Source organism: Dryobates pubescens, chromosome 22, assembly GCF_014839835.1.
Source record: "Dryobates pubescens isolate bDryPub1 chromosome 22, bDryPub1.pri, whole genome shotgun sequence".
In the NCBI taxonomy this organism is placed as follows: domain Eukaryota; kingdom Metazoa; phylum Chordata; class Aves; order Piciformes; family Picidae; genus Dryobates; species Dryobates pubescens.
Window position 1 is genome coordinate 7771169 of NC_071633.1, and position 72089 is coordinate 7843257.

Below are 72089 nucleotides of genomic sequence, written 5' to 3' on the forward strand. Positions count from 1 at the left end.
GAGTACTGTGTCCAGTTCTGGGACTCTCAGTTTAGGAAAGATGTTGAGTTGCTGGAACATGTCCAGAGAAGGGCAACAAAGCTGGGGAGTGGTTTGGAGCACAGCCCTGTGAGGAGAGGCTGAGGCAGCTGGAGTTGCTTAGCCTGGAGAAGAGAAGGCTCAGGGGAGACCTTATTGCTCTCTACAACTACCTGAAGGGAAGTTGTAGACAGGTGGGGGCTGGTCTTTTCTCCCAGGCAACCAGCACCAGAGCAAGAGGACACAGTCTCAAGCTGTGCCAGGGGACTGAATGTTAGGAAGAAATTCTTCATAGAGAGAGTGATTGCCCATTGGAATGGGCTGCCCAGGGAGGTGGTGGAGTCCCCATCACTGGAGGTGTTTAGGAGGAGACTTGATGGGGTGCTTGGTGCTGTGGTTTAGTTGATTAGGTGGTGTTGGATGATAGGTTGGACACGATGGTCTCAAAGGTCTCTTCCAACCTGGTTTATTCTGTTCTGTTCTATTCTATATTAGCCCTCCTGTGGCACCTGCCAGAATCTTTACATCCAACAGGCAACTTCTGGTGAAGAATCTTGTGGCTTGTCTGCATCACTGGGGTGGCTAACCCCAAGAAGATTTGAGATTTTAAATACAAGCTTTTTTTCAGATTTTGCCCTATTCCTACCTGACCGGGGGGCCACCAGGCCCCCCGGCCTTTGTTGTCACCACCACCATCACCCAGTGTGCACCATGGGCACTCACCAGCGATGAGAGGAGGCTCCTCAGCCCAGATGGGCTCAGCTTAAGGCTTCTGCCTTTCCTGGGTGGGGATTAAATAGGGGAATGGGTGGGGAGACTAAGTGGCCATACCTGGAGTGGGAGGAGACTCCAACAGAGCCCAGGTGCTCTGAGTTTAAGGGGAAAAAGGGGGGGAATGGGGCAGGTGAGGGAGGGACTTTTAGGGTGTATGGGAGTGATAGAACTAAAGGGGAAAAAATAGAAATGGGTAGATTCAGATTGGATGTTAGGAAGAAGCTTTTCACCATGAGGGTGGTGAGACACTAGAACGGTTTGCACAGGGAAGTGGTGGAAGCCTCATCCCTGGGGGTTTTTAGGCTAGGCTGGATGTAGCTGTGAGCAATCTGATTTACTGTGAGGAGGGGTTGGCAGGGGGGTTGGAACTAGATGATCCTTGAGGTCCTCTCCAACCCCAACAATTCCATGATTCTAAAACAATTTTTGCAGTTTAGGCTGGATGTTAGGAAGAAATTCTTCACAGAAAGAGAGATTGGCCCTTGGAATGAGCTGCCCAGGGAGGCAGTGGAGTTACTGTCGCTGAAAGTGTTTAAAATAAGACTGGATGAAGCATTTAGTGCCATGGTTTAGTTGATTAAATGGTGTTAGGTGATAGTTTGGACTTGGTGATCTTGAAGGTCTTTTCCAACCTGGTTAATTCTGTGATTCTGTAGTTTCTAGGGTGCATCACAAATATGCAAACATCTTTGGCTACAAGATTTAAAGGCCTTTTTTCTACGTTGTTGGTCTTGGCACAGTGGGTTTTTTCCAAATAAATACTTTGTGTTTACCACCAAAATCTTACAAAACAGGAGCTGGACTGTGTTGTAAAGGAGAGACATAAAACGTGCAGCTAGCAGCCACTGATTTATTGCAATTAAATCTGCTGTCCTTCCGACACAATAGAATTACAGGTTCAGATGTCAGGTGGGAAAATGCTGTTGCACAACTAGCTAAACTGTTTGGAGAGAGGAAACAAAAAGCATGAACAACTCAGAAAAAGGAAAATCTCCCACAAATAGCCAGGATGTATATACATATACCCTCACCAAGGGTGGGGTGAGGTTCTTTAGGTTCTGTTCTAAAAGGGTGAAGTTCCGAGCGGCAAGGCTGCTTCAGTGGAGCGAGAGCAAGAGCGCCCCTCTATGGCAGAACTCCGTTTATACCCCTGTCGGTTTGACTATGGTTAATTGCTCAATTAGCTCGAGGGACGGTTCCTCCAAGCACACAAAAGAACCTTGGGCCGAGGGGCACCAGAGACAAAGAGAAACTGATCTTTATCAGCTTCTAGCAAGCTTCGAAATCCCTGCTCGCAGGATCACTTGGGGGCGGGGGAGCGTTTTGTATCTGCCACAGACTGGAAGGACACTCCTGTCATGGCATTGCTGCAAATGAGACATCAGACAGGACTTAAATATGGCAAATCTCAGCATCGAGTTGATTGGTTGTAAGTTCTCAGACATGTCTGAAACTCCACCTTCCTCCTAGGTGAGATTCTTCCTCACATCCCGACCGCCCATCTTGCCCTTCGGATGCCTATGTCATCTTGTATACAGGTGATCAGCTCCCTTTCCTTTGAAATAACCCCAGCAAAACCAACATTTTTTATCTAACAGTGATTAGGGTGTCCAACAAGCAAGAAACCTGAAAGCACATCCTTGGAGGAAAAAAAATGGGTCAAAACACTTCTTCCATACAACTGCCTAGACTGCTAGGCAGCAGCACCCCAAAGGCATCTGCCACCTCCCCTACAATGGCACATGGCTGAACACTCACAAGGTCTGGTCACCAGAAGGAAAAAAAATTACACTTCCCTCCTCCATTTAGTATTATTTATATTTGCCAGAACACTCTCTGTTTGCTCTCAGTATATAAGATAGAACTAAAAGGTAAAGATGTCAAAAGGCAGTTCTAGTATGTCCAGAGCTGAGTGCCAAAAGACACCAAGTTCAGGAAAAAGAAAGCAGAACAGAAAGAGGAAGGAATAAGCCCATCACCACAACAAAAGAGCAGATGCTTCTTCCAATTAACTTATCAGGCACAGTATGTAATTTTAAGCAAAATTATTTTCAAGATCAAAACTAATTCCCAAAACTTACAGCCCAATGAAACGAGGCAAATCTAACCATTTCCCTTTGCCTCCTTCAGTAGTACTGATACAAATTTGTCCTAGGAGCAGAACTAATTTTTTATTCTTTTCAGAAGCAACCATCCCAAAAGTAGTAACAGGCTTTAAAAGAAAGCAAAGATCACATCAGCCTGCATTAGTTCCTGGCTCCGTTCTCTGAAATGCTATATGTTATTGTGCACGTGTTTGTTTTTATCTGTCAGTGTGGTTTATTGTTGGGGAAGTGTAGTATCAGCTGTCTCTTCCCTGCCATCAAAGCTACTTTGTTAAAGTTAATAGTGTTTGACTTCTAGAGGATCTTTTACCCAGGTAACACAAAAACTTTCTGCTCTTCATTATTTTTCCAGCAGTAAAGACACCAAGTGGATGCAATATCCCCTTTACCTTTTCTTCTAAAAATAAGTAAATAAATAAATAATTAGAACAATCCATTGCATTAATCCATTGAAAGTGTTGAAGAATACTGTTTGTCATTTACTAAATGACCTTAGCTGTGGGCAATCAAAACGTTAACCACACGCCATCTGATGGCACACCACACTATTAATGAATATCTGCTGTGGTTTGTGGACAACTACTGTACAAAAGTTCCTCTGCACCTGCGTTAACCTACACCGCCTTCTCTCTGACCTTACCCCTTGATGGCTGCAACTGCTTCTGTGTACCCACCTAAAACATTTAGCAATGCCCAGCCCCCAGCCCAAATGTACATGTTCAGTCATAAATGAAGAAGGTTTAGAGAATTTAACATTGATTTCGTTAATCATTTGTGCTTGGTTTTAATTCAGCTAACTCTAAATGAAGACGTGTTTGATAAGCTGTATAACATTAAAAGATTTTTCTACCCTTCTAAAAAAAAATATTCCTGATACTGTCATTGGTTTTTAGTCTCTTTACATCCCTTCTCATCTCTATTTTCTGCAAGATGCTATAGCTACATCTGATTTAAAGAATAAGAGTCTTTCCAAGTAACTGTCATTATTGGAGGAAGGAGAACTGGCAATACATTTTATTACTTTTAATCAGAAATTACCAATTCTGAGAATATGTTTTCTACTAATAAATATATTAAATTTTACAAGTGCAGGAACATAATCAAACACCATCAAATTTTGCACTGAAAAGTATTTGTGCACTTGGATTCCACCCTGGTGAGGCCACAGCTCAAGTACTGTTTCCAATTCTGGGCACCACAGTATAGGAAAGACATTGAGCATGGAGCATTTCCAGAGAAGAGCAACAAGGATAGTGAGAGGTTTGGAGGGCCTGGGATACAAAAAGCAGCTGAAGGAGCTGGAGTTTTTTATTCTGTAGAAGAGAAGGCTAAGGGGAGATCTTATTGCTCTCTGCAACAACCTGAAAGGAGTTTGGAGTGAGGCAGGTTCTGGTCTCTTCTCACAAGTAACTAGCAATAGGATGAGAGGAAAAGGGTTTAAGTTGTGCCAGGAGAGGTTTAGATTGGACATTAGGAAAAACTTCTCTACTGAGAGAACGGTGAGGCATTGGAACAGGCTGCCCAGGGAGGAGGTGGAGTTACCAACCCTGGAGTGTGTAGATGTGGACTTTCAGGATATGGTTTCCTGGTCATAGTTATTGGGTTACCGTTAGAGTCAATCACCTTAAAGGCCATATCCAATATGAATGATTCTATGATTCTAACTGGCATTGCTGAGGATGAGACACTAAGGCATCTCCACAGCATTTTACTCTGTTTTGAAAAAGAGTACCTTATTCAATACACTCTTCATCTTCCTAAGTATGTACATATGTGTGTACAGAACTATTTTGTCTATCAGAAAATCATGTCAGTTGAAGGGTTCAAAGACCAGCAAACAATGTTTCATCGCGCAGAATCCGCGGTATAGTTACTCCATGTAAAGTTGCTGAAGGCAATAAAACTGACTGTGTATTGCATGACTCTTAGTAATAAGACTTGCAAAACAAGTACAAAAGAATGTACCTCCAGACTGTGGCTAGGAGCAGGGCGGTGTGTGAACAAAGCCCTCGGTCGCCAGCACAAGAGGGAGCAGTTGGGTAACACTAACATGGTTTGTGACCCTACTTGAAGAGGTTCAAGATGCGGATTTACAGAACCTGCTCGCAGCCTACCGGACAGCAGCTGTTCAGAAACTCCCTGACATGCCCTCAAACGAGCATCTACAAAAGAACAAAAGCTATCTTGGTCAAAACCACCCTCTCCACATGCATAATCCAAACCACGGCTTTGTCAGTTTCACCATGCTGCTTGATGCAATGATTGCAGCTGTTTCTCAAAAAGCAAAAGGAGTAATTACAGCTGCAGTCTGGTTGCAATTTTTCCCTCAGCCACAATATCCAAGTGTTTCTGTGGAGGAGAGAACATCTATACAATTACTTCATTTTGCTAATACAGCAACACTGCACATCAAATGAATTACAAGGCAGCAGAGAGTATCAAGTCTCTATGTTCTCCTGCATTTCAACTCATTTCAAGTATTATAAGAAAATTCTAAATGTCAGCTTTTCCTCTATCCTAAGGGAACAGGAAAGTTGCAGTGCATGTTGAAATACACTGAAAGGAATTTGTAAGTCCTTGGCCCTCATGAAATTTTTTGGTTTACTGACAGAAGTGATCCTTCTACAGAAATCTGGAAGAAGATCCTCAACCCAAGTTCGTTGTCACAGTTCACTGTGATGTTATTTCAGAATAATACAGCTGTAGCACTTCCTGTGTTTGCTGTCTGGAAACCACCTTCTCTGATACCCAGGACTGTACAGTCTTGAAGGACTCAGAATCCTTTCAATTTCAGATTCTCAAAACACAAAGTTAAACACAAGCACTTTCTGTCTGTAACTAGAAATCTTTACTACTACAACAAAACACTGTTTAAAAAAATCCTTAAAATATAATTATCATGATAAAAAAGTAACTTTTCACACTGAGATGCCAAATGAAAACTGACTAAAAGTAAAATTCTCCAAGTAACTAGAATACAAGCAGTGAAATAAGCAAATTCACTTCTAATGCAGGGCTTCAATCAATAACTGCCTCCTACATAACAGATACATTTCATATGTGAATTTATACTACTATTTATTTAAATCTTCCTAACAACTCCAAGAAGACTAAAATAACAAACAGAAAAAGCCTCCGTCTAGCAACTAATCATACTGGTACTTATTCCACTTTTCAGATAACTTTGTAAAACAAGTTCATATGCCCAAAGCCCCACCCAAATTCCACAGAAGCCAGTGTGATTCCTTCCACAGAAGCCTGTGAGAGCTTCACTGACTTCATACTGTTCGTTGCACCACAGACCACAAACCATCCATTAATATTTCAAAAGCCTTTAAAATACTAACTCTTCATACTCAAGTAAGACACAATAAGTATTTAAATCTAAAAACCCAAACAACACAAACCCTTTAAATTCTTGCAGGTACAGTTTTATAAAAGCTTTCCAGAAGTTAGAAGGATCATTGCCTTAGTCAAGCTTTAAAACTATTACTCTGCAACACCTGCAAGCAACTGTTATTTCCACAGAATTGCTGAAGTTAAGTTTCACCAGCTGAGGAGCTTATGATCATCATTAAAAGAAAGGCAACAAAATCCCTTCAGCACAGCAGAATCTGAACCATAGGTCCAATAAATCAGCCAGTTAGTTTAATTATAAAGAGTGTATTTATAGTGGAACCACTCCAAAAACATCACAGAGAGGCCAATTAATTACAGTCTTCTCTCAGAGTAAAGTGAACGTAAGCTGTATTCCTACTTCTGTAGGTTACATGAAGATTTTCATCTGGAAGGAAAACTTTCCCCATTTCAATCCACATTGTTCTTTGTTTTCAACTTACTGCACAGTGTTGTTAACTGAAGGAAAGATTTAAGGGTTTTTAACTAAAGTATCTGTTGGAAGTTCCAAGTAAAGCCTTGACAGGGCCCAGCTTGCCAAGAATTGAGCTTTCTACCAGTAAGCAAGGAAATCTATCCAGACTTTTTTTTTTTTTTTTTAAGAGAAAGGGGGAAAAAAAGAAAGAAAGAAAAAAAAAAAAAAAGACATTTCCTTTGGAATTTCTCTTCTAACAATTATGGGGGCTCACTGCCTGACACAAACACATACCTTTCCTTAAGGACAGGGAACCCAGGGAGGCTGGAGCAGTGAGGCTACCCTGTCTGAGCACTGCTGCTAGAGAAGGCTAAGAAATGACTGGGGGTAGAGAAAAGGTCTTAACCTTTGAGTGTGTGTTTTAAGGAAAGAGGCAGTCTTTTTGGCCCTTGCATTTCACACAGACACCCACAGAATCACACGGAATGGTAGGGGTTGGAAAGGACCTCTGAAGATCATCTAGTCCAATCCACCTGCTGGAGTAGGATCACCTAGAGTCAATCACACAACAACACACCCAGGTGGGTTTTGAATCCCTCCAGAGATGGAGACACCACAACCTCTCTAGGCAGCCTCTTCCAATGTTCTTCCACCCTCAAAGTGAAGAAGTTTTTTCCTTAGGTTTACGTGGAACCTCCTGTGTTTGTGTCCATTGCCCCTTTCCTGTTACTGGGTACCACCATTCTCCTGACACTCACCCTTTGGATATTTATAAACGTCAAAAAGATCCCTTCTCAGTCTGCTCATCCCCAGCTCCCTCAGCCTTCCCTCATAAGGTAGAAGTTCCAGACCCCTAACCATCTTAGTGGCTGTCCTCTGGACTCTCTCCTCCTTGCATGAGGAAAATGCTATAATCTGAAGGACTGCTCTTTTATTTTTAAGGATAATTGTTCTAAATACATGCTTCATCAGTATGATAGACTGATAGATAAATAAAATGAGTGTGTTCCAAACTGTTCATTACACAGTACCTCATACATTAGACTGCAACACTGACCACTTGATGAATCCAGTTGATAAAACGGTGCTGACATCCCTGATGTGCCGCTGAAGAAAAGAGACACTTGTTTTATTTGTTCTAGATGGTCAGAAGGTAGACAGCCTTCATGCTGTCACCTGATCCAGGACTAGTTTAGCTGACAGCACAAAGCAGATGTGTAGTACATGGTTATCTGAGGTTTTCTTCTCTAAAGACTATGTTATATCACAGTGAAGGATACATACAATCTAATGAGGAAGCAGTGAGAGTATCAGAGCAAGCCTGGCTTTCATGGAAGTATTATCCCTGGGCAGGTTATTAAAAGAGCCTCTGGAGTGTAGTCATAAAAAGAGGAATGAATTTAAAAGGTAACTCAACACAACAAATAGCTGAGCAGGAACAACTTCATGTAACTGCCAAGTAGAATATGGCTGACGCTCAAAAATTCAAAAAGAGCAGAAACATGATAAGAATAGAAAGGATGTTCATTTTCAAGCAGAAGATAAGATGTGGATTAAAGTTCATTCTCAGAATAGTGCAGAGAAGGATTTTATGGCTACACTAGCCCCAAACCAGGAGATTATTTAAGTAAAAGGGTAAAGTGAACCATCGTGCTTGATGTACGCAATGTGTGCTGCTGTGGGATGTAAATCCTGACACACTTACATTACTGGGGATTCTGGCAGCCTCTATCCTGGAGCTGTGGTAGAATTCAATTTTTATTTTCTTTACATGTTCCTCTCTGATTTTATCTACATGGATGTTAACTTTATTCATTCTTTTATTTTCTTTCCCTCAGTCATTCAGTTTTTAGCTCTCCCTTAAGAAAAAGAAATCAACACAAAAAGGGTGACAGCCTCTCACAAATGATGTTAACTTTCTTTCCTTTTCCCATTACATATGTTTAATTTCTATCCATGTGTATCTTGGCCTAATTATGATTATTACTTAATACATTGGAAAAAGAGAGCTTGGGAAGGGTGAGGTGCTGGACAACAAGGGTCACCTCAGGGAAAGGATTTCTCACTTTCTGATCAGCATGGCACGCCCTGAAAATTTAACTGGAGAAGCAGAAAACAAATGGATTGGCAAGGCTTGTATCATCAGCAAAAGAAGACAGAGGAAAGGACTGGGAACAGTATCAGTTAGGAAGGGACAGGCAAAGCTGTACATGGGTTTAAGTGAAGGAAAGAAACTCAAAGTAGAATAAAAATCTACTAGGGAAATTTATTGTTTCTTATAGACATGTCTTTGAAAATGATCTCAAGCACTCCTAAAGGGTACAGTGTGAGTATATTGAGCCTATTATTCAAAACAGGAATTAATCTGAATAATCTTCAGCTGTTAGGAGGCTGGTGCTGCAATTATAACTTAGTGGAAGTGTTGCAGGTTCACATACTGAGTCTCAGTTTCACCACCATTTTATCTTTCTCCATATCCTTGGGCCAGTCACTTGATCCTGGAAGATGTCTGCTCGTAATATTTCCCTTTGGCCATTCTTTGTTCAAATGGACAATAAACTCTCCTGGAAAAGGACAAATTCTTGCATAAAAGCACTGCAGTAATAAAAATAATGATTTCTGAGGTTTTCTTCAGACTGTCAATTCTTAATTTTGAAAGGTTTGAAAGGTTTGAAAGACTTGATGACAATTCTGAAATGTCATGAAATATTATTGATGAGAATACACCAGAATTCACCAGAAATTCATTAGCTACCTTTTCAGGCTATGAAGATTAGTTACACTCTTTGATTAGTGTACAGCAGGAACAGCAGACTTTTCCAGTGCCCCTCTTGTCCTACTGGTCCTTTCATACTTTTCTCCCACTCTTAGCTTCACTTCTTTTTCCATGGTGCCTCTTGTAGTTTGAATAACTTCCCATCTGCCACATGCCAAATCTCCTTTAGATGCTTCCTTAAAACCTACTTCCTTCACACAGCCTACTTATGCTGATATTTTCACCAAAACATCTCCATTCATTCCCCATCTGAACTATTGTCCCATAAATCATATTTGTCTTGCTTAGATTGTCAGCACTAAACATAAAGCATGTCCCGGACATTCTAGCAGTCATTGCTAGTCTGCTGCCACATGAATGATAGCAGGGTCTTGTATCAATTTCTGTACATTTCCCAGAAGGACAGAGGAGAAAAAATAATTCAAAGAACTTCACAACAGCCCTCAAGGCTTGTCAGTATTACACAGCTGGGAACAAACATTTCTTCCTCCTGTGAACTACAACTCATAACATTATTAGTTAACCAAAGGTTAAATGCAAGTAACAAATGTTTGTTCCTACTGCACCCAACAGTTCCTTACAGATACAGAGATATCTCAGCAGATATTTAGACGTGCCTTTCCTTTTGGTTCTGGAAGTGGATGTTTCAAATGACACAGCAACTGAACCTGAAGAGAAAGAATCATTATTAGTCCTTAACAGTCAGTAACAAATAAGAATTACTTAAAATTTGATGAGAAAGATCTGTGAACAGTTTTAAAAGTTGATTTTGTCAGGTCATAATTAGTCAACAGCTCTCCATTTCAATTGTGGAGATTAATGGGTTTTCCATGAAACTAATGCCAAAACTTTGACTCACTGGAAATAAAACATTAGTTTAAAGAGCTACTCATTATCATTTGTTTCACAGTAAAAAATAAATTTCATGAATTAAGATATAAAGCATTTTGTCACATAATAGTATGTTGGAGAAGGCGTGGAAGGTGACCTGTGTACAAATAGTTCATCCATCGTTGCCAAGTTCCCAACTACTGTAACACTTGCACGGTTTACATGGGAAGAGAGAAGTTTCACTTGCTCAGACTGTTGACTTAGGTTAGCTCTCCTCTGTAAAACAGAGATTATAATGGAGCGTGATTAACTATAGTGTGTGGAACCCTCCCCCGTATGCTAATGCCTGCTGGCCTAATACCAGCACTGCTCTGGATGCACACTCAGTGAGATCTTCTGGCACATGACACTTTTACCTATGTGAGTAGAGAGTTCTCATACATAGAGGTTTTCAGAAAACAAAAATAGCCAAGGTAGGGCAAAGTGGTTGTAGAGGTTGTAACTACAAAGCAATGAGCATTTTCTTGGAAGTACTTCTGCACCTTTAGCACGTATTGCTGCTTACATGAAAAACATTCCCAATACACACCACGGTCACCTTCTCACCCTCAAAGACTCTATTCCCACAAGGAAGCAGGAAAAACTTGGAAGGTTTCAAGTAATTCTGAGGAATGATGAACGAAAATGGATGGTGTGCAGCATCTTGCAGGATATAGTCACATTTGTCTGAAATCAATATAAAAAGCTGTATCAAATATCTAAGGAAGACAAGAAAAAAGGAAGTATAGGATTCTGATTTTGATTTTTCATACATAATGACATTAACTGTCAGTGCTGGAGTATCAAAAAATACCATTCCAGGAATTCTTGCAAATTTTGTAAATCCCTAACTTTAAATTATCCTGCATTTTCCAGAAAATGCCATGGACAGGAGCTGTCATTCTACCAAATATACCTCATTTTATACTGCTTTTAAGCTTTCTTCTGTTTGTTTGGTTTGTTTTGTGACACAAATTGGTTTTGCCAATTTTGCATTCAGACTAGATTATTTTTTCAGCTTTTTTTTCCCCTTCATGTAATGGACTCATTCTTAACCTACAGAGGTCTAGAACTGGTGTTGTTGACTTTCTGGATGCTCTAAAATGACAACACTGGGAAAATACTGGCAGATAGTGCCTTTGCAAGTGGGGACAGATGCTCTGCCAAGGCTGAGAAGATAAGGAATCTGCAGAATTCCTAAACTCCAGTGAGTTTAATGCTCCTTGTTGCCTCTAAAATACCAATGCTTTGATGTGTGTCCCCTTTCCTGGCCCATTCACTAGCACTGTGAATTTTAGGAGCTTTGCAGAGTGTGTAACTTTTCACTTCTGAATATACATCCTAAATATTTTGGAATACTGGATTTTCTGAGGAAACTGTTGATAAATGTGAAAATGTTGATAAAGGTAATTCAGAGCACATGTAAATAATCTCAAATGGTTTTCCTCTGCATTAGATGATTTTTCCAAAGTTCCTAATAATAACTTTGGTTCTGCAATATAAAATGCTTTGAAAAGGTTGGGATTTTTCAGAGGACAGATGAATAATTTCAGGAAACAATACATCTTCCTTTTAGAAAACAATGCATCCTCAGTGTGCCCCCCACTTGGCTACTTAAAAATGGAAGCATTCAAAGTTTCTAGTTACCATGGATAAGTTGGGCATACATAAACCCACTGTGGTTTTTCATGCTGACTGCCTCTTGTTCCATGTCCAAAAGTGTGTTGTTTGCAAAACTCAACTTTCTCTACTGCCAGCTTCCCAAGCTCCTTTGGATCTTAATATTTACAAGATAGACTTTTCATGCTTTTCACATTTTTGCAGACTATAATTGTTTAGGTACATCTGTGAGAGCTCACCACCTTCATCTCAACCCCTCTGGTTCTAACTCAGGAATGCACTTCAGCAAATCCATCATTTCTGAGCACTGCGTAGACTACAGACATATGCAACAGTTTTCTGAATGGGAATACTTTCTCATAGATAATACAGCTGGAACCTACTAAATCCTTATTGTAATGCAGCACAAGAAAGAATTATATCCATTCTTCCCAGGATTAACTGTTCTTGGAATTAAAAGAAGAACAACCAAAAAAAAAAAAGGGGGGGGGGGGGGTTGGGGGGAAAGGCAAAAAACCACAACCAAATCAACCAACCAACCAAAGACAAGGCACTAACAAAAACAAAGGAAAGACATTGTTCTAGGTATAAAGATGCTAGATACAAGTGAAGGAAGGTTCCTGGAACCAGCAATTTTATGTTGCCATCTTTGAAAGACAAACTGGGCTTCAACAGCTGAGTTAAAAGCAGTAGCTACATGGATACAGACATTACAAAAAAGAGAGCTGAGAATTAAAGAGACTGCCTGAAGGAGACAGGTTTTGTTAAAGTACATTTGATGTCCTAATAGCCTGAGAGGTAGTGAGTGACACTGTTGTTAGGAAACTGGCAGCGTGGACGCAGTGCACAGTTAAATCCCATCTGTGGTGTGAGGGAGCGATCTAGTAGTGCCAGCCCATAGAGAGGACAGTTACCCTCGAGGAAGCTACAGTTTGCATCTCAGAAGTTTGCATGCTTTTACAAAGCAATGAGGCACCTTCTGATTACAGCAAAGTATTTTAGGATCCATACTTACATCCATTTAAAGACTTCAGGAAAGTCCAAGTATTGTGTGCCCAAGGGATATTGTACTGAGCACATTGTTCATTTCTCGGTTCAATAAAATCTCCTTTGTTGAAGCCACTCAGCATCGCCACAGGATTTCCAGTCTGCTAGTAAAGTTCAGGGCTGTTATCCCAGCAGCCTATTCTGGTTTGCTACATGACATAGAAAATATTTCTTGTAACTGATTAGCAATAGATTGTTTTTATAACAGTGTGTTTCTGTACACATGCCCTCCTCCAATATCCCTTCCCTATTCCCAGGACAGAGACACCAACTCAGTAGTCAGAGACTACTATATTACATCAGAGAGCCTCATTAAATCACTGTAGACACAATTATCTTTTGTACCCATCAAACCATGAAAGGTTACCTGAGTTACTAAAAAATTCCAGGCGTGTCTTCCTAATAAACAACAGTATAGTGATTAATTGCTGAAAGAATCTGGTGCTTTAGGAGAAGCTTTTATTTGGAAAGTTTAACATACTCATTCACCAGACAACTGAACTCTCCACTTCTCACTTTCTCAGGTCACCTGCAAGCACTAAAGATTTATGTGAGCAAGAAATATTGTTACTTTTTAACATGGCGATGTTTTTTTAAGCAACATATTTCAGATAGAGATTTAGCCCCATGATGCATACAAAGAAAGAGACTTTGCCTGGAGAGGATTTGGTATGAACTGGGTCACAAAGGCAATTAAAAGTCGTAAACCAGATGTATTATGTCTGCTCTATCCTTTTCATTTGTGTCAACGGGTGAAATTGCAGCATGGTACACCCTGGTTCATTTTGTCATTCTAAAGCTAAAAACGATGTAAACAACAAAAAAAGGCAGCTCTCATATGTTTTTTAGTACTGTGAAAGACAGTGATTTTATGCCACTTCAATAAATGATACATTTGAAGCAGAAAAAGCATGTGTGTTTTTAAATATTCTGACTCTATAGCGTGCATTGCCTACTCTGGATTCGCTTTAATCGTGATTAATTAGTTTTGTTCTGTATGCCACAGGATCTACACATAGGCTGAACCATATAAATAAATCACACCATTAACACTGTGTTTTCATTCACCTATGGAATCCTTCACAATAATTACTGGTTCATTTTAAAGTACACACTTTAAATTCCACACCACTGAGCTGAGCTTCCACTGTGCCTTCTGCTTCCATGGAAGACCAGTTTAAACACAGTGGAACGAGTAAATCATGTATGTGGTTGCTCAGTACAGAGTTCCTCCAGTTAATTATATGTCTGTTGTTTTTGGCTGGTAACTAATGCTACAATATTTACTTTAATAAGCTGAAGTAAGCGCTGAGCCTCTTTAAAAATCACACTCTGTAGAGTGCAAAAACTGTAAACACTGCAGAATGAGGATTCCACTTGAAAACAGATTCATTACTTATTGCCAAACTTCCTGCAAACGGGAGGATTTGCTATTCCCATAAGGTATCTTTAGATGTAAGTGCTGAGAAAATGGTTGCAATAACTTGGTGGCACTCAGCAGCTGGTGCAGTGGCATCATTCTTAAATAAATGCCATTGGGGTAGAGAGTAAAAGTTTCTTTGGCTTCTTTGCTACCTATCAGTGGCAATCAGTACCTAGTAAGTTCATAAAATAAACTAGCTTACACGTCCTCTTCACTGCTGGAGTCCCAAAGAGCCACTGCGTCTGGCTGCCCAGCAGATCTCCAGAAGTGTAGGATGCTGTAGCATAATGTTACCCTCATTCATTCAGGTTCCCTCTGTTCCATGTGATACCAGTCCTTGAGGCAAAACTAATCAAAATGAGTAGAGATTTCTATGACTGCACCTCAGCAAGTCCACCTTCATTAACCAACCAGTTCTTTCTTCAGCTTGCATTGTTTTGGTCATATTTGTGCTGTGGGACTCTCAGACTCATGCCCAATACAGTTATCTGCATTTTGGGGGGAGGGGGATCCTATGTAGCTTACTTTCCACATCTCACTTTCCATAGCTAGACAGAAATGTGCCTGTAATTTGCTTTATACTGCCAATAGTTTTTGTGAGAGGAAATTGTTGGGGCACTGAAAGTTATTTATTTTCCCCTACATTTTATTAGGTTATTTCCTGTTTTTCTTCCTGTTCCTTTGCTCTGTCTAATTTGGCAGATTGATTTTCTTCTTGCACTTTCCTTCCTTTTACTTTGTTCTCCCAGTCCTAGTCACCATCTACTTGTCCAAATTGTCTGGACATCAGTTGAAGAGCTCTCAGAAAGTAGAGCTGGCCAAGGATTTTATCATTTAAAATCTGGATAAAGCTTTTCAACTAATTAAATCCTTCAGATTTGCCATTAGAGTTACATCCAAATCCAGAAAGCAGCCATGGCTTCTGTGATTACCTTTTTTTTGCATATTTATTTTTCCTGTTATTTTCCCCAAATTTATGCTAGTCTCTGCTTCATCTTTTTCCCATTCCCACTGAAGCCAGACTAGCTCAGCTCTTGTTACTTCCTATTTTAGGTATTAGCACGTTCCCAAAGACCCAGGCACTTCAGTGGGCGTTCAACATTCAGACTGGGAATGGTAGAGGGCAAAAGAACTGGGAAATAACATAACACTCCTGGTACCACCTGAGGAGTATTCAGCAAACCAGAATATTTGTTTGGGATTGTGTAGGCTTGCCTGGACTAAGATGTTTATGGCTGAACACAGTCACCTTCCTTCTCTGTTAATCTTTGTAAAGTATAATTATATTAAAAGCTTTTACTTACCTGTGAGTACAATAGTCAGCTATGGACTTCAGCTCCGTCTCTGCTTTGTACTGTGTACTTTATTCTTTTGTTAGGAAGCAAAAATTGCTCATTGCATGATAAAAATTCACCATATTTGTCTGGAGGTGAATTTTTGTAACCTGCCAGCTCACAAATTTCTAGTGAAATGCTCTACGCTTCAGGAAACAAGTCCCTCTAAAGTTATGTGCCCCTCTAGACTGAGATAAATTGAAGAACATTAGATGCATCTATACCTTGGGACAAGAGATCATTGAGTTCAACTCACAGAGAAAGAGCCTCAAGGGATCCTGAGCTTATTCAGGCTAGCCAAAGGCCATAGCCAGCACAGAAAAAAAATTCCAAAATTTGACATACTTAAGCTATTCATTTGAATTGCCAAATAGTCTTTAGTCATATAGTTACAGAGCCCTGAAGTGGAATTACTCAGTGGTTAATTTTACTCATCAACACACACTCAGCTGGATCAACACATGTTCAAGGAATTATTATTACTATTATTATTCCTGCAGCATTTTATGATTTCCCTCTTTAAAAAAAAAACACACCAGGATTTGCATTTATTTTTAGCAGAGACATTATTTTTGTCATAACTCTTCGAAGTAAACAGAGCTGTTACAGCAAGCTATTGATTCACTTCAATAAGGCATTAAACAACTGAAGAAACTCAGCTAAGTTATATCATTACAAAACCCAAACGAGGAAAACTCATTTCTTCTAATTAAATATTTAGTAGTAACTGTGCACAAACCATCAAAACTGGAGAGGGAAACTCCTACCATTGCTTCCCTAATCAGCTTCTCAAATGTTATCGGAGTTTCAGCATTTGTTAACTAAGCACAAATTTGATATCATTGAGGGGAAGCAATACACTCAAAAGAGATTACAGAGACAAGAATATGCTGATACCAAAGGCAGTGAAAAAATATTTTTTATGCCAAGAAAGAAAAAAAAACCTCAGGGTATGACCTGGAAATTTGAACACTTGAAGAACAAGGGTTGAGATTTGGTTGAGGCTGGGTTGTTAGCTGGTTTTTTTTTTCATTTTTGGCACACACTGTTCACTCCAATTTACTGCTCATGCATTTGGACACAGATTCAACTGTCTCCTGTATCCAAGGATAATGACCTACCACTCCAGTGATTTAGTAAACCTCAACTCTGTGCAGCCACTCAATCAGTGATGGACTAATCCCTTAATGGCCATTTGTGTCTTTCCAATGCATCCTAAAGAGTTCTGCAACACTCTGATTCTGCTGCACAGAATTATGTGCACTTCTTCCACCCTCTTTATCTTATCGGGTAGCTAATTCCCACAAATGATCATGCAGTTTCAACTTTAAGATGAAATTGCAATCGAATCATAAATTTGTCACTCTCCAGACAGCTGCTAAGTCAGTTAAAAACTTGATCAAGTGGGGATTAGTCACTGGATTGAACAATTAAGACCTGTGAGTACATCTGGCCCTCTGTCAGAGACATGTTTATTGATAAAAAAAAAATAGTTTATGTAGAGGTTTAAAATGTTATTAATTCTTAAGTGGGGCATAATCCTTTATCTAGTATATTGTGACACATAGCTAACTACCCCACTAATGTTGTGTTCTGCTCAAATGACTATTTAAACAGAATTAATCTTTTGAAATAATGATGACTGTGAGCCTTTATAAATTACCAGAGTGCAGTGAGAGATGTCATTTACCAAAGTTGTTTGCATCTGTGGTTTCTTCTCATTTTTTCTTTTAATCTGTGAAGGGAGACAGCCTTCCAGATCATCACCTTGTTATGCTTCTATTAAAATGTTCATATAGATTAAGCAATGCATTTCCTACACAAGAAGAAGATGTTTCCTGCAGAGAACTGTCATGTACACACATCTCTGAGGCCTGTTTTGAAAAACTTCAGGCACAATGGGATACTGAAGTCTATTTTGCATTGCTTTGTTACATAATGGAAACAAATAGAGAAGATAAGCACTTCCCTCAAGTTAGTGACCCCTATTCAAAGAGTTCTTTAGCAGAGATTTTTCCCATTGTATCACATATCCATGTCCTACCATGATCTATTTTTCTTCGTTTATTATGGGAAACAATAGATCTCTAAAATGTGAAATATTGCTGTTCCATGGCTGTACATTTTACACCTTTCATATTTTGAACATTGAGATAGTTTCTTAACTACAGGTATAGGTGGATTGAATTTTTGGCTACTGCTGTAATTCTTCAGTTATGGAGTTTTCATTGTGCAGAAAACCAGCTGTGAAATGCTCAGCAGAGACTAAAAGCCTCATTTCAGGCGTAATACTTATGGCAGCAATTTTTGTTCATCTTTGTTCTGACTGAGACTTCACCTACTGAATTAAAACTAAGTGATGTAAGATATAATTTGCCATGAATGTGCACAGCCTTGTTACCTGACAGATTCAGCATCTGCCAGATCTCTAGTAGGTGATCACTGACCAAGCTCTTCCAATGCCACCAGCATCAGCTTTTCCAATTTATCCAGTGTAACTAAAGTAAAAGCAGCATTCCTGTATTTGTAGATAAAAATGACATTTCCTTGCCTGATACCTTTAGCAGGATCCCTGAAGTGCCTAATTCACTTCCAGCTACAAGCTATAGCACACAAAAGTTCTAGTCACTGCTTAGTCAAAGGCAACAGTCATGGGCAACATTGCACAGAGGTGGCCAAGTGCTCCTCATTTGGGCTCTGCTCACTGCAGCTTTAGCACTGGTGGTTGGTTAGGTGAGTGTTTGGGGCTCAGCCACATACACCTGCTGAAGCTGGACTGTTTAAATTTGTACTCACTGTGGCAAATTCTTGCTCAGTATCACACCCTATGTTCTTTGTCAAATCACAGCTGAAGGGCCTCTTGCTCAAGGAATGCAGCTCAAATTCTTCTGACAACCAGGTTGGATTAGGTGATTTAGCTCATGCATCAGACAGAACATGCCCTGCACTAGCCATTGCTTTTCCATGCTGCTAAGAAGCATCATTTTGTAAATACTCCCAAATCCTACTCTCATGGGTCACAGTCATTTTGTTTTGCCCTTGCCTGTGGCTGATTAATGCAAATTAAATTTCATGCCAGTCAGCTCAAGCAATCTGTACAGTGTACAGAAATCCAGAGCTTCCATTAGAATGCAAAATTGTTTTCACCAGTCACTCATGTTTTGAGTAAAGGTCAGAATTCTAAATTCACTGACATAAAGAGAATTTTAAAAATCAATCACAACAATCTGTGATTTAAAAGCACAATTGAAAAATCCATCTAGTTGCTTAAGATAATTTTTTTTTCTGAGTTTAGTATATGTCTGAATAAAAACATTAAAAATACAAAACAGTGCCTTTAAAGACGGATGTCTGCAATAAGAGCCAGGAATGCACTAAGCTACTTCCAGTGAATAGCCAAGTTAAACAACAGACAACGACAAAATTCCCCTGACTAGAACCAATGTTATACATTTTGTGACTATTCACTGCATTGCACCTAAAGTGAGTTCATGTTTTGAGCCAGTATTTCACCTGCGTGTCAAGATAGCTCACCCATAACCTCTAACATTAAATACTCATTTCAAGCAGAGAAAGGAAGTTAAAAAAAAAACAACAAACAAGCAAACAGACACTACAAAACCACAAACAAATAACCTGACCTAGGTTTCTCTGTCACCTGAAATTTTATTCTACTTAAATAACATACAAATCTTACCATGTTAAATGCAGAACCAGCTGTCAGAGGTACTTGGATCCAGCTGAACTACACAACATACAAAATATAATCCAAATATATAGACCTTCCTGCAGTCTTATTATCAATGTGACAGAACATTCTCTAACTATACACACATTTAGAACAACTAGGACAACTCAGTTATCTTAAGGTCTTTCCCAACCAGGCAATTTTATGATTCTGTTTGTCATTATGGATATAGAATAGTCTCCTAATAGCTGACTGTCTCTTATTTAGGCCAAGCTCAGAATAAAACCTCTGACTGAATGATCAGTGATTGATGTGAAAGGAGCCTGGGGACTTCAGTCCAGCTACTAGTGGCTGCATTCTCCACCTGTGCAGTCGCAAAACACAAAAGCCAAAGAGTGGGAGGGCAGGAAGAGCAACCTGTCACCTCCCAACAGGAGACAAGTCTAAGACTCCCCAGCATGGATCTGAAGTACAGTGGTAAAGGTCTGAAGTGAAAAATACACAGCTACTGCCTAGTCTCTCTGTGTTGTGTAGCTAAAAGCAAGACTCTACCACGTGGAGCAGGAATATTTCCCCATCAGTGCATTCATTCATTTTCTGCCTTTACCAGTTAATAATTTGTTAAGAAGACAATGAAAATGTCTTCAGTGTTTGATTAAGCTTTCATGGGGGAAAAGGGAGCTTCTGAAAGACTTAACTGTTAAACTGTGTGGTAGATGAGAACTAAAGGGTTAAAAAAATAATTGTAGGCAGCCATCAAGCATCAGAGAGTAGCAAACATACTGGACAAAAGCAGGTGATAAAAGCTGATAAGAGAGATGACAAAATTAAGAAAATAAAGAACACTGCTATAAAGATTTATAGATCAGCTAAAGCAGAGCAAAATAAATGATAACAAACACTGATAAAAATGAAATGGGGCATCGGCCATATAAACACACAGGAAACTTCAATGCTTCTGTATAGTACTATGACACTGCTTTGTTTACACCAGCATTGACCTATTGCTCCCAAAGAAGTTTATTAACCATCTTGGTCTTTCTTTGTGTTGCTTTATTCATCAAGAGAAAGTTGTACAGGGTTGATTCTGATGAATGGCTTTTTCAGAAAGTCAAGTTATCCTTGACTAGATGCAGATGGCCTAGTAAAAAATGAATGCTGCCAGCAGACATTGTCTTTATCAGTAGTAAAAGTTCAACAGGGACTAGACTTCCTCATCTCTGGCCAGAGAAACCCAGCCTTCTGTTTCAGCACCATATCACATATTGTCCTAATGAATTCTTGTAACACACTGCAGCCCAGATAAATATGCTTATATTAATGTTTTTGGCAGTCTGGGGCATGGTACAGAATTGACACAAGTGTTTGGACTCTGCCTGCAGCAGACACTAAGAATTTACACAGCCTAAAATTATTAGATGGTGGTAGCTTGTTTGTGCTGTGTGATGACCTTCAGTATTGCAATCTGCAGCTCATCCTCCCCAGACTAACTTCACAAAGTAGCAGCCTGTAGCATGACACACTGGAGTCCTGCAGCTAGGAGCAGAGCAAGGAAGCAGCTCAGTCACAAGATAGTTTCATTCATTACACAACACTACTAAAAACCAAGTCGAGATTTGTGTTTTGGAAGGTCCCGTGGATGTTCGCCAGGGCAATCCAAATCCTGCTGCCATGTGACCTTTCCTTTCATTGATTCTCTGTTAATTTTTCCTCCCAATACCAGAAACATGAATCTTGCAACTTCTGAGGTAATAAGCAGCGAGTAATTCACAGGACCCCTCTTTTCAGAGCATGAAGCACCATCCTGGGCAGCCTCGAGGACAGTAGGAGCTTAGTTTTTGAAGACTGTCCCAGACAAACAGGTTTTTCAAACTCTCTAAAGGTCAGTAGCTGCTACCCAGATCCACTGCTGTAACTACATCAACAGCACAACACCATAACCAAGCTACTGAACAGTATTTTGAGCTGTGTTATGTGACAGCCTTCAGCTCTGACTGATGCTTCCTGAGTCTTGTACCTTTCTGCTGCAAGTCAGGAAACTCCTCCAGTTGCAGCAGCTTGGCTGCATTGGATTCCCAGAAAGGCAGCTGTCCTGAAAGCAAGCAAAAACCTCCTGAGCCGTCTAGTGGCTGAGAGTGCACTCGCTCTCCTGCTCTAAATGCAGGTCTTTGTTGGGGCTGCAGCGTCTGCCATACCGTAGATAAACCCCGCTTTATTTGCCTTCACAATGTACCTTTGCTGTGCAGCTAGACCAATAGCTTAACCCAAAAGCCTCCATGATAACAGTTAAAAATATCAGAGACCTTCCCGGGAGGAAACATGAAGCAGATGTGATTATTGGAGGAGCAGAGTACATGCAGGAGGACATAGCATTTCCAGGCAGAGTTTTTTCTGGGCAGTGAGGTAACTTTTTTTTCCTTGGTAGTTGTGTGTTTCAACATCTCATCCAAATGAATGGGAGTTCTGAGGCATGACTCAGATGAGAAAGAGCCATAAAAAGAAACAGACTGAGAATAAACATGGTTGTATTTCTCTGCTCCAAACAAAGGTGTCTCAGTGCCCTGGGGAGTTTTAGGATGCTCTTGCACCTGAAAAGTTTTTTGATGCTGAAGAAGGGCAGCTAGTTTTATATTAGATTTGTCTAGTCATCCAAGCCAGGAGGATCAACCAGGTATTTCCACTACTGCTGAGCCTATTTTTGCAGATTAAGATCTTAATTCTGTCAGAGTTCATCAGACACTAACAAGCCTGTTTCTCATTAAAAAAGCGATGCTCTTAAATGATACTTATACCTCTGGCAGAGGCATTTAGTTATCAGGAGCTGAAAAAGTTACCTGGGACTACACATTCTCATTCAAGGTTTTCAGTGCCTCTGAACACTTGTCTTTTGAAGCCTTATCTATGACTTACAAGCTCTTCAGGGCAGTCTTCCTGCTACTCAGTGTTCCTACAGCACCTAGCACAAGATCTGTCCATGTTAGGTGTGCCCTCTAGGAGAATACCTGCTTTCAAGGCCATCCTCACTACTCAGACCCCTTGGAGGCATCAAAGGCAACTTTTTTAGCTGGCATTTGTGTTTGGATTGCAACTTAGAAAATGGAACTTTATTTATTTGGTGCTCCACCTTACTTAAAGTATCCATACTGGTCTTGGTTCCCTCACCACCATCATTTAACAACTTTACTGTGCTGGTGGAACCACACCTTCTTGTCAGTGCAGAGATGGTCAAACTTAATGCTTTAGAATAGGCTTTATGGTGCTGCTGTTTGAAGCTACAGAAGCTCTGTCAACTTTGTTTATGAGACTTGACACAGGCTGTGCTGACACCATGAAAGCAAGCAAAGCTTCATACAAGCAGAGAAGAACATAACCCTTTTATGCTTTGCCTTTGCCTCATATTCTAGCCAATCCTGTTCTTTCCTACAGTCTTCCATGGGAAAAAGAAAATTAAAAGGGAGTTCTTTCTCTGTTTTTGCTATTGGTGTCTCTTCCTGGGCTTTGTGTTGGTAATTTGCAGCAGGCCATGCTGATCAGGTAGAATTTCTTCAAAAACCTGGTTTTAAGCAAGTCTGTCAGGGCATCCCTCTGGTAAAATCAAGGTCAGCACGTGGGGCCAGTGTACTGAGAGCACATCCATTCCTACTGCCAGGCTCATCTCCCTTGCAAATTGTTTGGCAGTTTCCCTTTGTGGCTCATAGGACGCAGCCAACAGCCCTGGTAAGTCTCCCCCAAACACCAAGAGCTGCCCTGCTGAGCAACTGGGGATCAGAGCACTCTCTGAGGCTTTTGGCCCACCGTGCCTGTCCTCCAGGTTTATCTCAACTCTACCCCCGGTTTTGTCACTGTATCCTTCAATCCCCTCTCTCCCCATAAAAGTGTCTAGCTGTCTCTTAAACTCACTTTACCATTTGCTTCTTTGACCTCACTTGGCAACTTATCCTTGTGTTTATTATTTGAGGTGGAATAGTTCTGGCTACATTCCTGGTTTTACTCTTAATTGTCTAATTTTTAGGATGGTGTCAGTGGGGTTGGGATTTGGGTTGGGCTGTTTTTAACTTGTCACTGTTGTGACCAGGTCTTCTGTTTCACTATGCTCCTTTCTGTCATCAGGACTTCCTATAGCTAAAAGAATCCTAATGAATATTTTATTGGATCTTTCCAAATATTGCAGCTGGGCTTTCTTCTTCATTAGTGCCATTCTGAACTCCCCTTAATTACCTTTTTGTTAATTGGAGAGGAGGGACTGGTAAGGAGGATTTTCCCCAACTAAAAGCTGAGTGCTTCTCCCTGCATGTACTTGCCCCAAGGCAAAGGCACAAATAGGGCTCAAGCAGAACTTTTTCATATCCTCTGGCAGCATAGCTCTGCTAATGGTTGCCTTCATTTATCCACATCATGCTAAGTCCAGGCAGCCCTGAGGTGTGGGTCTGCAGGCACCTCCTCAGAGCCCCTTGATCCACTCCAGAGCTTTTTGGGGCTTTTGGACAAAGTGCTGGCAGCAGCTTGCTTACCATATCAGATCTGCTGTCAGGTCACATTGATGGTGGGGAAAGACTGCATATGACAGAGCTTTCCCTGTGCTTGTCTGGGGAAAGGGATGGAAGAAGAAACATTGGTTTAAGGCACCCACCTGGATGTTCAGGAACTGTTCCCAGTTGCAGTAAGGTTAGTTGGTGGAGCAGTGAAATTAAGCCTACTGACATCCTGAAACACATAGGCCTGGTTGGAGTGGTTTCTAAAATGAACTCACCTAATCCACCATGGAAAGAGCAGGAAAGCAGGAAAGAGTTACTTCCTTGCAAATGCCCTCTGTCCCTTACAGGAATCAGTACATGTCTAAAGGATGGACAACCTTCAGGTTGGCTTCCTAGTTGCATCAAAATAACACCTTTGTATCCCCTATTGGGTCAGTAAAGTTTGTACTCTTAGGAATATGACATGCACCAGCAGAGGTTACAACTCAGGCACGTAACCCCTCATGTTTTCCCAAAGCAAAGGGACACTTTGCTGGATTCACCTACCTTGAAAAAAATTGGTGTAAGTGAACCCTTGAATCCCAGCTGACACCATCAGAAAAAGATGACATTTCCTTTCCTACCCAAAAGATCTGTGCATCATGAAGTGACAAGAAAACATAGAAATGTTATCTATATAATTAACATTCTTCATTCTAGGGGACCATGGAAGCTGCAGGACAGGAATAGTGTGCCAGTCAGAGTTAAGATATTAACCATCAGCCAAAGTAACATCTGTCACTATTTTCAGTTTAAGAACAGAGGGCAGAGGCACAAAAGATTTGCTCAATTAATCGTGGGATTGAAAATTTTCCAGAGAGCTAAGGATACTTGTAAGATATAATAGAGTGCAGCCCCCTCATCCTTCATATGGAGGTCAAGCTCACAGAAACTCAGCCTGCTGAGCAGTTTCTGCTCACTGCAAAATGAGGAATTGCACACTGCAAGACCCAGCATCTGGGGGCTGCTTCTGAGAAATTCCTGTAGTAAAGCACTTCAATAAAGGTGGCTTACCTTGCTGATGGAATCCTGAAAAGAGGGAAATGAAAATGAGAGACATAAAATGCCTCTCATGACAAAGACTAAAATAACTAAAGGCGGGGGGAATAGTCTTGTAAGCATTTACCATCATCCTCACTGCACACAGCGGGTTGGAGATGTAATGGTCATCAAACAGCAGCAATAAGTACCTTCATTGAAAAAGTGGCAACAGCAAAAACAAAAGGACACTCTCTGTCACTCATCAACCCACACTTCACTTTCTGTAGCCATCTACCATTATTATGTGGCAGGCGATTCACTACTCAGCAAACCCCTGGCTGTAGTTATTTACAGGTCACTGGAAGTCTGGCCTGTGCTGCAGTGCAGTTTTGGTTGTATTTCACAGGAGATATTTTTGTTTGTGTTTGACTAATGCAGGCACAACTGGAGGCCGATTTTTCTCTTTCTTTTTTTTTTTTGGCTTTTAGCATAAACACTCGTGGCAGCTCTCTATTTTGGGTGCAGACTGGAAAACAGATTGCTTTGCAGTTGCAGAAGACTGAGGGGTAAATCAGAGGACGTCGTTATTGCAAGTGATCTTTTCCCTGGAGAAAGCAGCAGTTGCTTTGTGTTTTCATTCCGCACACTTTTATACACACCGTTCACTCCAAACAGTTGATGTTTGCCACGCTTGTTATGAGTTTCTCCAGAGAGATGCCGTCTTTTGGCAGCAAAAGATAAAGTTGACTGATACAAATGAGTCACAGTACCCCAACAGTAATTAACAGTGATGCAATACCCATGCGAAAAAGAAGACTTGAAGAATTAACTGTTGAGCTTTCTCGACGATGCAGCTGCACTTTGAGAGAGAAAGCTCAACCCATCATAGAACTCCATTGTGTACATTAGAGAAAAAAGCTTGGCAAGATACATTAAAGATTTTTGCTAAAGAGATACAAATATTTTGCAAGGTCAAAGGGCCTTGAGGCAGGCTGTACTTACTTCCAAAGAAAAAGTAGGCAGCATAACAAAGAAACAGTAATATTTTTTTATCTTCATTTTCACACTTCATCATCTAAGAAAGACTGTCTTTTTCAACCTGCTGAACTGATTTAAGCCACTCCAACTCTGAGTTAACTTTTACTTAAAAGTCAGTCTATGACACCCTAATCTAAGAAGTTATCTGTGCTTATGGTTTCGGTGCAGTTCTACAGAGGGCCAGTGCAGCTATTTATAAACTGGATTTCACTCTTCTGCAGCGCTCCTATACAAATCTTATGGGCTGAAAGAAAAGGAATAGCTTGGTAAGAAGACGAACGGTTGAAACAACCGCTTTACAGCACAATATGAAACTCGACACTGTTTTCTGCTGCCAGTATGATTCCCAAGTGAGATGGATAAATTGTGGTCAAGACCTGGACAGGTTAACTAGTGGTCATCAGTGCTGGTGGTACCTTTATATACAAAAAAAAAAAAAGATACTATTGGACAGGGCATTTGAAATTTAATACCAGACATGAAACAAGACATCTGTTGGACTCTCGTGTGTTTCTCTTTGAATGGGCTTTAATTGAAAGCTCAGTGAAAAATGCAGGTTACATTCTTAGTGTTATCAATAGTTTGTAACAGCAACAACATCAGAACAGTGATGCGTCTAGTATTTATACACATTCTAATTTTAGATGTCTAAGAGCAATACATTATCAGATATATATATACACACAATTTCAAGCAATTCAAAGTAAATAATAAACCCCTCCTCCCAAAACCCTGAAACAATATATTTCCTTACACTAATAATGTCTTTTTTTTTTTTGTCTTTTTTTTTTTTCACATATACTTGACAAAGAGTCTTTTTAAGTTACTTATCTTAAGAGTAATCTGTTAATGGAGATCCTGGACCAGCCCCATTAAAAGTTCAGTTTTAAGTTTATACAGCTTGCTAGCCACATAACCAGTGTGGCTTTACATTGTAAACAAATCCCATATGTCTACAATGATTGGAATTAGTTTTGTGTAAAGGAGATCTATGCATCTCGTGATAGAATAAATTTAAAACAATACATTAAAGAGAAAGAGAGAGAGAGAGAAAAGGAGTTAATTGACAAACAAAACAGTTTTGGGGGTCAACTATGTGATTACTTTAAAAACAAGTTAACTTAATGGTAAGATTGTTATTTTCTGTACAGAGAGGCTCTGGTTCGACTAGCTTTAGCTACTGTAGAAATACATCCTTTTTAAAAAGGTTTGGTTTGTGATATTCAAAACAGGAGCTTCCCAGTTTAAAAGCTTGCCTTCTGGCAGTATGACTACAAAGTTTACCAAAAGTATCTCAGGTGATTGTTTCCTCTCATTTTGTGAGTTCAGCTGTGCCAGCATTTGGAAACCTCAGCACATGTACAGATGAAGTAAGCAAAGAATTTGCCTTCAGCAGGGAGGAATCTCCCTACCCACTGCAGGATATAAAATGGTACAACAATTTGTACCTACAAAAACTCAAGTGAAAACAAACCCAGAAAGCTTACTGGGTTAAAGACAGACTTACTTTTTAACACAATTACAAATAAAAATCTCTTGAACTCATTGAATAAGAAATTTGAATACTGAAATGGAAGACAAGGCCGAGCAGAATCCTACAGTTTAGTTAACTTGTGTCAAATGGGATGCGAAGGCAGCTGCAGCTTTCTGACAGAGGTGATCGAAGATGGCTGATAAAGTTTGCAGTAACTCATAAGGTCCCATCTGGTTTATTCACTTGTTTGAACTGTCTAAAGGGCCAACTGCAGTTTAGTCATGTTCCTCTGGTGCATGTTGTGATGACGAACTAATTCATCAGACCTGGCAAATTTTTTTTGACAGCTGGGCCACCGGCAACTGAAAGGCTTTTCACCTGTTAACAAAACACCCTGTTATTAACTGGGTACACAGCTCGCCTGAGACACCGCTATTTGTTTTCTTTCTGCAGGGTTATGAGGAGTTAGGCACAACCCCTGTCAAGAGAAAAGGCATCCCGGGCTGTCCCGAGCGGGGGTGGGAGTGCCCTCAGTTCCTGTTCACAGCAGCACTCAGTGCTGTCCCACATCTCCCTCAGCTGATGTTTAACAACAGCCACAGAACACTTTGCAGCACTTCATTCCTGAAGACAGGCCCTTACAGAACACTGTGTTGCCATGTCCATGCCACTCTCAGCTCCTGGACAAACTAGTTCAAAAGTCACTCTAGCATAAAACAAGCTTCAGTCACACCTTGGACTGTGGTGCAGGCATACTGTCAGTCACTGTAAAAATTGTCAGTGACTATTTAGAGTTTGAGCTCAAGTCAAGGAGAGTTTTTCCAGCTAGTCCAATGAGTTTTGACTGAAGTTCCTTGAAGCTAATGAGTGTGAGTGAATATAGTAGAAGCAACAGAGTTTAGCATAAAGTCTGCTGAGCCAGACTAAAAGTTTCCCACTACTGTCTCAGGTAGCTTCACATCTATGGCTCAACATCTATGGTGTTTAAGGCTCAAAGTATTCAGTATTTTTCTAATGTTCCCATGAGGACAACATTCACTAAAAATGGCCTCAATTAAAGCACATTCAATTGTAACAAAAACTGCCATCACCTGTTAACAGTTTATTCTGGTCTCTTGATTTTCTACAACGTTTAAGAGGAATTTCAGGCTGTGTTTCTGATGCCACAGGAATGCTGATGGAATGCTTTTATTAGCTCAGAGCAGTGCCTGGTGACTCATGTTTCTTTTAGAACTTCAGTTTGCTTTTTTTTCCCCAAAAAAATAAATGCCATATTTTAAAGTAGGTTCAGCTCTGGGGCTGGGCTCTTCAATGCTGTCTACACACCTTGTGCTCTCCAACTCATGGTACACTGGGGTGGTACAAGCTCCCCTAGAAGTCTTCTCCTCTTCCCACTTTGTGTACTTCACAAATATTCACATTAAGGATCTGGGATTAGCATAAAGGTGGAAGTCACCTGTGCTTTGCTTCATCATGATTTAACATGGAGCAAGTTAACCTGAGCTAAGTGTTTTCTTGCAAAATTTAGGGGGCACAAGAAAGAGGAATGAAGGTACAGGGCAAGACGGAGATGAAAACCCCACCCACCCACCACTCATGCTCATTCCCCTCAGGATATTTTACCATCCAGGGAGCATGATACATCCAAAACTGTTGTAAGGAGCATTACTAGCGCATGCACCTGGGCTACAGCTTGCACAAAGCTCTGTGCCATGAGCTACCAATGCTCAAGCGAGGCTGCTTTCAGCCATGAGTGCATGTGGGCTTGAAGCACATGGAGCAAGCAAGAATTACAACCGGGAGATGAGAACAGCAAGTTCTTCACTGATATTACTGAAAGTCTTGAACTGGCAGATCAGTTTGCAATGAAATTTGATGGGGAATGTAGTTTATTCCGGCTTGCTAGTATGTACAACTGCTTGCTAGTTTGTCTCTACCAGAATGTTACCTCTTGCTGGTCAATAAAACATCTTTCTTCATGCAAATGCACACAGACCCAGGCCCTGAAACTCATCACAAGACTATGGGGAGAAGTCAGGAACACAGCCATGCCCTTTACCATTTGTAGTTTGCACATGCAGATATGACCCTTACTTGAAGCATTCATTTGGCCAGTGCCACAGAAAATATCATTGCTCTCAGGTGAATCATTTCCTCCATTAAAATTTCTCTTCTATTTTTTTAAAGTCTTAAATATGTGGATTTATTGTCCAGAGGGAAAAAAGAGTCCTTAGGAGGGAGAAAAAGATTTTCAGGCTTCTTGTCCATCTGTACAGAGACTGAACTTAAAAGATTAAGACCATGTAGAAAACACTGTGACATCTAATAACATGTCAAAGTGCTCAGTGAACAATTGCTTGGTAGAAATACTGCATACATAGTGGAACAGAAAATGATAGTTCATAGGAGTTATTCTAGAACATAAAATTAAAATAGAGAGGTTGATGCAGTTGCTCCTTTAATGGTGTTTACACTTACGTGAGGGCAAAGTAGACTAAAATGGCCTCCCATTTTCCCCCCTCCCCTGTATTTATATGAAATATTATGGTTTCTACAAAAAGAAATAATCCTTGAATATTTGAGTAAGCTTTTACTCTAGTGTCTGTCAGTGTGAGTTTGCAAAAGGCACTGCTTTTATCTTCTGGAGAGATTACAGTACAAGCAGCAACAGCAAGAGCTTTGCTGTGCTATCCTGCATTAGGCTCAACTGACACTTAGGAGAAGCATGAGTAGGCAGAATACTTTAGATTACAGACCTTCAGCTCAAGCTAGAATTAAAATTTCTATCTTGTAGGGTTTTTTTTCAGTAAAGGCAGTTGATCATCTTGACATTTGTGGGCTGAGACCATGATGCTCATTTCACAATAGCTGACAAAAATGCATTTTGCCAAGCTGAAATTTCTGTAAACCTGAAGAAAGAAAGTGTCATTTCCAAAATCACCTGAAATCCCTTTGTGAAAAGTGACTATGATAGTTGGGGAATGCAGTCAACTGAAAAAAATCAGCATACTCTGAAATTCCTTGTGTTGTTTTGAATATTTAACTCCCAGCCAAGAGACTTTCTAATCATGTAATTTACAACAACATTAATTTAAAGTTTAAAACAAACAAACAAACAAACAAAAAGAAATATAAATGTGAAGAAAAGTTTACGCACTTGTTTTACCTGTATGAGTCCTGGTATGAGTCTTCAGATGATCAGATCTGGAGAACTTTCTCTGACAGGTTTTACACTGGAAGGGCTTCACACCTGAAAAGACAAAATACACTCATTCTTATATCCCAGTACCTTTTGGAAGGGTGAATAAATTCCGCTACTTCTGCATTTTTCAAAAGCCTGGGTTGGTTTGTACTAGTTACTGTAACTGCTCCTCCCAGCCTACACATTACAGAAAGTCATTAATCAGTACCATCTGCTCATAACCTCCACATCCGAGGTTTGGGTCTGAAGCATCCAAAAAGCACCATCATGAACACCCACTTACACTGTTGGGCTAAGGAGGATCTGCAATCGTTGTTAATTCTGATGCAACGGCTTTGCACCATTGGCACCATGTAAGAGCAAAAATGACCAAAGAAGAATAGAAGTGCAGAGGTATGTTTCTACCTACTTCAAATAGGCTTAACTTACCCTACGCTTCTACTGCTTGCTTTAGATGCTGCACAGAAGTCTTGGAGACTGCTTACCACAGATATGTTCTAGCATACAGTTGCTACAAATGTATCACGCCCCCCCCCCCCCAGCTTTCAGAGACACTTCCTATATCTCTCAATGACACCATTTAAATAGGCTAGAAAATCCTTAGCAAGAAAGGCAGTAGGCAGAAACCCACCACCCAGCAGTGTGTCAGATACAGGAGACTTGGATGAAATTCCTTGTTGTGACTCCTCCAGAGGAGTGTCCTCAAGTCCTTACTCATACTCCATGCAAAGTGCCCTCATGTTTCTACTCCAGCCAGAAGGCTGGAGTCATCAATGTCTTCTCTTCTGTGACTCTGAGAAGGGCAGCTGTCTTCCCTGTCAGCCTATCTAGATCTCCAAGAACTCCTGAAATGCAGAAACTTGATGTCTTGGTGCATGCATGAAAGCAGCTTGCTGAATTTGGACTGAATTCACAAAGAGTTTTGGTTTTCTCAGAACATTTCTCCCAGTAAATGATTCATTGAGAAAGAAGCACAAGTCTTACTAGGACCCTGAGGTCTAGCAGGGCTACCACTGCCTTCTCTGCTGTACATGAACACTTTCCAGGCTGTCTATGAAGTCCAAGCAGCCAGCTCTGCGACATTTCTCTCTCTAGTGGGTTGAAACTACCACACTCTCCCTGGTGCTCCTAGAATCCTTCTTTAGTTGGCAGAATTCAAAAAAGGCTCTAATCTAATCTTAAGTGGTTTGCTGAATTACAGACTCAGGGATAATAACTGGTGTGGCCTTTTCTTTGCCATGTCTGCTTTCCACATACAAGTGCACAGGAATTCCATCAGCCTTCGAGGTTATGCATGTGCAGCATCCACCTGTTAGTACTGCCACACAAACACTGGAATACCAACAGTAGTGCTTTTCAGGTTACTCATTGGCAACTTTTTCCTTGCAGAACTGTTTTGTTTTTAAAGATAACATAATCCCTACATTGGAGGACCAGTGTAGAGCAAACACAGTTTCATTAAGAGAGCAGTAGCAAAAGGATGACAGCAGGATGAAAGTATCACCTATACAAACACAGGAGTGCTGAAATGCCAATGAACCTTGCTAGAGCAAATTTCAAGGACTTGGCACTATGGGTATTGAGTATGAGCAGACACAACATCAGAAAAACAGTTAGAAATAGGCTTTTTGCTTCTAAATTCACATACAAAGATGAATTGTAATGAATAGAGATGTGCTGTCAACAAACCTGTGTGTCGTCTTTGGTGTCGTTTGAGTTGGTCTGAACGAGAAAATCTTCGTTCACAGTCCTTAAAATCACACTGATAAGGTTTTTCACCTGTAAGGGACAAAAGGTTTATCAGAAAATGTGACTAAATGAGGGAACGTGTCATCTAGAATCAGAAGGTGAAGCATGTTACACTAAAACACTTAGGCCTCTCTCCTGTCTGAAGCAGTCTGGTGATACATCAGGACTCATTTGCTAAAAGACCCTACAACTCTGTTGGAGTCAGCAGGGAAAGGCTGGCATAACTCTACTGCATTGACATTGATATTGCTTAGTCTGAAAAAAATAGCCCATTAGGTGAGAACAACCCAAAAAAAAATTCAGCTTACATGACTTCTTTTTTATTGTTTTCTGCTGGAAAAGAACAGAAATCTCTTGTTCTATATTCCTCTGAAAACCACAGGAAGACTTTTCCACCTGTTTCAGTAACACATCATTTGTACAAGGAAAGATAGTTTGCTCCAAATTGTATTTTAAGCAAAAACTGAAGAAATTACATCCATGCAGGTGGCAATTTTAACCACACTAAATGACTTTAAAGAAACTGAACAGATTTCAACCACAGAAGAATACATATTATTCCCCAAAACACACGTGATGTTTCCTTTATAAAGCACCATTAAACAGAACTTCTCATGTAGCTGCCACCTCCCACTGATGAATTACTGCAAAGCCCCAAGTAAATATAAATTCTGCCTCCACCTTCTGTACAGGTCAGCAGAGATCCTCAGGATGGTTGTTTCGGTTTTTTTCCCTCTGGGATAAAAAGTGACATTCTGACTTTTAAAAAAAATTCAATCCCTCCAAGCTCCTGTCTCAAATGAACATGAGTTTTGATGCAAAAGACTTCACCAACCACACAAGCATGTGAAAAGAAATGCAGCAACTGAGCTTGAAGAAAGAGGGAGACACTATGGACATACAGGATACAACAGTTGGTGAAATTCAGCCAGCGCAAAAGAAGTATTTTAAATCCTTATGCTGTTACAGGAGGAGCTGTGTGACCTTTCAGAGCTGATTCACATCTAGACCAAGGCCCCTTTGCACAACACAAATGCAAGTGTCTGCATTTCTGATTTTACTGTGATGGGGAAATGTATTCTGAGAAGACCACTGCAAACCATTTTAGTTTAAAGCAGAAGCATTCTGATCCAGGTAACACCCTCTAAGAAGCATATTAAGAGCATTCCCAGTTCATACAGATGTGTCTTAGATCAAATTTTCATGGAAGCGACTGAATCTGCAAGAAAAAGCTAACTTCCTGTGACAGTCACCCAAAGGAGTTACTGATTCACGAACCTAGGTGTGGACAATTTCCATGTCTGCTGTGCTTAATTTATTAGCAGAAGGGATTAAAGTTGCCACAGGTGTTTGAAATAGTTCCGTACACTTTGACCGCAAGGACTCCCTGGGGGGTGCCTGCTTTTCAGAAACCACTTAGTTCCAAGGAATTCAGCCCTTTGGCAGATTTAAGAGGGGGAATGTCAGCAGAGCAGAATGCAGTGACAGGATGATTGTCTGCTAATTGCAATATAAATGCAGATGGCTAAGGAGGCATTTGAATAAAACAGTATGGTGGGTCTGATAGTATGCATGTGAAAGTATTTCTCTGAATATCTTGAAATGTAATTTGGATTAAATTAAGGATTAATTCAACCAGTGTATATATTAAAGGAATCAGTCCAAGACTGGATAGATAGGGTGACACTGTGCAGAAAACAAAAAGCAAGCAAACAAAAAGAGGCAAAATATTTGGACAGAAATCTTAATTTTCCTTTTCTTCTACATCTTCCACATCAGGCAAGCAAAATGTCCACTAAAGCCAGCTGTCACCTACCTGTTAACTCCCATAAATTTCATGAAACAGGATGACAGAAACCTCTCAGATTAGAAAAGGTCTGTAGGTACCTCATTAAATCACAATATCAAGAAGGGTTAGAGCAGTGTCTAGTTTCCCCAGGCCTATTAAAGCCTCTGTAGTAAAAGGCTAAAGTATCTTAATGTATGAAAAATAACCCACAATGCTGTCACCTTCCTATGTGACCCCATACAATTTCAAATCAAAACAGGAGGTGAAGATGAAACTTCGCCAATCCTTCCACCTGTGACTCAGAGGCTTCCACGGCTGTTTACATTTCATCCCTGAGAGGGCACACAAAGAAAGACTAAACTTAGTACGTAATGAAATAGTGAAGATGAGAGAGGATTGAGGGAACAGCAATTCTTTAGCATCTGGGAAAAACATTTAGAAAAACTAAAGCTCAGCAACCACAGAACAAGTAGGAAAAAGCCTTTGCATGCATTGCAATAAATGCTTCTAGTAAAGTAAACTCACTTTCTCAAAAACAGTTAAACTAGAGGAATAATGCACATTTTCTCTGGAGCAAACTCATTTGCCCAAATGCAGGGGAAAATGGGAATTCCTGCTGCTGTAGGAATAGAGTGCTGCAAGGGCTAAAGTCCACTGCTAACAAGAGAACATGAAGAGAGAAGGCTGATCTTGAAAGCAGAGAATCTGAAGGCTTGTCTATACCCCCTTCATCAATTTAAACGCTTTTCCTTGTATTGCCACTTAATCAAATGAGTACAACCCCATAATCATAACTTTACCTTACAAATACAGTATTTTTTTATTCAATATAATTTGTTTTAGCAAACTTAGATAAAAATGTATGTTTCTTTATTTAGGAGGGAGGCTAAGATTCCTGTCACCTTAGAGTTCAGGTGTGAGTTGTCATGACTGGTTTGAAACCAATTTTTACTTTAAACATGTAAGTATCCTTATATTATGCCATAGAAATGGAAGCCTAAAAGCAGTCAATGGTGGGGTGAGGCCAAAGGTCCATTCAGCCCAGCAATGTCTCACCATGGCCCACCACAGATGCCTGCAGGAGAGTAGAAGATTGCAAGGGTACAGCATTACTTCCTCTGGACACTCTCCCAGTATCCAGCAGTCCATGAGTCAGCTGCTTTCTGAGCCAAAGGTGGCTGTGTGTCTAACACTTATCAATGGAGATGCTTTCCATTAACTTGTCCAGTTGTTTCCTGGACCCACGTAAGCTTTCTGTTTCCACAGTGTTTTACAGAGTAGTATTCCACAGCTTAAGTATGAAAGTCAATAGTTCAAAACAGCATTAGTGACAGAGTGCTATCCTGGAAGTTACCACCCTGAGCTCTTAAGGGGAGAATCTCTGCAGGCACAACTACACCCATTCACCAGTTTATCATCTCTGTATATAGAAGACATACATCTGGCTTTCAAACTGGTGTATTGATGAACTGCACTAAGGACTGGAAGGCATTTAGCAGCACATAGTGGAAAATTATTTGCTTTTGTCAAGGCAAAGAAATCATTATTAGATGGTTTGCATAAAATTCATTATTAAACTGCATTACTTAAACCCTTTATAGTCTCAGAAATTCACCATGGGGAGCTGAATCCTTTATCACATACAGGACAACCTTCCTGATTTAGTTTCTCATACTTCACTGTACAAATGCATATATCCCTGGCAAACAGGCAGGATATTTTCCTCTGCAAAGATGCTCAGTTTTCTGTTAGGATAAATCCAGTTTCTCCAGTGCATGGCACAGAACCCAGAGGGTCTCTGGCAAGAATGTTGATGTTTCCACCATAAATGAAATTTATGGAGGTCTAGACACCAATTTGTTTCTGCAAAGAAGTCTCTGAAGTCTAACACAGGATGACAACTCACATTAATTGTTGTATTGTTGGAAAGTTATATGAATTTTTGCATTTCTTTTCAGAGGTCTATCTGCTGCAGCAAAATACACCAAGATAAGAAAAAAGCTTTTTTGGCTGTACATGTTTCAAAAACAGCATTGTTCACAATGGATAAGCTGTCTTGGAGGGTACAAAATGTTAACGTACTTTCAACTAAGGCTGTGTTGAAACATTGGTAAAAACTGATTACAGAATCCAGTTTTATGTTTCAGGGCCCTGCTTCTTTTTACAATAGTGCAACCAGTGAAGAATGGAAGATCTGATGAGCCAGTCCTCTGTAAGTATCTATTGTAGAAGGAAAAATAATAATCAAGAGCCAACATTATTCTGCAAAGATACTATCTGCAGGTTCAATATTAGATACATGTAACAGCTTGTTTTCAAATCATAAGATGATAATTTAAAGCATTGACCTACCACTACAGTAAGAAAGAGCTTAAAACCCATGAGTTCAGAACTACCTTAAAGGAGAAGACAAAAGTCTGCCAGTCCATCAATCCTAAAACTGACTGCAACTTACTCAAACAATTACCAGCAGGGCACCAACCCTTGCTTTCTCTCTTTAGCTGCAACCAATCTCAAAAGCTTACATGGTCTTATCAATGGCAGTAATGGTATCAGCAGAAACAAGCTTTGGGAATCAAGTTGGCCTTTTATGGAAAGCGTCTTCAAAGGTTTGTGAAATAAAGAAGTTTTGTTGTAAACATATCAAAATATAGTAGCAGAAAACCTAGGCCCACCTGCACAGAAGAGGTACTGGGGGGTGGGGAAGGTCCATTATTGCAGAAACCGAAGGAGGAGAAAGGGACATGCAGGACTACAAAGGCAATGGGAGGAATCTCTCTAGGGATACTAGACAGCTACAGTCCTATTTCCTACGCCTTCTGGGACTCTTGTGGCTTTACATGCCTAGATTATATGTGGTATAATGCTGGAAATCTCCTCTAGTTAAGGCCAAAAAAATGTATGCAAGCTGAAGTTTCTTGTGATGAATCCAAAAATAACATCATGAAAGCCAAGCAACTAAATTGAATAAAATACAAGACCAAAACAAACAAATCATGGCTGTTAAAATACAGAGTAATCACTTTAACTATGAAAGAAATAGTGACTCTAAGAAAAATCCAGAACTGTTTAGACATACTCAAGAAAAATATCACAATTAATGGATCCCAAAAGATCTCCAAATTTTCTTGTTTCCAATTTATTAGCAGAAAGTAGAATAGTATTTCTGTAGACCTTCAGCTCTAAAGACCAAATTCCAGTTACAGTCTAAATTATTTTGACTGTGTAATCTGAGCAACACTGAAGATTTCTACCTGAAAATATTCTGACTTGCCTATTCAGAAATTAAAAATTATTTGTAATGTTCATTCCTCACCTATAAATATTTTACACAATTAATTAATGTCACCACGTGGTCTCCAAAATGAGAAGTCTGTAACTGATTTTTTTGTTAAATATTAGGCCATCTGCTAGGTCACAGCAGTAGGAGCTGCCTTTCTGCTGTATGTTTCACCTTTTTGACCTACCATCATAGCAATGGTGAGCTGAGTGCAGCATCCATATTTACAGATTTTACCCACAGATTTCTAGATTAGCAGAAAAAGAACTGTCTAAATAAAAGTACGAAGGCCATCAAAAACAAATGCACAAGGAGCACAGCCAAAGGTGTATCGTACTTATGCATTTGCAAAAAGACTAGGATCCACAGCCCTGAATGATTGTCCTGTAACAGTAAGAGAGGGAGGTGATGTACTAGCTGTCAGCACTGCTCTGCACTTTTCTTCACGAGATTCAGAGCCTTCTGCACCCAAAAGAGGGATTGCCCAGATGACAGAGCGCATACATACTCATCTGACAGATCCTCGCTGCCCCTGACCTGGCAGATCATTTCTTGCACCTTTTGCTATTTTAAAATTGCCCTGCCCGCTTCGCTGTGCAGTGATGTAAGGTGATTTATACCCACCCAGGCTGACACTTACCAGTGTGCTTTCTGCTGTGCATCTGTAAATGGGACAACTTAAAGTATCTCTTGTTGCAGCCGGGGTAGGCGCACATGAAGGGGCGTTTCTCGTTTGTCTCGCTTGCTGACCGGACAATAGTCGGAGCTACTCCTGGCACCCGTCGGACATCCTGCAACAACAGACTTGCTAATGCAACAGGTATCTTCTCAAGCTTTTACTTAACACATTCAAGCAATCAGAGGCACTTCTCCAGGACAAAGAAATACTTCAATATAATATACTGTAAACAGGCTATTTTATTTTATTTTACATTAATGGAGTACAGCCTTACTATGCCTTAGTCTGTTCTTTGCAGAGTATTAAAGTTGTCTGAAGGTGAAATACCCTGAACTCTACCTATTAAATTCTCTCACCAATATTTACATGCAAGATTTAGGACTACATTCTCACCTCATGTATAATCACACAATGCTGGAAGAGCAATCATTGGCATATAAAATAGCTTTAGTTTTATACCAGTGTAAGAGGTAAGAGCATCACCATGGCAGCATTCCCCTCCTTATTTTAAATACTTACATGAAGTTAAAGGACAGGGAAATGAATGTATTAGGTTAATACAAACTGGTAAAAAACAACCAAACAAAACCCAAAACAGACAGAAATACTCAAAAGAAAAAAAAAAGAAGACAAAAACAATACACAAAACAAAACTAAAACTAAACAACAGAAACCAACCAAAAAGGAAAAAAATAATAGGTGGAGCTGGAGTGGAGTTCAGCCTTAATGCATTTTGGCCAGTGTCACAATGTTCCATTAAGGATGGTCTTCTTCTTCTGGGATAATTAACTTCCTTAAACAATGTCAACTGCTAACTTTTATTCACTCAACAATAGCTGGCTCACCAGCACCAGCCTATTTCTGAGAGCTTGCCACTAAATAATGACTTGTTAAACTATAGAGAAAGGAAAAGGAGAAAAGATGCTATCTGAAAACACTGATGTATGTTGACAACAGAGCAACACAGAAGAGACAGATACTCTGTAATGACTTTGCCATCAGTTTTTAGAAGGTATATCTTTTACAGTGGTGTTTATTGATGATATGACTGTTTCAGAAAGGGAGGAAATTGACTCCCATGAATTCCTTTCGAATATTCACTAATTACTTAGTCATTAGGAAGCCATCACTTACTAAATTTTGTTTTAAGGAAATATGTTTGAATTAGTAAATTTTCAGAAATTCATAAAAGCAAAATGTGATCTAACACTTCCTTATATACAGTTATCAGACACGATCCATTGTAACTACAGAAGCTTCACACAGCCATAGTGACTGGAGCTAGAAGTTGGAAATGTATAGAATTGTTTTGGTTGGAAAAGACCTCTAAGATCATTGAGTCCAACTGTTGATCATCCTGAGAAGCTGGTAATATATGCAGATATACTTTAGAAGGAAAAATAAACAATTTTAAATGTCTGTGTCAGAAAGAGATCTTACATTATACTTCAGTGAAGTCAGGACATTTAAGTAAAGTATTTCATGATACCACAGGGAAACAGCAAAACAAGCGTGGGCTTAATAATATTGGTGAAGTAGTAAATGAACATTATAAACAGGCAGCAGTTTTACCTCCCTGTGAAGAATGTCCTGCTATACTCACTTGTATGCCTCTAAAAACTCCATGGGTGTGTATTCTGTATTGGGCCCCACAGCTGTATAACATGGGAGCACTGTGGTTCTCATTCTCATATCCTGCTGTATGGCTGTAAATAAAGAAAGGAATAATGGAAAAATGAAATATTTTTCAATATTCAGCTCCACATGAGAGGTTTCATTTCTTAAGTTGGTGATAACATATGCAGAGTTTGCTTTTAGAGACAACATATCCAAGTTCAAATGAAATTCATTAAAGGAAGCCTGTTTTACCTTTATGTGGATCTGCTCCCACTGGCACAATGCACTGACTCCATACATACATCTACCAGTATCCATTAAGACAGTCCAGTTAAAAAAAAAATAGTCATGATTTGAACTGTGATGTATTTCCACAAAGATTTTAGGTAAGAGGAAAAAATTCACATAGCAGCATAACTGTGTCATGTGCACATGTACACGTTATTTATCAGTTAAATGTGGGGCTGGCTATTGCTAATATCTTTTGGAATGAGCAAAATGCCTCAAGTTTCACATTAAGTGCAGTGGATTTTTGTCAGCACCTCATGACTCAGATATTACCAGATACTACCAAGAAAGTGATGACATTTATAAGAATAGCAGTCATGTACTCATAAACAGTGATTACAAATCAGTGTCCAAACTATTTATCCCACATATCAGCTTGCAAGATGCACTACAAATTAACCCTTTATAAAAATAAAACTGTTTAAAAAAAGAGAGAAAACAAAACAGCCTATCCCTCTTAGGCACAAATGTTCAGCATTAGTTGTGTTTTGAGGGTGTCACAACCACATGTTTTAACTATGCTCTTCAAAATCCTATGCTCTCCTGTCCAGAAGGTTTGGAACATTGCTGTGTTTCCTGATTGCAACCTTCTTAATGTCAAAATTATGTAAATAAACTACAGGTTTTGGGTTTTATCTATTATGTTAGTATGCACATTGCCACATAAAATAATATACACTGGCAATGGTAAATGTGCATGTTTTACACTTCACTAGAAATTAGAAAGCCCAGAACAAAGCCCAAGGGCACACAGCTAGGGACAAAGATGGATACATAGGATGTTATCCCAGTCCTTGCCAAATGCTTGCAATAGCAATTTGAAGGGGTCCCTGAGGCCCAGACTCTCATTTCACTGGTCCTTCCTTTCTCTTCACTCAAAGTTCATGTGCAGAGTAGAATTACAAGGAAGCTTTAAACCTCTTAAGTGATTTGCAGAACAGTCAGTGGAACTGGAACGCTGGAGAAGTTTGTGAACCTCACTAAACAGAAGGGGAGCAGTACTTGGGAACAGCTCTTACTGCAGCATTCCACATTATTCATCCCCAGAGCAGCTTTAAGACCTTGCCACCTGGCAGACGTTCCTTCAGATCAATTCCTTTGCTGTTTGAAATACTAGTTTCAAATCCTGCCCCACCTGGCTAGCCAAATCAAAGGCCACACCTTTCCGGCAACTGTGCTCAGCTTATTTCAGTTTTAAGTGGCAAACAGGTGACGATAATGAACTAAGTTATAGAGTGGCCACAAGGAAGTATCTCTGATCTCGTAGCTACATCTGCAATGATAAAGATACTGCTATCTGGTTTAAATGGATTCAGCTCTTTTTGAATGTCCATCTAAACAGGGTCTCCTGTCTGCCCAGGGCCCAGATGTGGTCTTTTGTTCCCTAATACAAGTAACAAACTACCATTTGCTCTCATCACTTGCTCAGTTCAGGTTCCCTATCATCATCAAATTTTCCTCTTTGTTTAAAGGAACAAGTCCAGAGATGGTTAAAAGAAAAAGAAGTTGAAGAGCACCCAAGCCCTGGTGATACCTGTGTTGATCACAAATTAAACAGTGCATTGAAAACCAAAACTAAATGAGAACTACCACTTATAGGAAGAAGTCCTGCAAGTGAATCTATCACTGATCTGTAACACAGCAGCAAATCAAGGGTAAATATGAACTTCAGCATTAGTCACCCTGAGTAACCATGTAACCTCTCATTCATGCCTGTGCTAGCAACCTCACACATTACAATAAACAAGAGACACAAAGTTAGATAAGAAAAATTCCCAGGACAGAAACTTTAGAAGGAGAAACAGGAATACACAGTAAAAGCTTATACCATAAAACACAGCCTAACTTTCCTTCCAAATTCACGTGGTTTTCATCTTTCTCTGATAACCATTTTTGTAAAGACCAGTCAATTATGAAATAATTCCTCCCAGGAATAAGAAGCAGAACAAAAACCCTGTCTGTGCCCTAAGGAATGGCTCTATGAATGGGAGGCGTCCTCCAGATGATCTCCATCTCAATTTTTATTGCACAGTTGGGAAGCCTTCCTCAACATTCTGCCTTTTTCATATTTCCTCCCATTATTTCTAGTTATACTTCACTAAAACCGAACCTACAGCTGCAAAACCTTAAAGATTAAAACCAGTTTTCTGAGCCTCTTGAACCATAATATACTAAGTAATGAATAGCTATCTCCTTAACCAGCTCCCTAGGAGAGACATTTTAATAATCAGGAACCCCAGCTCCCATTTTACATTGGGCACACTTCCATCGACACTGGCTGGTACTCAGCGTGGTCATATGGATGATGACAGCAAAATGGATCACTTGAAATTTCTTAGTTCAAATATTATTTGTTCATTATGAAGCAGTAAGGAATAATTTGGCCTTTGGGGAGAGAGAAATTCACAGGTGAATGTTCTTTCCAGTCAGTGCAGAAGGAGTTTTCATAAATTATCCCCACACCACTGCTCTCTTGAACTTCAACCTTACTCTGCACCAATTGAAACCTCATTGTGAGATGCAGTTAATATTTTATTTTTTTTTAATTCCAGCCTTTTCTACTCAGTATGCTACAAAACCTGTACCACAGTTTGCACAACTGGCTTGTTTCATACTGCTGAAACTTACATAGTAAAATAAAAGCACTGGTAGAACAACCAATATAAATCTCCCAAATACATTACTGAAGCTCAGATACCTGCTTCATTGCATATGAGAGATACTGATCAGACGCCATGCCCCATACATGAGGAGTACAAGGAACTGATGAATTCATACCTGCAATACTCTAACTAAATGGAAATTTAATGGGGCAGGAGTTTCCTTAACTTTCATCTTTTCTAGTCAGGCACTCTCTGTTAACTAGGAAAAGAGACAATGCCTGATATACTTAGGCCACCAAATCTGAGATAATAGTAATGAAAAATTATCCTGATGGACTCTCAGGACTAGATAACAACCTAGATTTCCAACAAAGCACTTCAACGTGTACACTGTACACCCCACTAGCAATGCAAGCATTGTAAATTAAAATGATGCACTAGAGATGACATTATGCTGTTCAGATGGACAGTGATAATCCAGGGTAGGTAAACCTTGATACTTTGGAAGAGACAGGCTTCTGGGAGCAGGACCCACAAGTTCTCCCCCAGCAGGATGGGCTGCTCAGGCAACACCACAGCAGCTTGGAGAACTGCCAAAGGAGCTGCTCACTGTCCCACTGCAAGTGCACTCAGAGCACAGCTGAGAAAGTGGCCAAAACTCCTATGCTGTGTCTTCCCCTGCTCCAGGGGGTTAGTAGCCCCCAGGAGAAATTCAGTGAAAGCTAGGGAGTAATCAGGGAGTGAACAGCTGAATTAACAAAGAAAAGGAGAGAAAAAAAAAAAAAAAGAAAAAAAAACAACAGTAAGGCTCAGAGTCCTAGTTAGGTGAGACACAAGACTGATCCCTCCACAAGTCCTACAAGGAGTCAAAAACTAAGCAAGCCCAGACTCAGCCAAACTGTCCCGCCAGGATCCAACAGAAATTTTTGAGCAAGGACTGAAGGATTTGGCTTCCCAGTCTAGTTCTGCCTTTACTTGTAAACATACAACTCCCTCAAACTTCAATGGGAACTGCACAAAGGCAGAATTGGATTATAAATATTTAGCGTTTGAGTTAGTTCATGCAAAAAAGGACTCGGTGTATTTTGTTTTCTGGTTCTAGGCAGCCAGAAACAGATGTGGAAACACAGCCATAAAATGTAACTCTAGATAACTGTGAAACAAAGACTGATACTTAGGCAACATAAAACGCTAAGCAAGCGCCCTGTGTAGTGGAGCATTTAGAAGAGCTTGCTTTTACCATTAGCCCAGCAAATCCTCGACACTCGGAGAGTAGCTCTTTTAAAATGATTAATCGCAAAGCTGTACAGATTGTACAAAGATTAATAAAAATGAAGGTTTTACAGATGAGAATGTGTGATGAAAAACAGAGCAGCTTTAGAGAGTTGTATCAATCTAAGTGGTTATATAAAAAAAAAAAAAAACACAAACCACCACCAACTCATAAAAGATGACATTCTAATCTGAATATTTTTTTAACAAATAATCAAGCTGTAATTTCTCTCTCACACCATTTTTACTTTGTTAAACTGAAACTGTCTGCCTAATGCATGAAGCAGTTACAACTTAATCTGAAGAGCCAAGCTTTTTATTATTATTTCGTAAACCAAAAAAGGGAAGCTTTAGGGCATACGGAAGAGAGAAAATTTCAGATGAAATGTGAATACACATTGATTCATGAGATTCAGACTTGGAAGAATGAAAAGGGGGGGGGGGGAAAAAGGCAGAAAGCAAGATTACATAAAACAGGCACCACATTAAGCCTCAATTTAATTGTGTTTCAATGCAGGAACAGGAATTTTAGGGTTTAGAAACAGAGCCAAAAATGAGGCAAAGTGAGGGTGTGGGCTTGTCCCGTTGATAACAGAACATAAAGGAAGAGAAGTAGAGTTAATTCCCTCTGCTAAAATATTTACCATCCTAGCACCCTGGGAAAACTGTATGGAGACAGCAAAAAGATTCTGGTTAGTTATATAGAAGATCATGTTTCTGCCTGGTTTTTGTCTGATAATGTTACAGAGGGCAGAGTAGAAAGCTGCATTTTTATCTACACTTTCCGAGGCAAAAGAATATTAAAAAATGGGATTTCACAGCCTTTCTGCCACCTTCAATGAGAAAACCAGCTGGCTGATGGAAGGAAGGCACTGGATTTTCAGGAGACCCTAGTCTCTCTGACTTCAATGGTCTTTGTTTGGTTTGTGATTTTTTACCATGGACATGAGTGAAATCAAGATTTCACCCAACACTTCTCTTCAAAATGAGACCCTCAGTTATCAATGGGAAAAGGGAAATTCAGTACTAGAGACAACAGGTCTTTGTCCATTTCCAGGCCATCTGATCGCAGAACTGAACTCAAGGAAGAAGCTTTGCACATCCAAATTTTACTACTGATATCAGTAAAGCTAAATAGAAATAGCTTCACAATTCACTACTAGACAAAACAGTTGTTCATTCTCTCATTTTAGAAGCAGTTTTAATAGTGTTCCACAGACATCATACCAAATTTTCCTTCCAGTGAGCCTGTCCAAACAAAAATAAATACAAATTTGTGTGGAACATGCTGACTATTTAATACTCAAGTAAAACCAAAAGGGTTTTTCTGGCTATACACTTGATCTCAAATGATTGTTGGAAATATGGATCAAAACATTTAACTGCAGCTGAAGAGATAACTGAGCAACATTGCTGTTGTTGGGTATATGGCTACACTTCTTATGTGCTCTGCCATATCACTTCCTGCTTGGTATAAGTTATTTCCATGTCACTTTTATATAGAGCTCATCAAAATATCAAGGAGAAGCTTTTAGTCATGAAGTCTACCTCTACAACACCACCATCAAGGGAAGCAGTATTTTCCACATTGGACAAATGAGAAAGCAACACCAAAAAAAAAATTAAGGACAGAAAGTGAAGGAAAAGGTGTCCACTAATGCAGGACATCCATTCTGAGATGTTTGGGAGCTGATTTCTCAGGGTAATAAGCAAAGCATTCAATTTCCCTGCAACAGTATACATCTGATCTCAACTGCTCCAAACAAACTACCACAAAACAAGGAACAAACCATCAGCAAACAGTCTGAAGAGATAAAATCCAGTCCCACCGCGATGTTCAGTGCCCTAACCATGAAGCTTTCCTTTTGGATCCTTGAAACTGCTGGTTTGTGTGACAGCTCTCACAGACCATAAGCCAGCCTTCCCTCTTACCTACCCGAAGTTCAGAAGGTGACAGAGAAGTCCCTGGACAAACTGACAACACATAATGAAGGCACTAGCTCACAAGTCACTGTTCTTCCCTCACACAAGTTGTAAGCACAGCTGGAACTCAACTTTTGGTGTTCAGAACCTAAGCAAAACTCTACAATACATATTCAACTCGCTTGGACCCTACGGTATGTGTAGCAGGTTGTCTTCTATAGGGACAACTCCATGCAGAGAAAAGCTCATTTGGGCCTTCAGACCTCCTTTTGGCTTGCCACAAGTGGAAACATCTAGAATTCATGGCTGTAGCCTCTTCTATCTGCTTCCCCATTTACACCTCTTTCACCTTGCCCTGCCACTCTGTCATGTTGTCACATTCTGTCAGAAGACATCTCTGCTGACTTTATGTGTCTCTCTCCACTATTTAGCAATGGCTCACCAGGCACTTCATTCCATACCTTCAGCTGCACACCTCCGCTTGTCACTCAGGCCTACTGAAAGCACTCAAAGAGTAAAACCCACCAAGACAAACAATCTTGCCCACAGTTCCAATATCTGACATTAAAATAACCAGGGCAGAAAAAACATTCAGGAAAGAAGTCTTCTAAGGCCTTAAAGCCATAGGCTTGGAGCAGATAAAATCACTTCATAGTTTATAAGCCAGGCTTTTCTGATCACGCACAAACAGGACTGTTCATAAGGTTGCAATTCAATAGGAATGATCTTTACAGTGAGAGAAAGGGACATAGCTTTGGCCACCTGACAGTACTCCCTGCCAAATGTCAAACTTTTAATCTGGAGTGAGGAGATTCTGGAGCTGATCAACCAAATATTGGCAAGACACTAAACAGCTAAAACCAGAAATTTCTCAGATGAACAGATAGATAACTTCAGCATAGAAGTTGCTAACTAACTCTATGTGAAATGGACAGCAACAGCTTCATTTCAAGATGTTAAACTTATGCTGAACATGAGCCTAGAAAGCAAGCTATTGAACTGGTCTGCTGTCAAGTACAAAGGGTATGGCCCATAAGTTTTATATAACTGTGGAGTTCTCTAACAATTTGCAGAACTTACTGGTAATGTTTTCTTCCTGCTTACAATGTGCAAAAGTTTTATCAAAGCCAGGAAGAAGTGCTGGGGAGAACTCAAGGAAGGGAGCTAAACAAGAACTGTCATCATCAGACATAATCTAGAAGCTCTATATTTCAGCAGAAAGATTGATTCCAACATTTTTACATTACAACTACAAGATTGAGAAAAGCATCTGAAATACTAAACGCCTGGGAATCACTTATGAACAGTTCATATATTTTAAAGATGTAAATCTTGGGAAGAATACCTTATGTTCATGGCAACCGAGATTGGAGGTACTGTGTATTGTAACTCTCAGCCAGAAAAGACAGATAACTCTTTTGGCTCATATTACCAGTGATGAGGCTATGTCTAGCACTGATTTTCCACAGATTCTACAATCTTGGCCTATACCAAAACTTTCAGCTTTGTTTTACCATAGATCATTCATCTTGATTTCTTCATTTCCCACCCCCCTCCTTTCATGCATCTTAGGTCACATACTTTATACTGCTAACAGTCTGACTTCTGGAGAAGTAAGAAGCCATTTATTTTGTTCAGTACTCTTTTAATATTTCTATTGTGTTGGGTTTGTTGTGTGGGTTTTTTTTCTTTTTCTCGCTGAGATCCCCAAAGAATAACCTCTTCCTTGCTTTAATAACTTGGACCTTGGTCAAGGTTGATGTGTTTCTCTATTTCGCAGGATATTTTCTTCAGAAGAGACAAAACAGTGTCTAATATTGCAATTAGTGATCTTTACAGGGTACAGATTAAAGAGGAAATCAAAAACACTTATAAAAAATTATATTAAAAAGTAGGAAATAACCTCTTAAAAGAGAGGACCAGTAGCAAAGACACTCAACTGTATGCAACTGTAGGATTTGGGAATCTTCCCTAACCACAAGAGAGCTCCATGTTCATCTCAATACAGATAGTTTACTATGCTACTGTCTTCTTCTGACCTTCAAACGCCATTTGTGAATGAGCTAATAACAGACCCATAACGTTTTTTTCCTTTATCATGCCACAGCACCAAGTCCATCTTGAACAAGATTTTCACATTTATGGAAAACTACGTGAAAACATAGATCTGTGTGGGGACTTCTGTTCTTCACTCGAGACTGCACACTGAGAACATCCCAAAGCAAGTTGGTGGTACCTACCTTCAGTAGGGAAGCCTTCATAACCGATTATCTACCCAGAGTAGAGCAGGCAATCTTTGGCTTTATCTTGGCCAAGATCAAAAGGTGCCTCTTTCACTCATGCTAGTAGTCACAGGTGACACAAGGCAAAGATACAGCATTGTACCAACCTATTGGGTCTCCATCTGACACTCACTAGGTGCGTCAGAGGACAACCAACCCACAGCACCGTGTGCTTCCCACTGCCTTGCTCCCTCCTTCTCCCTGTCCTTCCTCGGCGTCCTTCCCTCAGCCCAGGGGCCGGGAGCTGGAGGCCGGGTGCGGGCTGGGGCTGCCCGGCTGGGGCCGGAGCTCCGTGTCCCCCCCAGGAGGCCGCCACCCCGGCGGGGCCCCGCGGCGCCTCGGGGCCTTCCTGCCCGCCCAGCCGCAGGAAGCCCCGCGGGGGAGGCGGGCTGGAGCCTCTTCCCGGCAGGTGGGAGGGCGACAATGGTCAGGAGGAAGGAAGCCGGGAGGCGGCGGGGCCGGGACACAGGACGCAAGGCCCGGCGAAGGGAGGGAAAGGAAAGAAGGATGGTAGGAAAGGGCGACAGCTCGGGGAGAGCGTGGAGGAGCCGCCGCTGCCTCCTCAGCAGCGGGGCCTCGGCCCGGCAGCACTGCCCTCGGTTGAGGTGTAGCTCCGGGCGGCAGAGCAGGGGCTGTAGCCTGCCCCGGGGAGCTGCGCCTTTCACTACCTGCTGCTTCACCCGATGAGTCTGACCTGGGCAGCGCCCGAGTGCTTAGCTCAGCATATGTTGTCAATATACCCGTAAACTACAGCCAGAAGGTGAGCCGCTGTACCAGCGTTTACTCCTGGTAGTGACCAGATTCGCCTCGTAAAATACAAGATAAAGTTAGCTAGGACAGAAGATTATAAAAGAACAAAGCGTCTTACCCCTTCAGCGTGGATCCCAAGTTCATTTGATTCCATGTCATGCACTCAAGCTGTGAGGTCATTTGGTATAAATTGTCACTGTTGTGAAAACAGGTAGAATTAGAACTAAAATTACAAAGATCAAATTAAAATCGATATGCCAAGACGGCAACAGTTTCCTTGTTTAAGTATGTAGCAGTAGAAAATTCGTTTGTTTTATATAATCAATTGTATCAATGTATAATGAAATATTATTTTAAAGAAAATAAAATAACAGGGAGTGTATTGAAAAGTACATTTCATTCTACAAGCCTGACCATTTGTTAATAGCTAGAAGTGTGGACATAAAACATTTTCCATATAGAAAAGCAATATCCGATACTGACACGTTGAAATCGATGAAACGAATATGGGCTGCCGGGGACTAACGAAGCAGGTTATTTGTTTTTAAAAGGCAAATCTGTTAACTGTTCTAACTAGGAGGGCGAGAGACCACGCAGTGAATGGAGTGCAGCAGCTATCGTGGCTAATGATGGATGTGGCTACATAGAGGGGCTTGACAAGCGGGAGAAAAATGGAGTGGCTGAGCGATAAGCGAAGCTCACCGCTGGAACACGCTCTTTCCCCGCCAGTACGCACCGAAGCCAGCTCGGGGGGCTGCTGCAGACCGTGGCTTCCCGACCACTGCTTTCTACTCAGAAGCGGCAAACCCGGGCAGCGTGGTTGCGGTGGACGACTGTGGGATGCAGCGGGCAGTGGCGATCCCGCAGCCGCTGCAGCCGCGGAGCCGCTAGCCCGGCAGGGTTTCCCCTGTCATGCTGCAAAGCCCAAAAGGTGCCGCTGCGCCCCCCGCCCCGGAGCAGACTGCGGGGGCTCCTCAGCTCCGAGCTCTCCACAGCGCGCAGCTGCCGGGGCCCTCAGCCGGGTCCGTTATTGATGCCGGCGGACAGCCGCTCACAATGAACGAGAGTTTCCCCATGATTAATTACACCTAAACTCGCTGGACGTCACTCGACGCGGTGAATTGGTATCAGCCTGTTATTAGATGAGGGTATTTTTTTGTTCTTACATTTTTCCTTCGTGGCAGGTAGAAGCGACCTAAAAAAGTTCGATTCCAGTGGGAAGCTTTTGCATATAAAAACAAATTAAGTGACTTCAATCCTGAAGTATGCGTAATACCATTTGTCAGTATCACTGGACACTATTATTCATTAGTGTGTCTGAACTGCTATTATGCTACTACAATGTCCTGCATATCAGCTCAGGAATTGTTAAACTCTCCTGCAGCTTCCCCATTTGCAATAGCAGTCCGTACTGGTCTGTGCCAACTACGTTTTGCAATTCCACGAATTCTTCCTGTAATGCTGCTGTAATTAATTCCTCCAGGACCCTGATTTTTATTAGAAGTGCCCGCCCGATGCATTTACAGCAGGAGATTTCCCTTTAACTTTCTTTCGCTTGACAGTTCATTTATAAGAACCTCCCCCACGATATCCACTTTTTCCCCTCCTTTGCTTTTTCATAAAGCAATACACTTATTCATCTTGTCACTAGCTCGCAGCCACTGTATTGCGTGCCGCCTTTGGGTGACAGTGTCCAAAACAAACTGCTTCGAAACCAGCGCAACGTCCAGCTCACCATCTTCGCCTCCCCGTCTGAAGCTCCCTCCTGCCCTCCCCGATTTACGGCCGCGCTTCGCTCCTGGGTTTGCAGCTCAGACAAGGGCTTAATGGTTGAGCCCGAGCTGGCTTCAGTTTGTGGCTTTCGAGCAGGCTGGGCGTCCTGTGTAGTCCTGGGAGAAGAGGCAAAGCCAAACCCCACTCTTGCTGCCAGAGGAGTGAGTGCCGCGGGAGCCCCAACTCGGCTCCCCGACTCGGCACCCTATGCCACCCCACTACACTACGGTATCTCGGCACGCCCCCGGGTGGCCTAAGTCCCAGCACTGGGTGCCCATGGAGGGGCACCCCCACACCGGATGCAGAGGGGTCTTTGTGATCTCTGCTGCCAGAAGTGGACAAGGAGAGAAATTTCTTTCCTGTGGAGACGCTGAGCCCACGACCCTGCGAGGTGTACATCTAGAAAAACCCGGGGCTGCCCAAGATTTGGCCAAACCGTGTGAAAGCGGCCCAAGGCCGAGAGGCAGGTGGGCACCTCCGGTAAACCCAGAGGCAGGAACGGCCTCGCTGGCCGCCATTTGCCCGGGGGGCACCGGGCATCGACATAGGACTGAACATCTCGTATCTGACATGTGAGAGAATAGGACATCTGAGACTCCATTTACGCCTCGCCATGGTTTGTTATCGACAGTACCATGAGGTGATCTCATGGAATTAACGGCTCCTCTTCAAACCTCGCCTTTGGACGAGGTTTGAATGATGAGAAGGAAAGCGGGGTCTCTGGGGATGTGCCTGCACTGATTCCAATCAGAATCCTTGGCCCTCCAAACGGCCACAAAGACGACACTAAAAATAACTTATTTTCATTACAGAGATGCTTTTAAAGAGAAACGAGAGGAAGAGGGGGAACGTTTCTACAGCGGGGATTAATGTAAGTTGGAGTGGAATAAAAGGAAGTCAACGTTGAGCAAAAAGGGAACTTAAAAGGAAGCCAGTAGTAGATCATATAGAGTTTGTTTTGGCCTGCATTGCAGTATTACCGAGTTCTTGACCTCTGCACAGAAAGAGCTATAATCTGAACCGAGACTCCTCCACTTTTAAAGTCCTTGTAAGTGTGACTCACAGTAAATTTTCAACATCGAGCATGTTTACTACATTAAACAGTGCGAGGTAGAAAAGTTCACATCACCATTTTAATGGACCCACAAATGCTAGTCATCTAAAGCACACTTGCAATCTGTGCGGGTTTGTCATCCATGTCCAGCTATCAACAACAGGCGCAGTATTCCTTGGCAGAGGAGCAAGCTGCGCTGCAAACACAGAGCAAGTAGTTGTCGAGGCGAGAGATTTCAGAGATACTTTTGCTTCCAGTAGAAGAATTATGATCTTTTGACCATTTCTTGCAAGCTGTCGCCTTCCTGACTGTTTTGCCTTGGTACTGGAGGGAAGGGAACGCTCCTCAGCCCCAGGTCCGCCCCAGCACCCCCCACAGCAGCGGCCGTGCCAGGCTGAAGGACAGAGCAGGGAAGCCGAGAGCGGCTTCTTGCGGCCTCTTATACCTAGCTGGTGAGATGGCGGGGAGGGACAAGAGAGCATCAGGTGGAGGCGGTTCACTCCTGCGTTTCCTCGCAAATGCTTTCTTGTGGGTGCAAGGCTGGACGGACTCGAAGCCTTGCCCGGGAGAGTGGGCGAGGGAACGCGACGCCCTTGTGCTACTCGAGTGTCCTGGGGGAGGCGTGAAGGAAAGGCGGTGCCGGGCAAGCACCAGCCGTCCCACCTCACGGGCGCGTCCCATTCCCGAGCTCGGTTCCTCCTGCTACACTGCCCCCTCTCCACTGCTACAGGCGAACGGGAGCGCCTGCTGTCCGCAGCCAGTGCAATGGACCCCGTCAAGGTGGGGACGAGACCACCCCCTGCGCGCCCCGCGCAACGGTGGTGATGCTGGGTGCACGAAGCGCGCAGCAGACATGGCCGCGGACAGCCTGAATGCCACGTCCCTGACACTCCCGCAGCTCATGTGCGGCAACAGATGTCAAAGCTGAGCTGCCAAACTTGCCCCGAACCGCGAAAAGCAAAAGGAATCTTCGAAAGGAAGGTACGAGATTAATGCTGGTTTAACAAAACTAGCAATACAGATTCCGCCCGATTATCTGGGTATGAAAACTGGCTGGGACAGTGCAGGAAGTCTTCAGGCCTTTGGAAATGTGGTTGAGGCACGCCAGATTTTGCACCATAACTAGTTACACAATTTCATGACAACACTTTCTAGAAAGAACACTTGTGTAGGAGAAACATCGTTTTTATCCAGATGCTTTTGGACATGGGCAGGAGGGGACATGGGAAGGCCGCGCCGAGCTCACCCACCTGTTTAGGCTCAGGTGTTGGAATAGGCTTCGTGCAACTGGAGCGGCCCTCGGCATGGGATAGCTTCTGCCCTGACTCGCACTCCCACGCATCAGTATTGGCTTGAGTGAGGTTTAAGGACTTAACCCCTTAGCCTACTGAAGTAAGCAGTAAACCTCCCTGGGAGCAGAGCAGGACTAAAGCTAAGGTTGGCAAGAAATCGTCCCCCCAGCGCTGCCCACTAGCGCCGGGGTCGGGGCCCGCAGCGCTGGGTGGAGGGTGGCTGTGTTCGGGCGACGCCAGGTTGTGCTCGGCGCCCCGCCCCCCCCACCCCGGCATCTCTCGGCGGAGGCACGTGGAGCAGAGAGTTCTCGTCCTAAGCAATGGATTCCTATTGGAATCACACCTCCCAGGATCGCGGTCGCTGCACAAAAGGGACAAACAGGCTCCGCGGCAGGGAGCGCCCGCGGTGCAGGGAACTCCGACACGGGAGCAGGGCATGGGGGAAAGAAGCAAGCCCCGGCGGGCGGCGAGGCCGGGGAGAGTGGCAGCTGACCGTGGTGGCTCGGAACTGCCCTCCTCAAGCCTCCCTACAACTCATATTTATAGATTTCCCTGCAAGGCGAGCAATCTCTGTCACTTCAGCGAAGGACTTCACCCCGCCAATTATTCTGCAAGCTAATCTCTCTGGATAGGCTTCTTTCCTTCCTTCATTACCTCATTCCCTCCTTCCCTTGACGTCAACTCACGTTCATTAGCGAAGTGGCTTCTGGAAGTGACAGAATTTTGTTGTCCCATGTCCAGTGTTGATTAATCAGGAATGATATAACTGGCCTACAAGAGGAGCCGCACGGCTTCCTTCACCAAGCATATTGTTTTGTGTGCGAGAGTTACTTAGCAACTCCAAGACATGGGACAGGCTCCAAGTTCACAAAAAGTTGAAGAATAAATTTTGGGGAACTTCTTTGCTCACTAAACACATTGTAAAACTGCAAGAGACGTGCCCAGCCCCCATGCCAGACCGAAGCAAAAGGGAAGCCGCGCTTGCAATGGCTCAATCTGTTGGCAGAGAGTTGTGCTTGCAGCCGAGCTCCAGACGCACCTTTCTCCCAGCGAGGAAATCCGATTTATTTATCCGGGGGTTTATTGCCCCGTTTTCAATAAATAACCTCCCTGCAGGCCAGTCTCCGTCATTCCGAGGAGCCTTTGGGAGGGCTCTTGGTTTTGCAAGACGAAGCCCCTGGACAGAGTTGAGTTTTAATTGCTTATACCACACTCTGTCCATCGCTGCTGCTCACCAGCGAGCACTCCTACACCTTTCCGGCCTTCGGGAAGGGCGGCTGGGCTCCTTGGACGTCGGATCTTGTCACTGGGGCCTGCAGCCTGAGATGCAGCAGAGGAGGACCAGGATGCTCAGGAGCACGATTTGGACCGGGCTCCGCGGCGGAGCCCTGCAGCCAAACCCTACATCCTTAGCACCCGCGGTCTCCGGGACAAGCGGGCTCTCGCTCCGCAGCGGTAGCAGACACCGGGCGCCGCTGGAGAGCGGTTCCCCGATCAGGCAGCACTGTGCCGGAGCCCTGTCGGGGGTGCTCGGCCAGCGGCGACCCCCGCAAAGGCTCGGGAGGGTGAGGCTTCTTAGGAAACGCAGCGATGAAACGCTGCGAGGCCTGGGGTAGAGGGCGCGTCGTGGGTTTTGTTTGTTTATTTTGTTTGGTGGATGGGGGAGTGCTCTTTCTTTGTGGCTTTGTTTTGTTTCGTTGTGGTTTTGGTTTTTTTTTTTGGTTGTTATTTGTTTACATGTGAAACCTTCTTTCTTTCTTTCTTTCTTTCTTTCTTTCTCTTTCTTTCATTTTTTTTTTCCTGATAAAGGAAAAATAAATCTATTTCCTGTCAGAAAGGAGAAAGCTGTTTGCTCGGACGTGGGCTCTCCCACCACGCTGTTCAAAGACCCGCGCAAAAGAGGCAAAACGAAGCTCGCTGCCGGCAGAGGTACCTGTTGTAGGGAGTCCGGAGGAGCAGGGCCTGGCTGCCCGTGCAACTGTCGGTGGGTGTGTGACAGCCGTACACCGGAGGAGGTACCGAGTACTGCTGATCCCCTGCGGAGAAAACGGCAAAATATTAACCTCTGCGACGACCCACCGTTCTCCCTCGCCCTACGCTGTAGAGGGGGCTCCAGGGCCTTGTCCTCCAGCGTTTGGGCAGCTCTAGCTCCATGAGAGCCCTGCGGGGGGGGTGCAGAGGCGCGACTCCGGAGTCACTCCCTTTGAAACGAGCCCCCAGGCCGGGAGTGAAGTCTGAACCCCGCGGAGGCTGCAATTACCTAGCGAGGATTGCTGGCTGATGGGGTCCTCGTGTTTGAAGGAGTGGTTTGTAAACTGAGCAGCGTGGTGGGACGGCGTGTGGCCATAGCTCGGGGTCCCGTCAAACGCCACGGTGCTGTAACCTGCCGAAGAGACCACAGCGGGGTTAGGAGGAGCTTTGAGCCCTCTCGGCCGCCAGCTCCCCGCGACGCCTCTCCAGACAAGCGTCGAGCGAGAGGAGCACACGCCCGGCAGTGTGCCGCAGGTTCTCAACGCCCGACGGCACGCCGCGGGCTGCTGAAACGCAAAAAGGACACACAGAGGCTGTGCCCCACCGTTCACTGTCTCGCAGCACCCCTCTGCCCAGGACACGCCTTTCGTAAGGCTGCGGGGGCGGTGGAACCCCCTCGGAACCCTCTCGGGCCGCGGAGAAGCGAGCCGGGCAGCCCGTTCCGAAGGCGGAAAGTCGGAAGTCTCGTTCGTGCTTAAAGAGAACAGATCGGCTTCAGTAATAAAAAGGATGTTTTCATTAATTGTTGCTCATATTAAAGAGGAAGATTCCCATCTGTTCAGTGTACTCCTCTGCCGTCTCCAGTTTAGAAGTTACCCTTTAATCTTTCATTCTTTTTTTCTCTCTTTTTTTTTTTTTTAGAGCAGCTTTCTGAAGAGTCTGCAATAAAGAGGCGGAATGAAAAAATAAAACTCCTCCTTTCAGCGAAAATTGCTCTCCAAAATAATAAACAGCCTATTTTGTTTCCTACAGCGAGCAGATTCAGATGGAAAGAGAGCACCTCTGCTGACCCTGGGCCGACACCAAATCGTAAATCAGGTGCTTGGACACCAACTTTCATTAATGACTTGGAGCTGGCTAAACAACTTCAGCTAAAAAAGTAATTACAAAGTAATATTATCTCAGAGGCTTCTCGGCTCATCAGCATTTACCCCGAGAACCATGCTCCCCGAGAGTCACTCTTCCAAAAAAACAAAAACAAAAACAAAACAAAACAAAAAGTCCGACGAGGGCTGGGAAAAGAAACTAAAGCGACGACGAGCACTCCCTCCCTCCTTCACACCCCTCTCTCTTAACCCGCTAATTCCAGCACGGGCATCCTCCACACCCCTCTCTGGATGTGGCATGTGACTGGGGGGGATGATTTTGCTAATGGACAGGGAATATTCGGGTCTATTTCCAGGCTCTCTGTTCCTGTCGGTGCCGGCTGTTCGGTGCTGTACAGATCTCAGCTCACCACTGCCGGAAGAAAACCATCGTGGGGTTCAGACAAAATAAAACGGGCGAGAGCAACAAAGCAATCCGATAGTTGTTTCTCCCTTTTGTTTTCTCTGCACACGGTCTGGATCCAGTGACATTAGAGGACTTCATGAACCTACAGGGTTTCGCGAGAAAAATTAAGGGAGCACTGGGAAAGGGGGAAAAAATCCAGAAGACTGAAACTTTCACCTTCGCAATGATTTTAAACCGGCCCGGAGACAGCCCTGAGATGTAAGTGGAACTGGTGTGTGCCCGGCTAAATCTCTCTCACATCCTCTTTGCCCCAGGAGCAGAGCTCCTTTCGCGGCGATCCGAGCAGCGATGACAAGCCAGTACCTTACGGGCTCCCATCCCACAGCTGTTCCTCGCTCCTTGTCTCCTCCCTCGGCCCTCGGAGTAGAGGTTCAGCCTTCAACTCCCTTTTCCCCATTTCTCTCTGCCTCTTATTTTAACTTTCAGAAAACACTGACACTTTCTACGTTACTTTTGGCCAGGCGTAGACTTTCGGTGACCTTCAAAACTCAGCTCGGAGCAGAACGCGGTTTTGGCCGCATTTTCCGGTGTTGCCTGACCCAAAGCTTCAGGAATGTGATAAGAAAGTTGAGTTCTGAACCGAGATGCCGATAGTGAGGTCTCTTTAATTAGGGCGTTATCAGAGCCAGGTCTGATTAAAATGTGCTGAAAATAATTGAAAGTTGTACATCTGCTGGAGAACGGGGCCCGCTGGAGGCATCCAGTTGTTGGAGGAGCCCAGCTGCATGAAAAAGACAGGCGAATGAGAAGAGGAAAATTGGGCAGAGGTTTCAAAGCCTTAGTTCTTTAACCCCCCCATCCCAGACTTGGCAAAGATGTCATCACAGAGCCAAGGTAGCGTCTTTCCCACGGTCGGAGGAATCAGACTGGGGGGGCGGGGGGGAGGGAAAGTAGTTCGACCCTGAGGAAAGCCAAAGCAAGAACATTTTATCCATCCACCAAAAAAATAAAAGCAAACACTCTTTGCCGAAATCCTTACCGAAGGAGCTCGCTATGTGCCGCGAAACCAGTTGCGACTAAACCCCAGTGCCATCCGTGCGGGGATGCAGCCCCCAGCTGAGGGAACAACACCCCCTCCCACCTCCGCCCCGGAGCGGCTGCTCAGCCTGGCGGAACGCGTGAGCCGTGTCGCGGCTCCCCAAGACGGTGCCTTCCTCCAAGCCCTTGAAGGGTCTCGATGCACCCGGGACCGGGCCGGTGTAGAGCTGCGGACCCTCGAGTAGGCGCAGGTGTGTGCAGCGCTGGTGGTACCGCCCGCAAGGCAAGCAAAGCCCAGCGCGGACTCTGTGCTTTGGCGCAGTAAAGGCTCTGTTTCTTTCCGGGAAAGTTAAGCTTAGACTACAGGGTGACGCGGGGTCGCAGCTATTTTGTTCTTTGCCCACCCAGGGCCGAGTTTATTTTCCTCACCTTCCTCTCTACCTTCTCGTCACTCTTTGGGCCTAGTGATCACAAATCTTTTTTAATGTCTAGAATTATTGCAAATGTCTAAAAAATATCCTCGGCAGAGGTCCCTGGCCTCTCCCGGAGCTTCAGCGACGCCGTCCACCTTTCCCATCCGGGCTCGGCGGCCTGGCTCAGGCCCCTGGCTCCACGGCTTCCGAAGTTAGAGACCGGCGCTGGGAGGACAGCAGCCGGGAGACAAAGACAGCAGAGCGACGGCACTGGGACCGCGACCCGGCGTTGCCAAGACAGGGCCTGTGCGCGGCCCCGCTGCTGAACAACCACTTCCCCTACACCCATCGCCTCCCCTCGCTATAAACGTCGCTCCGGGACGCCTTACCGGCCTCGGGCCACCCCTCACGACTAGAACAGAGCGAGCCCGTCCGGCTTCGCTCTGGCCTCTGCCTTCGCCAGCCGGAAACGCCCCAGTACTCCACTCGCCCCCAGTCCCTCTCTGTGGGTGCGTGGTTGCCCCTGCAGTGCACAGCAAGGCCGGGTGGGTGGGTGCAGAGAACCCTGCGACATAAGCGGCAAGACCCCGGCGAGTCGTCCCGTTCCTTCTGGGCCGCGTAGCCTCTGACTGCCCGACCCGCCTCGGCCAGAACCCCCCCGGCGCTTCGCTCGGGACCAGGGAGTGCGGAGCAGGAGTTCGACAACACGGGGCAGGCTGAAGGAGGAAGAATAAGACCCGAAAGCTCTTGGGCAAGCGCTCCGCAATCTCGCCCCCTCTCCCTTCCTCCTCGCGTTTGAGCCAGCAGATGTTTATACTGCAGCCACTGGAAGAAAAACGATTAGATGATGATCCCGGTGCCACACGCAGGGGATAATCCATCGCCCTGCCGTGCAGCCCACGCAAATTTCTCAGTGCTGTGCAAACCGCAGCCTGTCCCGGTCACGGAGATGCTGAAAATATACTGTGTGGCGGCCCTGTTTGTGTGTCCCGACCTGGGGGCATTCAGCACTCCCGAGGTTAATAGAAGGGGCTAGGAAAACACTGGCATGGGGACAGCGGTTTTCGGATTTAGGAGGAGGTTTGGAGGTAACACACACACACACACACACACACACACCCTCCCACACACTCCCCCGCTTCCCCCAGATTTGCAGAGAGAAATGTCTCGGGGCACCGTTCCCATCTCCGTTCCAGGTCCTGCGCCGTCCCCAGCCCGAATAAACCTTTGGAAGCGAGAGGCCGCTCAGCGACGGGAAGGGGCCGTGTGGGCTCCAGCCCGACTGGGAGAGCCGTCCGCCGCAGCCTGCTGCCCCGCAAGAGTGGTGGGGGCGAGCAGCTGGTGGCTCCTAAAACTCCCCGGAGCTACGTGGCTGACTTGCGAAGAGGGCAAAGAGGCACAGAAGGGATGGCTTTCCTACCCCTGCCCGGCTGCCGCGGGGAAAGGCTGGGCTCGGTGTTTACACCGAGCGCGGCCCGGCGAGGATAAGCGGGCGCCCTCGGGGGCCGCACCTCCGAGCCCGGGGTTCCTGTCAGTGCCGCTCTTACCCTGGTTGCGGATCGCTTGCTGGCTCTCCAAGCAGTTGGGCAAGTAGGGCCCGTTAGGGAACATCCGAGCCTGGCCGGAGGGCGGCTGGCTGGGCGGCGGGGCGCCGAAGGGCCCATAGCGGCAAGCCCCTGCAGTGCCGGTGAACTGGCCGGAGAAGTGGACGGTGAAGGCGCTCAGGTACTGCTCCTCGTGCGGGTCCGACCCGTTCCAGCTGGGCTCCTGCTTGATGAAGGAGTGTGGCCCCAGAGAGCCGTAGGAGGCCCCCGGAGGGAAGTCCAGAACGGGAGCCCACTGCGCTGCGCTGCTCACCGGCATGGTACAGTTGCTGTTGCCCGGCAGGGAGGGCACGGAGGGCAGCAGAGCGTTGAGGTCTCGGACATCGGAACCCATTTGCTCGCAGACCTTCTGCCTGCCGCCGGGCAGCCAGTCTCCTCCCGGGCCGCACTTGTTCCAGGATACCTGGCCCCTGCCCGCCAAGCCGGAGGCCGGCTCCGGCTGCAGGCACCAGGCTGGCGAGCTCAGCCCTTTGGGGGAAGTTTGCTCCGCGACGCAGCTCCCCGGGTCCAGCCCTGCGGGAGCTGGCAACAGCGACAGGGAAAGGTTGTTCTCCAGGATCGCCTCCGGGTTTGCACCCGCTCGCAGGGCAGGGCACGGTACGGCAGGGCAGGGCAGGGTGTGCCTGCGTCTGTGCGTGTGTCCGTCTGTCCGTACTCGGGGGGCACAACTGCCTCGTACGCCTCACCTCGGATGCCTGCTCACCCTCAACTTTGCAAAGCTCAAATAGAGGCGCTTGCAGGGGAGGAGGAGCCAGCCACGCCGATCCTCCATTCACACAGGCTCCGCCGAGGGGCTGCCCACAGCCCGCTCCGCTGAACCCAGCCGGACCAGACACGCGGGGGGGGGAAGGGGTGGACGAGGAGAGCCGGGTATGAAGGGGGAGAGGTTACTGTGGGAGAATATATCTCCCCTACACATCACTCCCACCCCACTTCTGGTGCAAGCGCCACTAAATCTCACCATAACATCCCTTCGCTTTAGGAGAGACTTGCGAGCCTATTAGAGGGATCCAGGTGGCCAGTAAGTACGTGCTGGACGACTTCCTCCGCCAGTCCCGTGCGTGTCCGTGGGGACTCCCGAGGGCGGTGGGGTCGCAGGCCCTGGGGACCTCACTGAGAAGCCTCCGCCCTTGCAGGAATGGGGGGAAGTGACACAGCCCGGGGCGGGCGAACCTGAGAAGGGAAAGCGCCTTTCCAGGTGCCTCTCCCGCTATGGGAGGAATCCGCATCTCCCTCATCTTCTGTGAGCTGCGAGCTGCCTGCCCGAGTCCCCGTCTCCCCACAGTGGGTGCTCCCAGTCCCGGACACCGGGCCGCGGCACGTTGCTCAGAGCTAGCCGTGCCAGGGTACCGGGGGCTCCGTTGGGGAGGAGAGGGCTGAGTCCCCTTTGCAAGGGGACCGAGGCTGGCGCATGACAGGTCCCAACTCCGTCTCTCTGACCTGCCCGTGTGTGAGAGGGAAGGACATGGCTGGGCAGGTGGGGGAGGATTGCAGCGCCATAAGTAACTTGCTTTTGGAAGATTGACTTGGCACTGTTCCTGAGAAGCCCTGGACTCTCTTCTTTCCCCAGCCAGCAGGTCCTTCCTCAGAGTGCATCCCGGAGGCGGTGGCCGGAGAGCCCTCGATGGCATCTTACTTGTCAGTCCTACCAGGCGACACAGCGGGTTTCGGGTCAGCCCTGGCAGCGAGGGATGCCATGATTCCGGCAGTGAGGGACCGGCGGGAAGCCCCGGGGCGGGCGGCAGCGCCCAGGGGACGTGGCGGTACGCGCGGTGGCCGGGCGCCGGCTAGGACCCGAGGCAGAGGCGAGCCCGCAGCCTCGCCCGCGGGAGATGCGCTCACCGAATACCAGAAAAGGCATTCTGCTGCCTTTCTTCAGAACTACCCGGGAGAGTGTGGGGTGGTGTGATTCTACGAGCACGCACGGGACTGCCACAGGGAGCTGCGAAGGCGGAGTACGCGGGGGAGCACCGCGACCCGCCTGCCCTATCCCCTGCGCAGCTGCGCCGGCCGCTGCTCACATCGTGGCACAGAAGCCACTGCTGGAGCCGTAGCAACACCCATCAGAGCTCAGCCGTGTCCTCCGCCGCCTCGCCCTCTCTTTCCAGCTAAAATAATAACGGAAACACCAAGACCATTTACCTGCTGCTGTAAAGACCGAGCCCGTTGTCCTCCCGGTTACAACTTACACTGCGGTACTTCCTCCCGCATCAGTAAAGGTTACCGCAAGTGTCACCAACCTCGAACCGATATTTTAAAATTCAAAGGGTAAACACTGCAACAGAGGAAATTAAAATAGGTCGTTATTAGAGTAGCCAAGTATAATTTATTTTTCTCTTTAAACTTTACAACCAAAACAGTCAGGTTTTGTTATTAGTGAAATTACCTTAATTTTCACAAATTATCTTCTGAGAATTCCCTTAAAAAAACCCTATGTTATAATGCGTAAATATCTTTATTACGGAAATCTATGTGTACGGTGAGAGCGAAAGATTTGTTGATTATCTTTGCCGATATTAAAGATCGAAGTTCACAAGATCTGTCGCTTTTTATGAGTACACACGAAGCTAAACCACTCTGGGAGGGCAGCCGGCGCCGGGAGCGGGGAGTGCGCTGCTCTTGCTGCCCCTGTCGGCCCCGCCGCTTGCTCCTGCACCGGAGCTGCCCGCACACCAAAGGCACCCTGAACCCACGGGGACCTTGTGGGGCTCTTGCGGAGAGCTGCAGAGCCGAGAGCGAGGCTGCTGCTGGACTATTCATTTCTATGAACGGACCGACACCTGACGCTGGCCCCCATCAGCCCCGGCTCTGAAATCCACAGTGTCCATACGAAGATAAGAGCCTTTGGCCAGCCCAGACGGAGTATTAAATTTCCCGTGAAAACTAGACCTCTCTTTGTGCAAACAGAAAAAAACTTCCCGCAGCAGACTATTTTTCAAACAAGTGTGTGTGGTGTTAGTTAGTTTGTTTGTTTGTTTTCCTTGAAATAACCTTGTTTGATAAATCTTATAAGGGAAAGATGTTTTCTCGACTTCTTAGGTATGCGTTATTCCACCTGGGAGGAAGTACTGCCGCAGTCCTTCCAAGCCTTCGCCTCTGTCGCTCTTTCCAGCGATGGAACCTTTGTCCGTCAGCGCATCCTTCCTCCCCGTGTATGGTGCCCACAGAGCAGGGCTCAGCCCTATGCAGCACCGTGCACCAGCACCTGCGCTCTCCCGGGGTATCCCGGCTGAGTAGGGCCGGCGCGTCCAGGGAATGTCCCGGGTGAAACATTCAGGTGCAGCCTGAGAAGGAGGGAAGCCCGGACCCTTCATTCTGAGACTGGCTAGGGACTTTTGAGAAACGGCCAGCACCACTTTCTACAGCCGTTCCCTTACAGACAACACTAGAGACGGAAGAAAATCTCCGTCCCGCACGTCTCTATCTCAGGCCGAGAGTGGGGGCAGAAGGTCCCCTTGGGAGCGCGTCGGCATGCCGAGAGAAGCTGCTCCTTCCGTGCAAAGGACATCTGCTTCCCTGCTGCCCGGAGATCCCGACTCCGATTCCAGTCGTAAATCACCCTATGCCCCGCAAACCAGGCGCCTGCGCCCGGGCCTCGGTGCCCAGCTGAAAACAATAGCCAGCGAGATGGCAGTTCAGGGACAGCATCTCCTTTGCTGGGGTCCAGACTCAGAAGGTCGGGAACTTTTTACCGTCTTCCCTCCGAACGCAGCCCAATACAATCTCTGCCAAGCAGCAATCAGGGGTAATTGCTTTGCCCACTATTCCAAAGCGACTCCAATTTCCGATGACACTCAGTTTTCGATTGTGCTCGAAGGCATGCTCTACAAGAGTAAACAACTGATATTTCCTGGACGAGGATTATTCTATTGGGATTCCCATTCTATCCCGGGCAAAACGGGCTCGGGAACCTGCTCCAACCTGAGCAACGCTGAAGCACCTCCCAGCCGGCGTTTTCCCGTTCCGCTCCCTCCCCTGCCATCCTAACCAATTGAGAGACCGATAATTCTTCCTGCACTTTCCTAAACTTACAAACGATCCGGCTGCGGCTCGGTGGTGGGGGAGACTGACTTAAACAGAGATAAATTCCTATCCCTTCCAATCCTGCTCACACCATTTATAGCTCTCATGGGGATCTGTCTCCTTTCGCTTAGGGAGCTGATCAGAGTTTGATTGTTTAAGTGCTAAGACCAGCAGAAACAAAGCTGCGAGGCATCTACAGGAGCTCAGGGCGCAGAGGAGCAGGAACTCATCACGGCATTCCTCGCTGTTTCTCCGTCGGGCACTCCGGATAGTATGGGAGCCCCCGCCAGGGCGGGACTGGCCTTCCCCGCCTGGTCTGACGGGGGCACTGACACGCTTTGGAGCTGGGGGGAGGACATTTTGCTTATCCTTTCAGGGGGGAAAAAAATAAACCACTCTTTTTTTTTTTTTTTTTTTTTTTTTTTTTTTTTTTTTTTTTTTAGGCACATGGAGAGAAGGTTGTGTGTCCGCTCCCCGGCTCTCCGCGGAGCAGAGCAGCACACAGGCGTCTCTGGCGCTAGGGTCTCGCCGAGAACTGCGGCGAGGTTCGAAAAGCAGCCGCAGCGGGGCTGCGCGGCGGACAACCCCTGGACGCCGGGGCACCGGTGCATCACCCTTCCTCCTGCTCCAGCCCCCGCCACTCTGGGCAGCGAGAACACTCCCCACTCCCACGCTGTTGCAGGCCCCTCCGCCCCGGCACCGGGGAGAGGAGCAGCAGCGGAGGCGGGCGACCTCGCTGAGGCGGGCGAGCTCACGGCCCCGGGCTCTCTCCGCAGCGCCTCGGCTGCCGTACGGCGGCGGAGCGCCGAACGCCGGGCTGGCCGGTGGGGCTAAGACCATTATTGTACCGTAAATCTTTGAAACGCTGGATCTAATTAAGGAGAGGATATGTCTCAATTTGTTCCGCATTAGTGCCGCGCCGGGACGCAGGCACTGAGAACGGGGAAATTGATGAACCCGACCCGGCCCAGCCTCGCCGGGCCGGGCGGCCCTGACCCCACGTTCAACCCGGCGGGCAGCCCGAGGCCGACCGTGCTCGCTCCTCCCCCCGCACCTGCCGTCCAGCCGCACCGTCCCGGGCCGATCGCACCCCACCAAATTCCGGGGTGGTGCCCACCTCAGAGCCGGAGCGGTGCTGAATGGGGCTCAGATGGAGGCCGAAGCAGTACCGGGGCTCTTCTGAATATATTGTCGTACTGCTAAGGCGAGGTGCGGTATAAATCACTGCGTCGTATTATGGCTGTAAAGCATCTGTACATACTCTGCCTGCTTCCTCATCTCGGTGAAGAGGCGTTCATGGAAAGCTGGGCATGAGTGACATCTGTCAGATCTGGCACAGGTGACATTTTAACACTTGACAGATATACAAAGGTATATACTGAGGGAGCAGCTAAAACTACGATACAGAGTTTTCAGAGGTATGTGGTGCTTACATACAAGAGAAACTGGGAGGAGAAAAAGCTTTTAGGTAATATGTTCAGTTCCTGGTGTTACCCCTAACAGGTTTGAAAGCAATAAAATTACTATACAACATAGTACATTACAAATGGATGTATGCCAACTGAGATCTTAGGAATTAATTCCTCCCTTCATATAGAACATGGATTGCACTACAATGGCATAAATGGCTCTAAATGTAATAACACAGAAACAAATCAGCGGCAATACCTGTCACACACACAGATCTGAAGAATTCTTTGGAACAACATCTTTGAATATGAGCATAGGGCAGAAATGTAAACCAAACTGATGCATTCAAAAGTTTCAGGAAAGCTCCAGCTGTGGCACACACTGGAACTTTTGGTACCTCATGGGTAAGGAGAGGCAGTTTGCAACTGACGCCACCAGCAGCCTTGGGTGTCACTAGCCGTATTACAGGTTGGGGGCAGAAGATGAATTCTCCTTTGCCTGTTCTTCCAGTAGACTGGCCATGAACACATTTTCCGAAATGTTAACCATCCATGCTTTCATCTTTCATCTTCATTCTTGAACAGACATGCTTTAAAAACACAAGCAAAATCCAAATCTCATGTTGTCCTTGCAAAGCATTTTTGTACTCCTGTGTGAAGACACTCTTGACCAGTGCTCCTCAGTGGAAAACTAGTGGGGCTCCAATGAGGCTGGTCTGTCTTACACCAACTAGAAAAAGGCAAACCCCATGCCACAAGATTTTGTTCTCATTCTTACCCACTTCAGAGGAATTCACACATGTAAGCACTTGACTAAGGGTGCTTTAGAGCAAGAGTGGGCCACTGAAACCAGTGCTTAAGGACTTCAGTCAGCCAGGGTCTAACTTACACCTTATACCACACAGTGGGGAAAGCCAAGCATATCCTATTTGCCTATGGATATTCAGAGACTGCAGAAGACAAGAGGTGAAGACAATGTGCCTAATGCATAAAGCAGGTGAAGAAGAAAAGCTCCTGGGCTCTGTTCAACACTTTCTGCATGCTCCAGAGAAATGAAAGAGGTGATAATAGTTTTGCCAGAACACTGTGGGACTCCAGCAATACCTGTGGAGTGCTTGGAGACCTTGGGTAAGCAAAGAAATGCAGATGGTTGTTGTGTTATGCAGCACTGCTCTGTGTCATCTGCCATGTGAGAGGGCAGCGGAGCTGGATCTGGAGAGCTATTGCAACACGTCCAGTCCCTGCTGCCAGCCCCCTTAAAACAGCACAGCCAATGGCTCCTCCACAGCCTGGGGGAAGATTCCACCACCTTCAGCCTCCAGCACAGCCCTTTAGCTTCATTAGTAACTGAGCATATGCACTCTTTCATTTAACTGCAGCTACATCAAGGTCTCTGTCTCTCTGGACCATATGTACTGATACGTGTGGATTGCAGCAATACACAAAAGGCAAACAAGTTCATTTTTCTAATCTAGTTGGCTGGAATCAAGAGGCAGCAAAAACACAGCTCCAACCAAAACAAGAGCTTTCCCAGTTCTTTACTCTGTTCTTTATTCTGAGGCTTCCCACTCAGTGTATTTTCTTCAAAACCAAAGCTTTACACCCAGTGTTTCTATTGTGTATTACATGTTGCTGCATTGGATATCTGCTCTGGCCACAAGGGTGAATGCTCATTTGAGAACTCCATGGCTTCAGGGCCTCAGCCCAAGAGAGATCAGCTGCAGGCAGGGACAGAAGTCCTTGATGTTGTCCACCTAACTGGGCTTTGCAGGTGCCTGCATGGTTCTCATCAGCTTGTCACTGCAAGGCTTTGCTGTTGTCACATTTGTGACTGTCACTGTTCAGTACCCGTCCTTTCTGACCCTACTGCCATCAACAGTGGCTCATGCTGAGAGTGAGCTATGCAGGAACAGTTTGAGGTGAAGCTTGCAGGGAGAGGTGGGGGAAGAAAGGAGAGGGAGGAAGCCCATATATTGAACTTGTCTTACAAGTCAGATTTCTTGTTCATCAGACAGAGGAGATTCATTTCCCCTCAGATTTTATGTATGTTTGTGCTAAATTTGTCTGAGTACTGCTATGCTGCAGGAATTAAAAGCACTGAGAATTTGCTGTAGCCATTGAGTCATGAACTCAGGCTGATCACATTTACTACTTGTTTTTCCTTCTTATTACATGAAAGCAGGGCTCAACAAAGTTCAGATAAAAACTGAGACCTACTTTTGTGATGTCTTGACAAACTGCTTGAAATACTGAACATGGTGAAAAGAAAGAAGCACAAAGAGACTCTGTCACTTGTTATTTATGTGTTTTTAAAATGAAACAATGAAAGGAACAAGTCAGTAAGTGTGATTCCTTTCTCTAGTTTGTGCTGTCAGAGATTAATAGCTCTATGAACAGATTTGCAAGTAGCACCATCATGCTAATCAAGATATTAAAAAACTTTATGAGCAGTTGCGTAGAAAAAACAAGATAAAGCCTATGGAAATCTGATACTGGTCAGTGGTGCATTTATTCAAAACATAATACTGACTTCAGGTCTCCATAAATCCTTTGCAAATGAAACTTCCATTGTGATCACTGTTCCAGATCTAAATGATTTGTAATATTTCTTTGGTAGACAAGAGATATACCTCAAAATGTACCAGTTATGTACCTATTGATACAGAGTTAATCATGCCCCCATGAGATAAGAAATATTAAATTCAAACAAGAAGATAACTCAAAGACCTTATAAGAAGATTTTACTATTATTATTTATTAGTGGATTAACTTACAGGAAAACCCTCACATTTCTGGGTGATTTGTTTCAAACTTCAAGGCTTCCACAGTTCCAATCAGTTAGACATTGGATTGTGTGCAGTTTCAAAACTGAGTTCTTAGCAATATTTATCTCATTGCTTTATTCTGAGCAGCAGTGACCTTTGCAGTTTCTAAGTGCATTTGAGCAAATGGGTTCTACTGCTTTGAGCAGCTCCTACAAAACAAGGAATATACTGAAAGATCAAGCAGAAGAGACCCAGCAGGAAAACAGTCAGGCAGCCCATTTTCCTGACTCCATGATTTGAGCCTCCCAATTTGTAGAAGCCTCGTGGTCTTTACTGCCTCTGGGTTTTTACATTCTTCTCTTGTAGTTCAAATCCAACTGGATTCTCAGTTATCAGTTTACTCTGAGAACCTCCAGGCAGAAGTCAAAATAAGTTCAGCAAATTGGTTGGACATCAGCTAAAAACACACTTAATTTTTCATCAGATAAACTTCTCTCAGAGGAACTACTGATGTCAGCTTTAGCCAGATCCCAGATATATAACAAAATAATTCTATGTATGGGTAACATGAACACCTTGTAACAGCTACGTATGCTTTGTCACAGACTGAATGTCCTTGAATATATTGATCAAGTGTAATAATTTTCCTTATTTCACTAGTTTATGTTCAGTCATATAAAACCTCTCTGGCTAAAAAAGGATTTCAGATTATTTCACACTTGCAAGATACTCCATGCCAACACCATATCAATTCCATGCAGATACATAAAGTCTGGACTCAGATTTATGAGGACATAAACACAGGCATACACAATTGTCACCTTCTGGATAGCTGAATCCAACCTTGCAATCTATGGCACTTATCATCAACAAAACAGTCTCATAACCTCAGTAAGCACATTTGCATGCACAAGCCCTGAGGAGGTAGGTTTTTCTTTCTTTACTATTATTTAATAGTCCTAACCAAAAGAGAAGCCACAGACTGACTGGTACACAAGGGATGCTCTGGGCTGCTCAGCAAAATCAAGGAATCCAAAGAACCTCAAACACTGTCCACTCCTGGATACCAAGTTATTAGGTGACTACAGGGCTTTGCTTTGTGGAGCACTGTGAGGCTCTTAATAGTCTTGTACTACTTTTCCCAAATTGCAGAATTCCCCTGAGAAACTTCAGTAATCAAATAAGATCTCGCGGTCAGGAAGCTTTTCTTCATCCAGCCAATTTTACTTCCCCTTCATCATTTCATCTATTACTCATTACATCCTCCTGCCAAAGTTGACATAATTCTTCTCTCTTTCATGCTTACATGGTTCAGTTACATATAGACCGTTATGGCCTTTCATCTCAGCTTTTCCTACCCCCTATTCAGGCTGGACATGCTCAGTCCTTTTCATTTTTCCTGTCGTCCTCTTCTGAGCTCCCTCTGACAGCACCTCTCCAGAACACAAGCACCCAGAGCTGAACTAAACATTCTGCAAACAATTACATTTGGCAGTCTTTAAATGTAAGAATGCACAAACCAATGACTAAATCACCTTGAACAACTGAGAGTTCAAAGCCATAAAATTGTCAAATCAGGGTAGGGAACTTTGGATGACACTGCAAGATCAACTTTGCAGGAAGCCCTCAAGTAATGATATCTGCAAAAAACCTCTCTGGTCTGCATTATGGTCCTTGTCTCAAGGAATGTGTCATCAAGTGAATATTTGTAGTGAATTTTATGTACAAAATCGTTGATAAGCATTCTGCCACTGAGACATAAGGAAGATACTGGTAAGTGCAGGTTACCCTTCTGATCTTACAATATATTCTTCGCTATTTTTCTAAGATACTGCAGTTCGTTCAAAGGCAACTTTTTACCCAATTAAATTACTTATTGTTGAGCAATTCATGCTTAAACCAGTGGAACATCACTGCCTTATGCAGTTACAACAGTTTGCTTCTATCATCACATCCTGCTTCAAAGAAACAGCTTCCCCAGCCTCTCAATGCTAGAAACATGTGGCTCTTGCCCATGAGTAAGGCAAGGTCATTCCAGACACCAGAGTGAATTATACCTCATCAACATAACTTACAACTTTATAAGCTCAGGTTGAAAGATTTCAAGTTTAGTCATCTGAAGATGGCGAACATGCTAATTTATCTCTTCAAAACCCAGGAGCACTATATATTTGGAACTAGCCTTGCATCCAGTTAGGAAAGACAGTTATCTCTAGATACCCATTTTTGCTAAACTTTATCAGCTTTATGACTAGACACTAATAATGGTGTATGTTTGTGTAAGGTGCCAAAACTGATGCAGCACTACATTATCACTCCCTGAGCTCAGAGCCTGATTTTCCTTTTACAGCACAAAAGACAGGTAAAGTCACTGGAACTTCAGAGCACACATCAGCCCCAGGGAAAGAGGCAACGGACAGGTACTGGTGCTGTGACATGGAGTGCAGCATGCAGCAAGCTGTGTGGACACATAGAGAAGCAGTGACTTCTTTTGTAATCCATGGAAGGTTTCCAGTTCAGAGTGAGCCGCGATGGTCTCTGGGCCCTTGCCTAAAGTGTCTGCTGTGACTGAGCAGTCCATTTGGAGTCACTGAAATTTTCACCATGCCTGGGAGAAGAATGATGGTTGCACAACTGACAACTACTATGTGACCTGCAGGAGCTCTCAGTGCCTGAGCAAGAAACATCTGGGTATCTTTCAAAATGGAAAAAGCAATGGGCAGATTTAAAGGATTGTAAGTTCACAATAGGAAGGAGACTTCTCAGTGATGCACCTGCATCTGCCTGCTATGACTGCACCTCCATGGAGCAAAAGTAGCACATAATGTGCGTGCCCCAAGCCAGGTGTAAATATTTGCACTAGCACTACATTCTTTCAGGATGGATTTTGTCTTTCCATAAAGCTACTCTTTGCATCTACCTCAATTTTCTGTGCTTTTATTTTCCCCTCCAGTTTGTTCTTGTTATCATAGAGACGAATGCACTCCATTTCAGTCTTTCTTAGGAGGAGCTAACCAACATACAGCATTTACAGATAATTTTCATGCCAAACATACAAAGTTGCTCCAATTACCTGACATGCATTTACCAGGGAAAAGGGGAATCTTAGCCCTCCTCCCCGTTCCCTTGCCTGCTGCATATGGCTCCCCCTCACCTCATGTAGTCCTGGACTCTCAGCTGCTCTCTGACTTTTCCCACTGTGAACTGGGGTCACGTTCTTTCTCGATTATGGCCAGAAAAAATAGGTGGCACAAGGTATGCAAGGTATCAGGCCCTATGACTGATGACAAATCTCTAGCTGCTTATGTGGATTATGTTGGAAGCATATTCCTAGAGATACGGTTCTTGTTTATAAAGTCTTTTGGGGTAAATGTTGCACAATGGAAAAGCAGCATAGAAATTTAACAGCAGCCACGCTGCAAAATGTAAAAACAAAACAAAAAAGTAACTCTCCCACAGGAACTGAAAGGCATTTCATACATGTCCAGTGAGACATTAAAAATAATTATGTGGAAGACTAATAGCTCCCTTGGTTGTTTTAATATATTTTTGTCCACAAACAAGAAACGTTCTCTAAACTGCTGCCTTGGCTTGGCTTGAAAGGTCTCTCAAACAAAAGCCCTTCAAGTGACCCTTAGATTATTAAAGCTCAGTAACAATGAATGTGGATCTCAGTTCAAACAAAGACTGTAAAAATAAAAAGACAGCAGTTTTGGTCTTGGAAATGAGTATGCCTCAATAAACTGGAAACACATAGAATGTATTTTTGATCAATAGCCATACCTTTTCTGAACAAACCCGAAACTTTTTGTCTGAAGTTTTGGACAGCTTTTTTTCCCCCCTCTCGAATAATAACTGCAAATAGCCACACTTCTACTACAAACAGAAAGGTTGGACCTTGTGTCTGAACTGAAACTTACCAGGGTTCATTAGAGAGCAATTCAGATCACCAAGGTGTGTTTTTTTTCTTTCTTTGTTGGTTTTTTTTTTTTCCCCATTCTGTTCTTAATGATTTTTCCTCCAAAACTTGCTAAATGTCATTAGTATCATTGGAAACGTCTGTGGTGAACAAAAAATGCCAGCAACGCCAAATTACAAAGCTTAACCGCTCTGATCTGTGTCTCCCATGAGAAAGATACAAAGGTTGAGATGTTCAATGACAGACATTAATGTCAGATGCCAAAGCAGGAAAAGCAAACACAGGAGTGGGGAGAGATATATAGGCCCCACAGAATATCATGTTTTGAAAGTCATATGTCATTTAAATGGCCTTTATAACTAAGAAGTTAATTAAGAATATATTTTTGTGTAGTTTGATGGCAGAACAT

At 43.8% G+C, this 72089-nt stretch overlaps 1 protein-coding gene across 2 annotated transcripts; it reads right to left on the bottom strand.

Annotated features, from left to right (window-relative positions):
• Nucleotides 1–27729: 27729 nt before the first annotated feature.
• Nucleotides 27730–59898, bottom strand: WT1 (WT1 transcription factor). 2 transcript variants are annotated; one of them, XM_009896526.2, is made up of 9 exons: nt 59508–59898; nt 55287–55409; nt 54960–55062; nt 49026–49103; nt 39776–39878; nt 38134–38284; nt 32365–32454; nt 30640–30723; nt 27730–27851 (listed from the first exon to the last, which is right to left on the bottom strand). In XM_009896526.2, exons 1-9 carry the CDS (start codon nt 59896–59898, stop codon nt 27730–27732), a joined length of 1245 nt encoding a protein of 414 aa, XP_009894828.1. The 2 variants fall into 2 exon arrangements, with proteins under 2 accessions (XP_009894828.1, XP_009894827.1); XM_009896525.2 differs by having other exon boundaries at nt 30631–30723.
• Nucleotides 59899–72089: the final 12191 nt, after the last annotated feature.

Bases quoted from the DNA above. Each gene is read 5' to 3' on its own strand.
- WT1 (XM_009896525.2), bottom strand. From the start codon at position 59,898: ATGGGTTCCGATGTCCGAGACCTCAACGCTCTGCTGCCCTCCGTGCCC. The intron at 38,285-39,775 runs GTGAGTATAGCA...CTGTTGTTGCAG, and splicing joins GAGTTTTTAGAGGCATACAA to GATGTCCGACGGGTGCCAGG. The intron at 32,455-38,133 runs GTAAGTGTCAGC...TGTCCCTTACAG, and splicing joins GCACAGCAGAAAGCACACTG to GTGAAAAACCTTATCAGTGT.